Source organism: Zingiber officinale, chromosome 10B, assembly GCF_018446385.1.
Source record: "Zingiber officinale cultivar Zhangliang chromosome 10B, Zo_v1.1, whole genome shotgun sequence".
Lineage (NCBI taxonomy): Eukaryota > Viridiplantae > Streptophyta > Magnoliopsida > Zingiberales > Zingiberaceae > Zingiber > Zingiber officinale.
The window spans coordinates 10,523,515-10,595,603 of NC_056005.1; the positions used below are offsets into that span (position 1 = coordinate 10,523,515).

Genomic DNA, 72,089 nt, shown 5'->3' on the forward strand with positions numbered 1-72,089 from the left:
TCAAAATCCCAACCATCTTCATTTATTTCAAAGTTCAACCAAATACAGCTTGCTTTGATCTTGAAAAATAAATAACTAAGATATATGAATTCTCGATTGTAACAAATAACAAAAAAAAAAACTCAACAAACTCCTATAAAAAAACATTACATTTTAAAAACTTAAATCCATTTCCCATCATTTGTTGTACGGGGCAAACCACACACAGGGCTGACCGTCGCACAAAACAATGCAACATTTGAAATCATTAATTTCATCGTCGTTGGGTGAAATCATCCTTTTAGGTCACCTTTGAGATTCTAGATCGAAAGAGATGGAGTCGATAAAGTAGGAGTTATTGGTCGACGAAGGGAGAGGATCAAAAAGTCGACAAAGGGGGAGATCCGAACGGGGAGGAAAATTGACGGAGTGTCGAAGTTGTCCTGGAATTCCAGGAGGAAAGAATTAGAAAATTATCTAAAATGCGAAGAAATTTTATTTTTTTTAATTATCATTTAGGATTTAGGGTTTAGTCGGATAAGAACAGAGAAATATTAGGATAGAAGGTCCGACCGAAAATTTAAGAGCAGTGCCAAAGATTCTAGTATCTTGACAGAGTCCATCCAATTTTAGTCCATTTCCAGGCCACTAAATAAGCCTACTAACATGCCCAATTACGAATTTCCCTTGTTTCTCACTACAAACCTATCGGTCCTTGCCAGGCTACGTCGTCGCCACCCTCGCCGCCTCCGCTTCCGACTACTCCTCCCTCCGTTCCGCCGCGAAATCCCCGAACCCTAAACGCGAGGACGGAGACCCATTCTAATCTTCCGATGATCCCTACTTCGCCGGAGGATCCTGCCTCCGAAAACCTAGTCAAGAACGTCGCTTCCGTCCTCCTCGCCTCCCAGACACCCTCCGCTCCTCCGCTCGAAGAGTCCCTCGCCCCTTTCCTACCCCGCGTCTCCCCTCCGCTCGCGGCCTCCGTCCTTTCTACTGCGGCATCCTCCCCGTCCTTTTCCTCCCCTGCTCCCCTTATCGCCTTCTATCAACTCATCCAAAGACGTTTTACCTTTCCCCCCGACAATTCCAACGCCGAGAAGCTTCTACCTTCCCTCGTTGCCCTCCTCCCGTCCCTCGTTCGGTTCAACAAGTACAGCGACGTCAAGTCGCTCTTTCTCTCCTTCATCCGCCTCGACCGCCGCCGTCTCCTCCACCTCCAACTCCTTAGTGGCCACCAGAAGCTGCCAAAGTACGTACTTGACATCGCCGTCTCCTCCTATGCGCAACTCCGCCAGCCTCACCTCGCCTACCAGATTTTCCAGATCATGCGCCGCCTTCACCTCCGTCCCTCCCTAATAACCTCCAATGCTCTCCTCTCCGCCTTCGTACACTCCCCCACCGCCTCACCCTCCGTCCCGTTTTCTCTGTTCCATGAGATGATTTCACTCGGCGTCTCCCCCAGTATCAACACCTTCAACATCCTCATTTACGGTTTCTGCGCCCGTGCCCAATTTACTGATGCACACGCCCTTCTGTCCAGAATGGTCGGGTTTGGCGTGCACCCGGACACCATCACCTATAACACCATCCTCGACGGCTATTGCAAGAGGGGCATGTTGAAGGACGCACGAGACCTGCTCGCTGAAATGAAAACAAAGGATATCCCCCAAAATCGGTCCACCTATAATACCATAATTGCTGCCTACTGTCGCCAGGGGTGGCTAAAAGAGGCTAGGAAAGTCATTGAGACAATGAAGGGGTCAAATTTCCCCCCAGACATTTGGACCTATAACATGCTTGTTGCTGGATTGTGCTGTGATGGCCGCATTGACGAAGCCTTCCGTTTGAAGGATGAGATGGAGAGACTTCACTCACCCCCTGACGTTGTCACCTATAATACACTTATCAATGGGTGCTTCCAATGTAGCAGGAGCTTCGATGCGTTCCTTGTTTTTGGAGAGATGAAGCAAAAGGGCGTGAAGCCAAGCTTGGTCACCCATAACATTATCTTCAAAGGATTGTGCCGGGAGGGAAAGATGGGGGAGGCTGTTGAGTCACTGAGAAAGATGGAGGAGGAGGGAGTGATACCAGATCCCATTACCTACAATACTTTGATTAGTGGTTACTGCAAAGCAGGCGAGGTGGGAAAAGCTTTTGAGTTGATGAATGAAATGGTTGAAAGAGGTCTTAAGATGGACACTTTCACTCTGAATACTGTCCTTTACAATCTCTGTAAATTGAAGCGGTTTGATGAGGCATGTAATATGCTTCGTAGCCCACCAAAGCAGGGTTTTGTGCCTGATGAAGTTAGCTATGGTACCATTATCGATGCCTATTTTAAGGACGGGAATCCTGATGAAGCAATGAAACTATGGGATGAGATGAATGAGAAAAAGATTTTGCCCCAAGTCACTACATATAATTCTGTTATCAGTGGATTGTGCAGGTCAGGTAGAACAGAGGAAGCAATTAAGAAGTTGGATGAGCTTACCGAGAAGGGGCTGGTGCCAGATGAGACTACATACAATACTATAATTCATGGATTCTGTAAAGAGGATGATTTGGAGCAAGCTTTCCAGTTTCATAATAAGATGGTGGAGAAATCATTCAAACCAAATGTAGTTACATGTAGCATTCTTATGAATGGTTTGTGTAATGATGCTAAGGTTGATAAGGCTCTTAATTTGTTCAAGGCGTGGGTTTCAAAGGGGGAGGTAGTGGATGTAATTACATATAATACTCTGATAAAAGGACTTTGCAAGGAGGGTAAAGTTGACGCTGCATTGGAACTTTTTGGTGACATGGAGGATAAGGGTCTGAAACCTGATGCCTATTCCTACAGTTTAATCCAAAGCGCACTGTCTGAGGCAGGAAGATCAGAAGAAGTACAGAACATGCAGTCTAAGATGGTTGAGATGGGAAAATTGACTGAGCAGTTGACTTTGCCATGGTCATCCGAAATCCCAACTTTATCAGAGACAAACACAGAACAAAAGGAGTTGTCTGATGCTTCAAAGGTGAATTCAGAAGATATTAGCTCCTCCACCTACTCGGAACGCATTAATGAGCTATGCAACAGTGGGGAGTTCAAAGAAGCTAAGCTTGTTCTAGAAGAGATGACCAAGAAAGGTGTACCTGTTGATAATTCAGTTTATGTCACTTTGATGGATGGATTTATTAAGCAGCAGAAGAGAATTACCAAATGTCCTGGATAACCTTTTCAGCCATATGCTTCTCCCTGGCATTTTCTGCTGTAGAAAAGGTGACAGCAGAAAACTCAAGTCTTGTATCAACTTCAATTGGCTTCAAACTTGATCGAACACTTTAATAAGTGTGAGGGAATCCCCAATAAGTTGAGGTACGTGAAAACAAATTTGCACAATAGTTTTAATAGACAACTGTCTTTCTTCAAAGTAAATTGCTGTTTCAATATCTCTTATTTTACCTTCCCAAACTGCTTTTTCTTTCAAAGGTAATGTTTGCTTATCTGATTGTTCCATGTCATAATTTTTCTGTTGATTGATCCATTGTTGTTCTTGCTTATCATCAACCTAATTTCAATTATGTGATCATGGATCTTCATTTTTAGTTACATACAAATGATTTTATATTATTCATATCACGAACTAAATAATCAGAAAATTTTCATTTTATCATCAAGTTCTGTGTGATCCATAATTGATCCTGTCTGAGAGTCGAGGCAATGGATGCTGGGGGGCATGACGCTCCTGTTAACTGTTGACGAACTCCGAATCGAAGGAACCTGCAACCACAACAGCGTCAGTGCCGAGCCAGGTAGGAGTTCCCCGGCGATGACTCTCCAACGCTCAAGTCAGTCTCCGACGATGTGTAAGGAAGCGGACAAACCAAGTAACAATGTAGCTACAGTAGAAAATTCTCATCCCTTCGTTGAAGCTTGGGGCCCTTTATATAGGGCTCCGGGGGAGCGCGTGCACGCTCCTCGATGCATATACGCTTCTCAGGCTTCCCCTGAAAAGACATGTCAAGAAAGCGTCTCTGACACCATATCTCAATGATCCAAGCATATGTCTGACATGACAGTGGAAGCTTTTGCTGTACGATCCTCCGCCTGTCTATGCCGCTAACCATGTCGTCTGTCGGTGGCACGTGTTCCCAAAAGGATGTCGCAGGATCCCTAATTTGTCTATTTTGGGGCCGAGCGGGAGAATCGCTCGGCCGTCCTGCTGTCTGGTTGTCTTCGGGCCGAGCGGAATGGTCGCTCGGGCTCCTTATTGCGACGAGCGAGAGGTCTTGCTTGAGGGTCGTATACTAGTTCCGAGACCTGATGTAAGTCCGAGGGAGATAACCACTCGGCTTCTGTTTTGCCGTTACTTTGGTTCTCTGAGCGTCGGAAGTTCGGTGTGTGGTCGAGTTGTGATAATGTCTGATCAGACATTCCTTATTCCGATCGGGCAACCCACTTGTCCGATCGGACGATGACAGGAGGCCTGTGAACACCATGACTTTGACCTCCAGCGTGGCGGTGACCTTCTGCGGAGCGGGGTCCTACCTTACCTCCGGATCACTTGCCTCTCTCTCAAGTCTAGTCGAAGGAGGCTGCAAGTCCGACTGACTGGACAATTTAAGTCTAGAGATCGGTTGACCGATCGGCCATGAGACTATTCAGACTCCGCTAAGTCTGCTGCAGAGTGGGTCGGCCGTGGGACTGATCCCACGGCTCGCTTGGCGCTTCGCGGTTTCTTCGCCGGCGTCCTTGGGCGAGTGCGGTCAACGCTGACGTCGTCCTAATCTCTTCGGAATTCGTGCAAATCATCTCCATTAAGGCCGAGCACGCGCCCATTCCGGGTAATGACACCCTTTAAATGCGAACCAGTGGGGGAATGCCACGTGTCACCACCGTCGTAGTCGCACGCCCGAAGCGACAGGCGATAATGTGACGTCTGGCGGTTTGAATTCTACGGCTAGATTTGCGCTTCGATTTTCGCGATCTAGATCAGACGACTCCGATCGGCCGAGCCCAATCTTTATAAAACTGTAGTGTCGGCTTCTTCTTCAACCTTGGCGTCTTCTGCGAAAGTGCTTTGGCGGCTCCCTGTGCGTGACTTGCTCCGGCGATCCTCAGTCTCCCCTTGCGGCAACTTTTCCCTTATGTAAGCCTTCCCGAGCTTTCCTTTCGTCGATTTATCGCGGTTCTTTTCTTTTCATCCCATGTTGCTTTCCAACGTCTGTTTGGCGTTTTTCTGCCCTCTTTTCTCTTTGTCAACCTTGTACCCTCGTTTTCCGGCGATGACCAACTCTGCATTCCCATCAGATCTCGCCCTTGGCCTCTGGTACACTACCGTGGAGACCAGGTTCGACGCGGGTGACGCCGACAACCTTAAAAATGTTTTCGAACTCCCTTATGACCACGAAATCATTCTGGCCTCTTCGTTCGATCGGTCAAATAACCCATCGACCGACATTATTTGTCTATTAAGAGACCAACCTGTGGTCGATGTCCGCTTCTCCATCCATCCCTTCATCCTTTAAGTTTGTAACTACTTCCACGTCCCCCTTCCACTGCTCGTTCCCAATTCTTTTCGCTTGCTGTGCGACGTTGTCGTGTTGTTCCGGCTGCACGACATCCCCCTAACCCCTCAAGTCTTTCATTATTTCTACTATCCCAAGCAGTCCGAGCTAGGGACCTATCTTTTTCAGTCTGGGGTTGACTTAGTATTTTTTGACAAAATGCTAACTTTCAATAAACATTAGAAGGAGTATTTTTTCTTTCTGCGACTTCCCGAACGGTTGAGTTTTCGAACGCGCTAGCAGGTTGGACTACCCTCTCAGGCGGATCTGAAGAAGTACAAGAGCTGACCGGATTATCTTTATGCGGCGAACATGCTTGCCGGTCAGAAATACGACATCCATAAGCTACTGCTGGAGGGTTTTATGTATATTTTTGGGTTGTGTCTGTTCCGTGTGAGACTCCTGAGCGGCTTAGGTATGAGATTTCTTACCCTTTTCCCTAGAATCTAACTGATCTTCTTTTCTTTTGCAGCTGAAATCATGATATAAGCACGTGCGGTCGGTCTGACCAAGCTCAAGGATGCTGAAATCGAGGTAGCTGCAACAAACGAAATGACAAGCCTCGGCTTGACGCCGGTCGGCTCCCACTAAGGCACGTTGGCGGAGAGTGGGCGGACGCCCACTCTGGGCAAAGGCAACATCGGTCGGACGACCAACATAGATGTGGCGGGTGATCCACTCCCCTCTGGAGCGCAACCCGCCGCCTAGACCGGAGGCTCGGGGTCTTCAGGCGATGGCGAGCCGCTCGTCAAGTGCAAGAGACGTCGCACGACCACACCTTCCCGATCCGCCACCTCGGCCATGTTAGGATGTATACTAAAAGTCTACCTTTTTGTATAAACAGTTATTGAATAAACATTTAGGGGCGTTTGATTTTTTATTAGGAATAAGAATCGAAATGGGAATTATTGTATTGTGGAATGAGAATGTGTATGAGCATGAATATCATTCTTAAAAACAATGTTTGGTTAGTTGCATATTTTCTATCGGAATAAATCAAAATTTCTTTTTTTACCCTTAAAGAAAAATAAGAGAAAAAATTAGATATGAGAGAAAGATGAATGTGAGAGAAAAATATAATGAAAGAGAATGATGAGAGAGAAAGTATGATAAGAGAGAAAGTGTGATGAGAAAGAATAGAGAGAGAAAGTGTGATGTGAAAGAATGAAGAGAGAGAAAGTGTGATAAGAGAAAATGAAAAAAGAGAGTGTGATAGGAGAGAGCATGATGAGAGAAGATGAGAGAGAAAATATGATGTGAGAGAAAGTACGATGGGAGAGGATGAAGAGAGAGAAAATGTAATGAGAAAAAATGAGGAGAGAGAATGTGATGAGAGAGATTGAGGAGAGATAAAGTATGGTAAGAGATAAAGTACGATGAGAGAGAAAGTGTGATGAAAAAAAGAGAACATTGAGTGTGATGTGAGAGATTGAGGAGAGAGAAAATATGATGAGAGAGAAAGTGTGTTGAGGAAAAAAAGGAGGGAGCGTGACAAGAGAGATTGAGGAGAGAGAAAGTGTGATGAGAGCGAAAGTGTAATGAGAAAAAAAAAGAAAAGGGAGTGTGATGAGAGATTGAGGGGAGAGGAAGTATGATGAGAGAGAAAGTATGATGAGAAAAAAAGAAGAGAGTACGATGGAAGAGATTGAGGAGAGAGAAAGTATGATGAGAAAAAAAGAAGAGAGTACGATGGAAGAGATTGAGGAGAGAGAAAGTATGATGAGAGAGAAAGTGTAATGAGAAAAAAAAAAAAGAGAGTGTGATAGGAGAGAGAAAGTGTGTGATAAAATGATAAGAGAGAATAAGGAGAGAGAAATGATATGAAAGAAATAATAAATAAATATATTCTGATATTTGATATTAAGGGAAAACATTTTAGTTTTAGCTCAAGGGTATTTTTGGAATAAGGAAATATTTTGATTGATGAAAATAGGGTAATGACTTATTGAAGGGGAGGTACATGAGAATGAGTTATTACCCAATTTCAAGGATTCATTCCCTTATTTGCATTCCTATTCTTATAATCCAAATATTAACAATGACAATCAATGATTCTCATTCTCATTCCCTACTCCTATTCCCCTAAACCAAACGACCCCTTATTTTGTAATAAGAATCGCATTGGTCAAATGTCTGCATTTATGTTAAATGTAGTTATTTATTTAATTTATATTGTAGATAACATGGTGTGTGATGTCACATAGAAGATCATGTTATCAGTTCCTTATAAATTATAAATAGTAGCTCACAACGAAGATGGATTGGGACAAACCATTGGAATGATTGTAGTATAATTTGATATTAATTTATCTTGATTATAAAATTACACTAGTACACTATGTGTGTATTGAGTAGGGCTATTTGAGGTTGTTCATTTTATACTGACTGTATAAAAGAACATAACCTCTGTTATTATGAATGTGTGTACTCTTAATCTCGATATAATAACAAGCACATATACTTAGTATGTATTTCTTTAATTTATCAATGGGTGAGATTTATTCGTTAAATTAATATACCCGATAAGTTGGGAAATAATATTATTTATATGGTGTGTTGTTGATTATAGAAGGAAATTGTGTCCTAGTTATCTAGGTTGATTATGTCCCCTTGAGGAGCTCATAAGGATTGTCATGTAAACTCTGCAGGTGGGCTTAGTTCCGACATGACAATGAAGTTAAGTGGTATTATTCTTGGAGCTAGATGTTAATTAAGTGAATGTCAGTAACTCATTTAATTAATGGACATTCGATATCTTAAATACAAGGAGATTAACGTACTCATGATAAGAAGGAGCTCATATAGTAATATGGGATTGGTGCGGTAGTTCAATAATAATTCTTTAGTGGTATGAGTTATTATTGATGAACTTGAGTTGGGTGTTCGGGTCGAACACAGGAAGCTCAAGCTCATCGGGAGATCAAAACCAATTCCTCCTCTCGATCCCTGTTATAGCCTCTATAAAGCCTTATATCTACCAAGTCTACTTCTTACTCAAGTAATGGCCGGACACATTTTGCTTGGTACAAGGGAGCCGGTCAAGCATTAGCTTGGAGCCCAAGAAGTGGTCGACCATAGCATGGCTTGGTGCCCAAGTTAGGGGTCAATCACTGGGATTAAAAGCATATTTTATTTTTATTAAAATCTTTTCTGTTATAGTCATCTACATGGTTTTAAAAGAGAGTTTTAAATTTTAAAATCTTTCCTTTTATAACTATCTACAAAGGATTAAAAGAGATATTTTAATTTTGTTAAAATCTATCCTTATTTGTAGTGTTTAAAAGAGATTTTAATTTTGAAAAAACTTTCCTTTTTTGTAACCATGATTTAAAAAAAAAAATTTAATTTTAATTTTTCCTTTTTTGTAATCATCTACAATGTTTAAAAGAGAGATTAATTTTAAAACTTTCCTTTTATAACTATCACAATAGAAAATTTTAAAGAGATTTTAATTATTATTAAAATTTCCTTTTTTGTCATGACTAAGGATTATAAAAGAGAGGTAGATGGTGCCTTATGGGGTAACACACAACCTAAGTCTCCTCTTCTATTCCTTGGTGGCCGACCCTTTATCTCCCTTTCTCCCTTGAGGCCGGCGACACCTCTCTTCATCCTTGGTGGCCAGTTGTTTGGTGGAGAAGAAGAAGGAGGTCTCTTCACCTTGTTTTCTTCCTTAGGTCTGGTGACACATCAAGTGACATCTTCTTGTGGTCGGTTGCTTGGAGAGGAAGAAGAAGAGAAGGAAGTTTCCTATTTTGGTTTCCCTTGGTGGCCGAGTTTCTTAGAGGAGAAGAAGTTGTTTAGGTGGATTTCATCTTGGTAGATCGTCAACCACACGATGTCCAAGAGGAGGAGAGGAATACAGCAGAAGATCAAGAGGTCTTTATTTACAAAGAAAGGTATAACTAGTTCTTAATTTCGCAGCGAAACTTATTTTTCTTTGTATGGATCCTGAAATACTAACACAAGAGCTAGCAATTTCGTTCGTTTTTTTGTTTCAATTTAGTGTTTAGATCTTGTGCTACTATTGAGATCTTTGTACTTAAACCTAGGGTTATTGTAAGAAGTTTAAATATCCAATTTCTTTAAAAGACTTTGTCTAGGAAGTGGTGGATGATCCCATACCCAAGAAGGCCGAATGTCTCGTCATGTTTAACCTGGAAACCAATCTTTGAAATAGATATTTAATCAACTTCTGTAACATAAGATGAATTTGGATTAATAATGTTAAATATCGTTTGCAATCTAAGTTTTAACTGCTGAAGAACACATGAGTTGAACTCAAAGTAAAAATGTTAAGTTTCATTTTCAATTCAAGTTTAACTCATGAGAAACATATAGGTTGTTAGGAAAGTTATGTGCTTGTACAAATTTTGTACAGGGGAAGCAGAACGGAATTCCGAGTAGCATCCAACTAGGGGTGTCAATTCGGGTGGGTTGGGTCGGGTTGAGTTTTTTTTTTTTTAACCCAACCCGAACCCGAGTTCAACCCAAAACACCGAAAATCTGATTAAAAATGACTTTTTAAGGTTATTTTCCCTATAATTCTTCACTTTTATCTCAATACTCCATCATTATCATACAGACATGATATTAATATAAATAAAAACATCTAATTTTTTAAAATAAAATTTGATTTAACCCCAAAAAAACCCACAAAACCCTTTATTTAAGTCAACCCGGGTCAACCCGACCCGACCCAACCCAAAGTTTTTTTACTCTCCAACCCGAACCCGACCCGAACCCGAAAATGCTCAACCCGAACCTGATTTTTTTCGGGTCGACTCGGGTTGGGTTTATTTTTGACACCCCTACATCCAACAGGCCGTGAGACTCTCCAATCGAGGGGGTACATCGTCTCCCGCTGCTGTCCTTGAAATAGTGGAGGCCACTTTTCGGACACCCTCCTTGGTCGATCTGCCGTCGGAGCTTATCGCCGCGCGACCGATCGCGTCTCTGCCTCCGTCCCGAACCCAACGGAGGTCATTGCGGTCCAGGATTGGTCCTGCGTCGACTGCTGCTCCTTTCGGTCCGGCGGTCTCCTCGTCGGACCCCAGCGGCCGGTGATCGGTGATCGCGACCCTCAACCTTCTAACAGAGGACTACCTTCAGCAGTGCGCACGCCTGACCATCCCCGAGCATAAGATTCTGATCCGCGGGCCACTTGCCGGTATTTGGGAGGAAGCAAGGGCCCGAGCAACTACGATGTCCGCGGGATAACTCGGCAACAACCACCTGCAGATGTCCACCGGGGTACGTGTTTCGCTACCAATTCACTAGTTACCTCTAATCGGCGCTAACATTTTTCTGTTCCTTTACAGTACTGGATGGAGAGCGTGGTCATGTGCCAATGACTCACCTTTGTGGAGGTTGAGCTGAAGAAACTCAAGATTTCAAGCGGCGCATCCTCTTCCCAGAGGTCATCAATCGCCGAGCTGCAGGCCGATTTGGAGAAGGCCAACAAACTCTTGGAGGCCGAACGAAAGAAGTCCGCCGACCAGGCTATTATGTTGGGTCGGCTCGAGGCGCAGGTGAATACTTGTGACAAGAAGATCGAGCTGGCCACAACCAGAAAAAATCGTGTCATTTCCAACCTGGAGCTGAAAAACCAGGAGGCTCGGTCATTCGCCCAGAAGCTCAAGGAGGCGGAAGACTTACTGACCACTGAGCGAGACGACCGCTCGGCGGGGGAAGCTGTTCTTCGGGGGCAAGTGCAGACCTTCGAAGATGCTCTGGCGGTTTCCCGCGCTGCTCTGAAGACTTACCAGAAGGCTGAGCTGAGCTGATTTGAAATGATGAAGCAGGAGTACCTCCACTCGGACAAATTTACTGACAAAGTCGTCCATCGGATCGTCCGAGTCTTCAAGCTAGCGATTGACGGGACGCTTGGTCAACTGAAGGCGAGTGGTCACCTCCCCGACGCCCTGACGGATGGCGTCATCAACCGTAGCCAGCTGAACGATTCGATGCCCGACGACGTTTTCGATTATCTTAAGGTAGTCCTGTAAGAGTTTTTTCTTTTTCAAGTCTGCATGTATGCCCGTCGCTCGGCAGTGCCCCTTTCTGATTAAAGGATATTCGTCTGTTCGGCGATTTTTCTTTTTATAAATTTCCTTATATGTTTGTCCTCGCTCCTTCCGGTCGGCGATAAGTGCTAGTCTCCCATTGCCTTCAGCAAAGCATTTGACAACATGGCCCCGAGCGGGCGGGATATTCGAGGGCTCGGGTTGTTGTTTAACCCTTGATGAATTCTCTTGGGTTTAAGGTCGTCGCTTGACCGTTGTTGGATGCCTGTGTTTAATGTCGTCGTTCGACGATCTGACGAAGTCTAGAGTTTAAGGTCGCCGCTCGACCGTTGGTGGAGATTAGGGTATAACATTGCCGCTTGACGATTGGGCGAAGACGTGGGTTTAAGGTTGCCGATCGACCGTTGGTGGAGACTAGAGTTTAACGTCGCCGCTCGACGATTTAGCGAAGTCGTAGGTTTAAGGTCGTCGCTCGACCGTTGGTGGAGACTAGGGTTTAACGTCGTCGTTCAACTATTTGACGAAAATGTGGGTTTAAAGTCGTCGCTCGACCATTGGTGGAGACTAGGGTTTAATGTTGTCGCTCGGCGATTTGGTGAAAACGTGAGTTTAAGGTCGCCGCTCGATCGTTGGTGGAGACTAGAGTTTAACGTCGCCGCTCGATGATTTGGCGAAGACATGGATTTAAGGTTGTCGCTCGACCATTGGTGGAGACTAGGGCTTAACGTCGTCGCTCGACGATTTGGTGCGCCGTTCTCTCCACAATTTTGAGACCCTTAAGTTCTTTTTTACTTATCCTGCAACCAGAGTACAGGGCTATCGAGATACAAATATTGACTACTACATGAGCGCCCCTTTTATCCGGCTCGGTAGGGCTGGAGATGATTTGCGCCCATAGCACGCTGAGGAGTTCATCTACCCAACTTCCTCTGACATGGTCGAGCCGAGCACGCAGGATTCGGAGGATCTCCCGATTAACGACCTCTGATTGCCCGTTGCTCTGAGGGTAGACCACTGAGGTGAAGGTTTGCTGAATGTCATATCCTCCGCACCATTCTTTTAGTTCCTGACTGGCGAACTGCCTTTCGTTATCTGAGACGAGCCGGCGTGGGATGCCGAATCGACAGATGATATGCTGCCAGATGAACTTCGTGACCATCTGTTCAGTTATTATCGCCAGCGGCTCGACTTCGACCCATTTGGAGAAGTAATCTATTGCGACGAGCAGGAACTTGCGCTGTTCTGTCGTCATGGGGAACGGCCCCACAATGTCTATGCCCCACTGGTCGAACGGATAAAAGACCGTGGATGCCTTCATATTCTCGGTCGGCCGGTGTGATAGGCTATGATACTTCTGGTAGGACAGACAGGCGGCCATCGTCCGGACGACATCCTCTTGGAGGGTCGGCCAGAAGTATCTAGCCAAAAGAATCTTTCTTGCCAGCGAGTGACCGCTCGGATGTCCTCCACATGACCCTCGATGTACCTCCCGTAGTATGTAATCGGCTTTCTCCGATCCGACACACCTAAGTAGAGGCCTAGAGAAGGCCTTCTTGTAGAGCTGATCCTCGATCAGGGTGAACCGACCAGCTATCCTCTTCAATATGTGAGCCTCCTCTTGATCGGACGGTGTGACTCCTGACCGCAAGAACTCCATTAGAATCGTTCTCCAGTCACTTGGAAAGGAGAGTCCCTCCATTCGGTCGACATGAGCCACTAAAGATACCTGCTCGATCGGCTGTGGTGTGACGATCGGTGATAGCGAATTGGCTAGTTTGGCCAGCTCATCCTCAGCTTGGTTCTCCGATCGGGGGATTTTATGTATGACGACCTCCCGAAAGTTGGCCTTTAGTTTCTCGAAGGCTTCGGCGTAGAGCTTGAGTCGCGCATTACTTATCTCGAATGCCTCGGTCAGCTGCTGAGCGGCCAATTGAGAGTTTGAATGGATTAGGACCTTGATGGCTCCAACGTGTCGGGCGGCTTGCAAGCCGGCTATGAGCGCTTCGTACTCGACTTCATTATTCGTGGCTTTTTAATCCAACTGAATGGGCAATTGCATCCGCTCTCCCTGGGGGAGATGAGCAATATACTGACCCCACTCACCTGCCGAGTAGACGAACCATCCGCATATATTTTTTAAATGGCTTCAGGTTCAGGATTGCGTACCTCAGTGACGAAATCCGTCAAGTACTGCGCCTTGATGGTTGTTCAGGACTGGTATTGGATGTCGAACTCGCTGAGCTCCACAGTCCATTTGATTAGCCGACCGAATGCTTCTGGATTCAGCAGCACCCTCCCCAAGGGACTATTGGTCATTACGATGATGGAGTGGCCGAGGAAGTTCGGGCGAAACCTCTGAGCGGCGAGTACCAATGCGTAAGCCAACTTCTCAAGATCAGTGTAGCGGGATTCAGCATCTTTCAATATATGACTCAGAAAGTACATCGACTGTTCCTTGCCGTTCGACCTAACTACTGCCGAGCCGATCGCCTGTTCGATCGAGGATAAATAAATTCTGAGTGGCTCGTCGACAGTTGGCTTAGCCAATACAGGCAATGGATCGAGGTACTCCTTCAGGTCTTCGAACGTCCGGTCGCACTCCTCGTCCCATTGAAATATGGTGGCTCGGTGTAATACCTTGAAGAACGGCAAGCTCCGGTCGGATGACTTGGAGATAAATCGAGACAGTGCAGTTATCCGACCGGTGAGACGCTGGATTTTTTTCAGATTTCTAGGAGGCGACATGTCCTGCAGTGCCTTCACTTTGCTGGGGTTGACATTGATGCCCCGTTCGGTGACAATGTAGTCCAGAAATTGTCCGTTTTTCGCACCGAACAGACACTTGTTTGGATTTAGCTTGATATCGTACGCCGTAAGTGTCTGACAGGTCTCCTTGATATATGCACATAGTCAGCTGCTCGGAGGGATTTGATTAATATGTCGTCGACGTATACTTCCAAGTTGCGGTCAATCTGTCATCGGAATACTTTGTTCATCAGCTTCTGATAGGTGGCTCCGGCGTTCTTCAATCTGAACGGCATGACATTATAACAATATGTGCCATCAGCCGTAATAAAACTGACCTTTTCTTGATCTTCCTGGGCGAGCGACACTTGGTGGTACCCTTGATACGCGTCCAACATGTATATCAGCTCGCACCCAGCAGTGGAGTCTACCATTTGATCAATCCGAGGCAGCAGATAGAAGTCCTTTGGGCATGCCTTGTTGAGGTCCCGGAAGTCGATTTAGACTCGCCACTTGTTGTCCGGCTTCGAGACCAGCACTACATTCGCGAGCCAGCTCGGGAATTGAACTTCTCGCACGTGGACGGCCTCTAGTAGCTTCTCTACTTCCGTCCGGATGATCAGATTTTGTTCGGCGCTAGAGTCTCTCTTCCTTTGTTTCACCGGACCAGCGTTCGGTCGGACGTGGAGTTGGTGTTGCGTGACGCTCGGGGAAATCCCGGGGAGCTCGTGCGTCGACCACGCGAACACGTAGTGGTTTTGCTGGAGATAGGTGATCAGTTCCGCTTTCTGTTCAGCTTCTAGGTTAGACGCTATGAAAGTTGTTGCTTCCGCTCGACGAGGATGGATTTGCACTTCCTCATAAACTAGAGTAGGCGATTTTTCAGCGATGGCGCTTACCTCTAGTCTGGGAGCCTTTCGAGTGGATCTGGCTTCGATCTTGATCATCTCAACGTAGCAGCGCCGAGCGGCTAGCTAGTCGCCTCTGACTTCTCCCACCCGGTCGTCTACCGGGAACTTGAGCTTTTGGCAGTAGGTTGAAACTACCGCTCGGAACTCATTGAGGGCTAGTCGGCCCAAGATGACGTTGTAGGCTGAGAGGGCATCTACCACGATAAAGTTTGTGGTTATGGTCCTCCTGAGTGACTCCTCTTCGAGCGATATGACCAACTTAGTTTGGTCAATCGACTGTACCTCGTTGCCAGTGAACCCATATAGTGGGGTCGTCATGATAGTAGCTTGTCTTGGTCGATCTAGAGCTGATCGAAAGTCTTCTTGAAGATTATATTTACCGAGCGCCCTGTGTCAACAAAAACTCGGTGGATAGTATAGTTAGTGATTACCGCTCGGATGATGAGGGCGTCGTCGTGCGGGACTTCCACTCCCTCGAGGTCCCGGGGCCTGAAGCTGATCTCAAGCCCACTTGCCTTTTCTCGACTACATCCCACTGCACGTATCTCCAATCGGCGAGCGTATGCCTTCCTGGCTCAGTAGGAGTCACCGCCGGTCGGCCTGCCGGCGATGATGCTTATTTCCCCTCGAGCGGTATTGCTTCTATTTTCCTCTTCCCGAATGGACGGTCTGTTTTGTTCGCGGGAGGCTAGGGGATGGTCGATGGCGGACTGCTGATGATGGCGTTGTCGCTCGGGTGACCTTCTTGCACCCTCTCGCTGTCCGGCGGATTGATGCCTGTGCCTCCGGTCGGGAGAGGGCGATCGCCGATGATAACCTCTTAGGATCGGTCTGGTGATTGACGTCAGACCACAGCAGTCGCGTGTATTATGTGACGTCGACTGATGGAAAGAGCAAAACATGGGTGTCCGTACCTTGCCTTTCGATGCCTTTGGCTGGTCGGAAGTCACATGCAGCACGACATGCGCCCTCGTTTCTTGGTGAAGCCGACCCTCGGACCTTGGCCCTTTCGACGGTTGGTGGCCGCTCGGCGGTCGCTGTTCGGTTGGCACCGAGGGTTCGGCTGGTGCCTCCTTCCTTCTTGCTGCTTGGGTCTTCTCCACGTTTATATACTCATTAGTCTTCTTGAGCATATGGTCGTAGTCGCGGGGCGGCTTCCTGATGAGCGACCGAAAGAAGTCTCCCTCGACGAGCTCCTGGGTGAATGCATTCATCATGGTCTCAGATGAGACCGAGGGGATATTCATAGCTACCTGATTAAATCGCTGGATGTACGCCTGGAAAGCTTCTCTTGGTTCTTGCTTTAATGAAAATAAGCTGACGCTCGTCTTCTGGTAGCGTCGGCTGCTCGTAAAATGATGTAGGAAGGCCGTTTGGAAATCCTTGAAGTTTTGTATCGATCCGTCCGACAGTCTCTTGAACGATCGTTGTGCCGAGCCGGAGACCATGGTAAGGAAGATCCGACACTTTATCCCATCTGTGTATTGGTGAAGGATGGCCGCATTATCGAACTTGCCAAAATGGTCGTCTGGATCGGTCGACCCGTTGTATTCTCCAATAGCCAGTGGAGCGTAGTGTCTTGGCAGAGGGTCCTGCAGTATCGCTTCGGAGAACTGGCGATTGATCCGTTCGGGGGATCTGTCGCCTTGAGGTGCCTTGCCCTTTCCGGCGGATCGAACGGGTGCTTCATCTGAAGAGGATCTTCGCTCTTGATTCGCCTGCGCGATTTCCGAGGGTGTCTGGAACAAAGCTCGGTGGAAAGGTATTGGGGCGGGCTGTGCCTCTCCATGGGTGTCGGTCGGGCCTCTGTTTTGTCCCCAAATGGAGAGTTGTTCCAGTCAGTCCTCCTGCACCGCTCGACCTCCTGACGTTGATGTGGCCTGTTGCGCTAGCCGATCAGCCAACGCCTTCTGCTACTATTGCTCGACTATTTTGGTTGTTCGAGCTTGCACGAGCATATCAAGTTCTTCTTAAGTGAGCGTCACGGTGTGAAGTCGTCCAGCTTCTTTCATTTTCTCGGCTCGGATGCAGGTGCGTTCCCACAGACAGTTCCAAATTTGATCCTGTCTGAGAGTCGAGGCGATGGACGTTGGGGGACGTGGTGCTCTTGTTGACTGTTGACGAACTCCGGGTCGAAGGAACCTGCAACCACAACAAAGTGATCCGGAGGTAAGGTAGGACTCCGCTCCGCAGAAGGTCACTGCCACACTAGAAGTCAAAGTCACGGTGGTCACGGGCCTCCTATCATCGTCTGATCGGGCAAGTGGGTTGCTCGATCGGAATAAGGAATGTCTGATCAAACATTATCATAGCTCGGCCACACACCATGCTTCCGACGCTCAGAGAACCAAAGTAGCGGCAAAACAAAAGCCAAGCGACTATCCCACTCGGACTTACATCGGGTCTCTGAACCAGCATACGACCCTCAAGCACAACCTCCCGCTCGTCGTAATAAGGAGCCCGAGCGGCGGAGAGACAGCCGAGCGACCATTTCGCTCGGCCCGAAGATAGCAGGACGGCCGGGCGGTTCTCTCACTCGGCCCTAGAACAGACAAATCAGGGATCCTGTGACATCCTTTTGGGAACCCGTGCCACCGACAAACGGCATGGTTGGCACTATGGACAGATGGAGGATCGTACAACGGAAGCTTCCACTGTCATGTCAAAGATATGCTCGGGTCATTGAGGTATGGTGTCAGAGACGTTTTGACATGTCTTTTCAAGGGAAGTCTTGAGAAGTGTGCATGCATCGAGGAGCTTGCACTCGTTCCCCCGGAGCCCTATATAAAGGATCCCAAACTTCAATGGAGGTATGAGAATTTTCTACTATAGCTACACTGTTACTTGGCTTGTCCGCTTCCTTACTTACACATCGCTGGAGACTGACTTGAGCATCGGAGGGCGATCGTCGTGGAACCCCTCCCTAGTTCGGCACTGACGTTGTTGTGGTTGTAGGTTCCTTCGACTCGGAATTCGTCAACAGTCAACAGGAGTGCCACGCCCCCCAACGTCCATCGCCTCGATTCTCGGACATGATCAATAATATTTGTCAATCTTTAGCTAATATTTTGTGATTCTATTTTTCTATTAATATTTTGTGATTCTATTTTTCTATTTCTGGTGAACCTATTATGTGTGGCTCCTTAGTCCTTTCTTGGATGAATTGTTCAATAAATCATATCTGATTTCTTCATGGGATAGATTGGAATTCATTTTTCTATAGAAATGAAATCGAAATCAAAGGCTCAATTTGAAGCGGAATTGGATGAAGGGACGTGCTTACTATGGTGGAGCCCTATCAGATTGTGTTGTTTACTAGCACATCTAATAGGTTAGTAGTCTAAAAAAACTTTCAAAGAATACAATCCTGGCGCTTTATTCACAAATTCTTTGAAAATATTGTCTTTCCTTCATACTTGTCCATATTCTAATAATATGCAGTACTTGATAAATCATAGTTCTTAGTAGTTTCAGTATCAATGTTGAACACTGCTGAAAGACGGAAATTGGTTTGTAGTGGTTTTCTAATACTCTTACCCGCACCACATTAACAACAGACAATGAAGTCGGTATGTTTTTTGCTGGTACCAGCTGGACTTCAAGATTAAGCTAATGACAACAGGAATATGCTAGGGAAGATGGAAGAAGGTTTATTTGCCATATTATGGAAGATGGAAGAAGGTTTATTTGCCATATTATGGAAGATGGAAGAGACCGGTTGCTTCATTTGGTTGATCTCTCGTTCCACCTATGTCTCTATGCAACAGGTTTGTTACTCTTTTTTTGTTGTGGTGAACTTGCTCTCTTGTTCCACTACCCATTTTTCTATGCAACAGATTTGCTGTTCTCCTTCGTGATCGTGCTGAACTAACAACGTAGCCCATGCTGTTCTCTTCGTGATCGTGCTGAACTCAACAACGTAGCCCATTTTAACTGTTCTTTTGTGTAGCCCCTTTGCTGAGCTAAGTTGTGTTCTTCGTGGTTCATGCTTAAGAATGGTTTCTACAGAATTTTGTCAAAGCTCATCTCAGAGTAAAAATCAACTGGCTCCAAGGATACAATGGTTTAGGAATTAAGCTCCAATTATCCTATCACAGTTGAGTTATTGGCATTTTTGACGATAATTGTATTGGCTATCATTTTTCTTCGTAGTCAGCTTCCGGCCAAAATAACACAGAATGAATGCCCATGTTTGGCGGATTGAATCCGTAGGATCCACATCACCAATGCTCCAAACCAAGTGCTAATTTTTCATTCCTTTCCTCCATTAATTGTTGTTGTTGTTGCCAGTTATTAAATTCAATTTAAGCCTGCAAATGAGTCTTGTTAAGTAATTTGTGCAGTTGCACTAAAATTAGAAATGAATTAAGCATGTCAAATGGTAGAGTACAAGTGTATTAGATTCTTTGATTTTTGATTACTCGACGCTGGTAATTAGTCCTTAAAGAAGAAAAAGGAATGGTGTTGAGGGCTTTTTTTTTTAATTATGATTTGTTTGTTAGGTGTAGCCCTACAATAAAATAGCCTGCGTGGTCGTCTCTTTTCTGTATTGAAAAAAAAAAAAACTAAAATACACCATTTCTCTATGCTTATTCCACTTACGTGTTTTTATTATCGAATTGATGGATCCATTTAAACGTAAGGCCGATGATACTGAAGTGAACTTTTTAATACCAAGCCATTCCACTTTTAGAATTCATGTTTAATAAGGCAGCTATCTGAATAGATAATTGAGTTTAATCTTTTAACGAGACTACTGCCCAATTTTCTACTTTCTTTTAATTTGCCACTCTCTCCCATTTCTCCAATTGCACAAAAAGGATGCTTTCTCCCATACGGATAGCATGCAATAATTTTTAATTCATTCGTGGAATAATATAAATCAGTGAATGAAATATAATTAAAATAATTATTATTGTGTTTAATTAGTAAAATGTCACAAAGGCAATAATGACAATCAGTTTAGTTTTTTTTTTTTTTACAAATGCAATGTGTACAAAGTAGGCTTTGTGATCCCCCAAAGATATTTGAACATTATCAAAATTATGGGGGTTTTTGAACCCAAAAACCTAACGTTGGGGGTAAAATTGAGTTCCCACGGTATTTCAATTTGGCCAATGCCTGAATCACCCTCTATAATCTTGAAGAGCTAAGTTGCCAGGCACATGCCAACCGAAGCAAATAAGCAACAATTAAATATGCTCAAAAAATTACCAGAACCATAATTAAATCAATTATGCAACGAGCATACTGCAGCACAATGTTGAAGGCAAAATTGATGCTACCTGAATTGTATTCTTAATCACTGGTTATTTGTGCTACCTCAGCATTCGCAAATGCAAAATATCATATGATTAAATGATTCCACGAACCCTTTTAACCTTTTACGCACGCAATAACAGTCAAGGGTTCCTTTTCTAAAAATAAAATGAAAAGGATAAAAAAAACGTCTTTATATACAAGCAGCAGCCGTAAAATAGTGTAAAATTGTGTAGGAACTTTATCGACATCTGCCTAACACAGTTTAACTATTTTATTCAAGCAAAACAGGCTGAAAACTAGTAGAAGGTTGAACCTAGACAATTTATAACCATCCCCGAAGGTCTTGGCAGCACCCTCCGTCTATTAACTTAGATGAACCATTATACAACGAACTTAATTTCTGGAGGCAGAGTTTAATAATAACACAAAATTAGGACACAACTTTACCAATAACTAAATTCACCAAATATTCAATCAGGTAACACAAATTAATGTATTAAGCATTGGACCTATGAAATCAAAATATGAGGGTATCTTGCTCATGATAGTAACGCAAGAATAAGACATTGACCAGCCGAATTAGCTAGCAGTTAAAAAAGAATTACTGGTACCAAGGTATAAAAGCAACTGTTGTCAGAATGCAAGCTGGTGACTACAAACTTTGTAGTCATAATGATATTTGGATTATTCACTTGGTACCCTTATCAAACAAAGACTCAAATACCAACACGAACCTAATACACCTATCGATCACCTGCAAACCTTTTTTAGAAAGTCAAGTGAGATACTTCAATGTACCACCTGCATTTAAACTCCAGAGGGACTTAAGACTTGTGGTCCAAAAAAACATAGCTACTTATGTGATAAAGCAAGCACTAGTAATCTAAGTAGATGATACCAACAACTAAAGATAGGTTGAAATGAGAATTGAATACAATGCCTAACAATTTTTTTTAAAAAAAAAACATCAATCATGGAATTAAAAAAAAAAGTTGATTCAGAATGATCCCAATTGTAGTTGAACCATCTTTGACGAGCTCTTTACATTAAAACATATAAATATATAATAATTGGTTGTTCAAATACTTGTGCTTGGTTAGAAAGGTATTAAGAAGCACTTGCAAATCTGAACTATACCTTAATCCTTACACTGCAGTATTTTAAGAAAACAAATTAGACGCATTTGGACACTGAACAATGCCATTTGCAATGTAGCATAAAGTTTAAGATGAGGATCTACTAACCAGTATAACATTTATCAGATATCTTATTTGGTCCCAATATTCTAAATAACTTATTAGAAAGTGAGATGGATAAAGTTGATCAGACACGCTCAAGCAGTTCACTAAGCTGCTAGAAAGCCAGCCCCACAATCAGGTCAGTATCAGGTAATTGTAGCTTAATTTTAAATGAAAATGATTCAAACAATATGCTAATATGTATTAGATAACCCTATTCACCAAAAACTGAAAACGAAAGATAAGTAGATATTACCATATTGATTTAACAGCACTAGCAAGAGATCCCGCCGCTCCAATCTAACGTCTCCAGAATGCCAAAGAACAAAAAATCAGAATTGAAGAGCTTGAATTTGAATACATATATAATAAGCAGATGTAGATATTTATTTTCTAAACCAATTTAAATTGATAAAAAAAAATCCAGTCCATATAGCCTAGGTACAGAAAATATACAATCAAGAATATTATATCCATGAGTAAAACAGAGATGAAAATTACCAGTGCTAGTGAGCAATAAAGAGTATAATATAAAATATAGCATAAATAATACATAAACCCAGATCATTTTGATGCTGAAGATACTACGTGACAATTAAAATAGCAGAAGAATAAGAAACTGTCAAATCAAATCTTTAAAATCAACCTTCATAGATACTATATTTCACAAGAGATACATAATCTAGGTTCAAACCCAAAGACTATCTTTCACTGGAGAACTGTAATATCTACAGATCAAAAGACTCTCCCGTCCAAAATCATTCGTAAGCATATTAAGCTGCCCATCAAACTAAACATGCTACCTTCTTTGGTTGCCTTCTTAGCACCTAAAAGAGTGTTGATAGTAAATAGCCCTGATAGAACAAAAGAGAGAATTAGATGCTTAATTCCCAAAAGTTTATTGTAAGAGAACATATTTTGCATAAGTTGTAACTCAAGTAATACAGCAGTCCAAATTTTGAGGCCAAATAACCCATTAACTTAAACATTTAAATGATAATTTTTTCACGCAAATTATTTCAAGTTGAGCAAAGTTATGTCTGACATGATAAAGATGAAATTTCTCTGTGGTCTTATGCCAAAAGTACTTGTATTTTCAAAAAGAACTGAACTATGAACAAGGATTCACATATTTCAATACTGCCAAGCAGGCTGAATGAGACAGCAGCAACAAAACAATTGTCAATTCTATATCTCCAAAAGCAACGAACAAGAATAATTTACAAAGAAAATGCCTTCAGCAAGTTATCTTACAAGAAACAGATTAACATCCCAATGATAAGAACTCCCATGTGAGAAGGCATTCAAACCATTGATCTCTTCGACTCCTCATTAACATGATCCATGATGCTCCAGCCGAGTGAAAACACAAATAAATGCCCAAGAATTAGATGGGTGGGAAAAAAATTTAGCTCACAAGGTAGATGTGAACAGCATTTTGACAGTCAATAAATCAGCATCAGTTCACTTGCCCGTGATAAATGGATGACTCAAAGCTTGAGAAACTGTCATCCTCTTTTCAGGGTCCAATACAAATATTCGATCTAAAAGATCCTTAAAACTTGATAACAATTTGGGATCCTCGCCAGGAAAACTCGATATGAGGGCACAAATGTCCTTTGGCTTAATGTTGAACAGTAATCTCTTAATAGGCTGTACACAAGAGAGAAAGCTGTTATAAGTATGTCCAAAATCATTCTAAGAATATAAAAACAGGTGGTGTTAAAAAAAAGGCAAAAGAATAATAATACAAACCTTCTTTGTAACTGGATCCTCCTCAGTGGCATGAAAGTTCAAATCTTGATCAAAATGTTGATCTGTGAAGGCACCCTGCAGAAAATGAAATTTAAACATAATCCAGAGGCACAAAAAAAGTACTAGCGCAGAATGAGGAACTTTCTGCATGACACAATTGAGAAAAACAAACAAAAATTTGTGACATGTAATATGACACAAATTGCAGAGTATATAATTTCAATTCAGTATCAAACATTTCAAAGACATAAATGTCTCCAGGAGGATAAATTCTGTTTGATTCTCACCTTGCGAAGCATCTTTTTGGGAAAAGGACCCTTTAACTCCATATGAAGTCGAAGCATGTCATTGTTGGATGGCCCAGGAAAGAGCACTTTTCCTGTGTAAAGTTCATAGAGACAACAGCCAACTGACCACATATCCATGGGATGGTCATATGGCAATCCAAGAACTACAAAAGGGAATCTAATCAGTCTGCTAATACATAACATGATAACAAGATGATCTGAAAGTCATGCTAGTATAAACAAAAAAAGGCTTACGAATACAAGAATTTGATGAACCAAAAAGGATAAACACAATATATATAGAATGAATGTGTGTACAAGGAAAAGATTTACAGGAAAAAAAATTGATTTGAATCAACACTTACTTATTTCAGGTGCACGATAAAACCGGCTAACAAGATATGGGGTAATCTCATTCTTACCCGCAAACATGGCGTTCCCAAAATCACAAAGCTTTAGAACATTTTTGGCCTCATTTACCTGGGTGTCGAACCAAAATTTACACATGAGATTAGATATCAGCAAAATCTCTCACTTGTTCAAACAGAATGAAATGGGAATAAAAAGTAATCAAGAATAGCTACCAGCATATTATCTGGCTTAATATCACAATGCAGAACGCCACAATTTCTGAGGTGTTTCAGCGCAATGAAAAGCTGCTTCGCGTATGCCCGCACAGCAGTAAGCTTGAGTCCAATGTTACGACCAAATTTCTTTAGAACCTCACGAAGGTTCATATGAAGAGATTCAAAAACTAAGCAAAGATGATTCCGATACTTGAAAGATGAGATAAACCTAACACAATGCCGCTTGTCCTCAGGATCAGCTCCCGCCAATTTCTTCAAAATGACTAGTTCATCTTGACCAGCCTTGTACCTAGAGGAAATTTTAAATTGCATATTAAATAGATGAAAATTATTTAAATAGCTTAGGAAACACTTTCTGCACTTAAATATAAAGGTATTATTATTTTACATGGTTTCATTATTGCGTATTATTTTAATAGCTACTTCAGGATCACTCTTCCTAGCCTTGAGATCCTTTACACGGACAACTGTGGAGAAAACACCCTTTCCATGAGCTGCTATAACTTCATAACGACCATCAAGCACTTCCCCAAACCTGTAACCTGAAGACGGAAACTAGCTTATGAAAAGGCGAATTCTCAAGTTCAAAAGAACAATTGAGAGGAAAATTGCTATACCAAAATATGGACAAACTTACTATAATAACCCTCTGCATCATCCCAATTGTCATAAAGACAACTTTGATCTATTTGTGGTCCTTCATCCTTGACCTACAGAGATAGAAACACATACTAGTATAAGAAGATAAATTTAAATAGCATTTGCTATCAACTCCACCAACCAATGCTGATTGCCTTGTAACCTACTCCAATAACAATGTATGAACAAATAAAATGAAAGCTTCATCTAAGAAAAGAAAGTGTATCAATGAAAATCAGGTGCATTTTAACATGTGTAGCATTTACAGATTATATAACACATTAAGAAGATAACAGATAAAATCCACAGCATGCAATTTTTTGAAAGGGATAGCACAGGATTAACTTGGTATATGCATACACTAAATCATGCCAATCTCAATCAGATATCTCTAGATAGGCAATAATAGACCACATTATTAAGTAATACCTTGAGGAATAAAGTTTACGACAAACAAATAATATATAGCCTAGTCCTATAGTAACATACCCTTATTTAAGTATTAAGCTAGTGAGAAATTGGCCAATGAGATCATCTAAATCTAACATTGTAAAATTATATTCCCTTGTTATGCATAGATAACAAGAACACATTCACAACTCAAGAGTAAAAGCTTTGATTCCTTAACGGTGACACATGTAAGTTACCATATTCCAAATTTTTAATCCAGGTTTCCTACTCTTTTATTTTTGGAACAATATCACTCAGGCCTATTTTCACCTTTCAATTATTTATGTACTATTCTCCATTTCCTATAAACAAAAAAAAAGGGGAGTACCAGCTAACTATTACCACCCAATGGCAATAGAAGAAAACAGGATTTAGAACCTTTTTGTATAATTCTTCAAAACATATATGAAATTGTCCAAAATATAAATTTTAATCCAGTTGGCTTCAATGAATATCAGATTATTAATAAATTAGTTTTCTTCACTACATTCAAAATAATATATTTAATTCCTTAACTCCCATAAAAAGGATTACAACTAATCCAGATTGCAAGAAACCATAGGCTTTTGTGGATCCAGATAGCAAGAAACCATAGGCTTTTGTGGATCCAGATACCAAGAAACCATAGGCTTTTTTTGGGATAAGGAGGAAGAATCAGAAGGGAAAGAGAAGTTCAAGATCTGCTATTGGTGAGAAAATATATTGTTGAGGTGGACAAGAAAAAAAGGAAAAGATTTTATGCCTCTTCACGTAAAGAGCCTCTAAATTGAGAAAATTATAGAGGGAATTAATAGTTTTGTTTTTCTTTATTTAGTTACAGAGTCTTCAATTTGCACAACTCTTGGAGAAAGAATTAGTAGCTTTTGCTTCCCTTCATTTCCCATTCTAACTAGTATACAAAATTCAGACAACAATGTTTCTGTTAGTTTCACTTGCTCTGTCCTTCCCCACTCCATCATTTTCCCATACTTTTCCTTGCTAATTAATTTCCTAATAAGCCCAAACATTGGTGCTATGTTACTAAAAGATGCACCAAAGTGAAACTAGATAAGAGTCATTGCCAATATAATATATTTTTATCTAGAATATTAAAAACTATAGGAATTTGTTCTTGTAAATACCATAACATAATATTTGCTTGCAAGGTACACTAAAGCGTGGATGATCTGCCGCCACAAAATAACTAATCCACGTACCAGTCAACTTTTTCCAATTGCTAAAATATGCTGCAAAGTTTATATCACCGAGCATGGAACACTAAAGCCATGGAACCTCAAGAACCTTGATCCACATGAACTAGGGGAATCATCTCTAAGACAAATTGTAACACCTATATCCTCTGTTCCCCTTAAGTCCATATTTACTACTTTGCTAAATGCAACTATCCATATAATAGGTAGCTAGAAAACAACTAATGCAGCTGAATCAATCATCCAAAAACAGTGACTGAGTATATCCTTCATTCCCTCTAAGTTAGTCTATATTTATTGCTTTGCTAAATTGACTACCCATATAATGGTTAGCTATAAGAAAAAAAAAACAGAACCAACAATCCAAAAATGACTGCATAAAAATTACTATCACATTAAAATCGAAAGTTGAAAAACTGCACGGTGTATAGAAAGGACTTAATATGCAATGTCAAAGAGTTTACCATTTTGCTAACCCCAGCAGGTGATTCTCCAAATATGTCATCACTAAACATGTCTGTAGATCTCTCACTCTAAATAGAATAAACAGATAAGAAACCAACTTTAATAATGAATTAATTCAGTAAATAACTATGCTGAAACTAACCTTTGGTGTACCCTCCCCAAGTTCTCCAGCAGTGTTTGATGCTTTATCAACCAAATTTACAATTTGCACAGGTGACTTCTTCACAGTAAATGATGTGTCAACATCAGATGCATCTCCAAAATCATTTGCACTTTCAAGCTCATGACCATTAGGTTTATCCACAAGAACTGTAGCTTGTGGGCCTTGTTGCTTCTCCTTATCCAAAGTAGCTTTATCATTTGCTTCAAGTTAAAAAGATGAAGACTTATCATCCAAAGTAAAGTTACAGTGAGGAGAAATCATAGATGAAAGTATGCACATAGATTAATCTTATTCGGATTATCAAACAATATGGAAGTTGATGAGCAAAGAGTATTACCATTCACATTGCCATCAGATGAAGATTCAACCTGTTGTAGCTGACGTTGTCTGTATTTTTCCAATATAGCTTGCCTTCTCTTTCGGCTTTCTTCTTTAATCTTGTCAACATCTTCTTCATCCTGCTTGGCAAGTTGTTGTGTAATCCTTTCTTGGTAGTCATCTTCTTCTTCCTCCCTGATATATATAGAATATGAGACATTAAAGGCAATAAGATTAAAAGGTGCAATCAACCATAGATGCCCGATATGAACCATACCTAATAGACTTTTGCTTGTCTTCTTTGGGATGGTCAGTATGAAAACCTTCCTCCTTAGACCGTGATTTGTCCTTGTGATGCTGTGATTCATCATGCCTTGAGTGTCTAGATTCGATGTGTTTATCCCTGTTAGCACCCCTATCTTTTTCTATCTGTCCATGATTTCTAACATTCTGCACATTAACCTCCCTGTCCCAAGCTCGATTCTTATCTCTATGATCATCAACTATGTTTCTTTCCTGTCTACTATCCCGCCTCTCCTTCTTAAGGTCACTATGGGAATCTCTAACTCTTTCGCTTTTACTACTGCTGTATCTTTCTCTATTCCTATCCTTGTCTCGGACATCATGATTGTCCTCCCTTCTATCATATCTACTATAACTACTACTCTCTCTTTCTGAACGAACTTCTTTTTTGAACTCAACATTGTCTTTGTCTCTAGCGCTGCCTCTGGATCTTTCCCTTACATTATCTCTTGCACGACTTCCATGCCGGTGCTCCCGATCATGTCTGTTATGACTGTCAATCCTCTCTCTTTCCCTATGAGTCCTTTTATCTAAGTCCACATTATCCCTGTCTCTGGCACCTCTACTGTTTCTATCCCTCTCCTTTTCTTTGTCCCAATTTCCATGCCTGTCATCTTGTATTCCACTGATGCTATTCTCTCTTTCATAAGGTAGTTCATTATTGCTTGCTCGATTAATAGCAATGGCATTATCCAACCTATTATATCTACCAAAATCATCCCTTGAACCTCCTGAATCAACTGGATCATCACCATTGGCCAAGGGTCGTGAAACCTTCTCAGAAGATAGCCTCTCTGTGTGATCACAGGACTTGGACCTATCTTGATGTAGTCTGTCATCATGAAAACTTTCAGAAAATGGAGATCTTCCAATTTCAAGGTGCTTGTCCATCAATCTTTTGGCAGAAATGGATCTGCTCCTATCAGATTGCCTTCCATAAACATCCCTTGAATCCACATAATAATCACTTGAGTCAAGCATCCCCGAGTCACTGTCAGAATTTCTTTTTTCAAGGTCATCCTCTTTTCTATGATTTATTAAATGAGAATGTTCTCTAGAGACAGGAGATCTTGAGCTTACATGAACTTTTGAGTCGTGTACATCATTCTCTGATGATTTTCGTTGTCTTTTTTTAGCATTTGTTTGAAATGCAATTTTTTTCTCCTCGTCACTAAAAGATACAGTCTCAAATTTCAAGGATAAAGTACCTTCATCTGACATAGCTCTCTCCAGATGATCTCTGTCACTCCTGCTAGAAAAATCATTTCCATGAACAACCTGATTGTGATCAAGTGCCTTCATATTTTGCGTGCATGAAGTATCTTTGGGCACATGCAAGATCTGCAACCATAGCAACATTGGTAAGTTCCTGTAGTACAACTAAAATTTGGTATCAAGCAAGTAAGAATCAATAAGAGTGGATGGTTTCTTTTACTTCACATCTAAGATATGCAACCATTGCAACATGGGTAAGAAGTTGCCTAGTACAACTAAAATTTCGTATCAAGAAAGGTAAGAATAAAAAAAAAAGTGGATAGTGTTTTACACTTCTAGTAAGAAAATAAGGTTTCTAATTTTGTCCCTACGGTACATACATAAATTTAGATGGAAGACATTCTAGAAAGATCAAGGATAGCAGATAAAAATTCTACATGCATGTGAATCATGACAGTAAAAAATTAGATCCATTTTCCACAACTCCATTGGACTAATAGCATCCATACATCAAACTAGTATACTAGCTAAAGCACTAACTTACTGAGTGAAAAAAAAACTGAGATTCTGATTTTGAAATTAAGACCCTCAAAAAGTATGGAAGAGGCGAAATTCAACAACACCGACCAGATTTGTGTCACCATCAAGACCGGCAGAGTTAATCTCGCCTGATTCAGCATCAGAACTCCCAGCGAGCTTAAATCCATCGAACTTCCCGCCATTAACCTCGGGACTCTCTTCGTCCTCCTCAAGAATCTCTCCTTCCTCTCGCTCATCGTCGACGACCATCGGCTCTACGGATGAACCCGCCACCACCTGGGGAGCGGGTGAGCTATCCCGAGCATCTTCACCGCTACCGTGCCCCTGCCTGCTTCGGTGATGGTGTCGGCGGCGGTGATGGTGGTGGTGGTGGTGCTTCCGCCGCTTCGACGAGGCCTCCGCACCATGATCGTCCGAAGACCTTTGGTGCATCGAGGAGGGGGAAAGCGGCTCCCCGCCAGGCATGGCGACGATCTCGATTTCGGGGACGGAGGGATAGGGTTAGGGTTTCGCAATGGCAATAGGAAACGCGATGCAAATAATTGTGGGTAACGAAAAGATCGAAGGAGTCCATCGTTTCATTATATTGACTTGCTGCTTAACGTAACGGGTCGGATGGAAAAACGTAAGCCGTTATAATGGCATTTATCACTTAAATACTTGCTCGACCAAGGTGTAATTTTCATATAGGGTAAAATTATGCCGTGTTCGAATTATTAAGACTGCTGAATTGCTGTCTCTGGAATTGATCACACTGCTCAATTTATACCCTGGTGGGAAATAACTTAAGCAGGGTGAGAGCCTGAGAGGTAAGGTGGGTTATGCATCAAGGCGTAATTTTCATATAGGGTAAAATTATGTCGTGTTCGAATTATTAGGAATTGATCACACTGCTTAATTTACGGATGAACTAAATACCTGAATTAAATAATAATAATAATAATATAAATAAATAAATAAATTTATAATAATAATAATAATAAATTAATAGTAAATTCAACTTCCTCTGTATCTACACAAAAGGGAAAAAAATTTATTTCCACTTTTTTAATGCAAATTTACTTTAATTTCTTAATACACACCGATTTATATATTTTTTTTTAGGGTCGCAGTTCCTAAAAAAATTATTTCCATCGCTTGCCCGCATCCATATCTTTACATGGTCTTTCCTCTCTGCATGGTTTGTGGCCTGCATTCTCCAACAGTGAGTTGCGGTAAGCGTAAGTGTCATATATACTCGTTCACTAGGACAGCCTTAGATATTGCACGTTCAATTTTCGATGCTCTTTACGTGTGATTGGGTGAGTTTAGCACTTATATCCCAATCTATACAATAATCCCTTAGAGGTGGGAGAAAATTTTATATATACAGAGATAGTTCTCAAAATTCAATATGAATGATCTTGCGCTGACACTCCTAGAAGGAGGAGCCATCAGTTAATTGTTAAGAACGCTGACGAAGTTATTGGGTAAATTATTTTCGATATTGATCAGATCGTGAAATAAGAAGGAAAACGAGGCGTCTGAAGATGTCTCTGAGTAACAAGGCTGATGAGGGGTTAGAACAGAGATAGAGTTGTCCGATCTTCCACTCCGACATCCAAGTGAGGCTCCAGTAAAATATATGAAACAGATAAATAGTAATGTAATGAACTATATAAAACTTGAATGTAAAAACATATCATACCCGCAAGAGCGGGCCTGAGGTGGCACAAAGTCGGAGGTGATGGCACGAAACCAAAGACAGCAAGGATCATTTGCTATCTTAAAATCACTATTCGATCTTCATGGTCACTTTTTGTATTGTTGTTCTTCACGAGAGTTAGATGCATACATTGATGTAAATTGGAACAATTCTTCAAGATGTAATTCTGAAAGAAGAGATTGACATTAAATGATTTCAGATGTATACCTAAAATATGATGCGACAATATTTAAGTAACATATCTTACTACAAATTTAGATTTTCATGCTCAAATATAAAATATGGAGATAGATTTTTTACTTTGTACATAAGAACGTATAACAACTAAACAACTATCAATATCATGCATCTCTACATAAGATCAGATTGTTGACATCTTTACTAAGTTGTTATTCATATAACGATTTAATAGATTGACTATCAAACACAATATTTCCATTAAATTTGTTGGAGGTAATGACGACAAGAATAAAAGTACAGGATAATAATAAGAAGATATACTTTTGAATATTAATCCGTAATTAATTTTAATTACTAAAACTTATCATATATTTGAACTGTAATCATCACCATATTTGTAAATTGAAATCACATAACACGTGTTATCATCCTATCTATCATAATACTTTCTATATATTATTTAGACAATATGTATAAATAAGCTCCTCATTTTATAATAATAAAGTCATATATTTCCTTCTTGTTGTTCTTTGGTCGTGTTTTAGAAGAGAGAGTAGTGGGTTTAATTTGGAATTTATTGTTTTAATTAAAATTTAGGCTACGATGTTTGGTAGTGTGTAATTTATTTTGTAATGTAATCAAGATTATATTAAAGGTTGATTATTTTATTTAGCTTAACTTTAAACTTGTAAGTGAGGAAAGGAACGGAATTGAAGGTTTAGGTTAATAAAAAATAAATTAATATGTTTAATCCATTAATAATTTCATAAATATTATAATCTTTGTTCAAATTATAAATGTATCCATATTAATTATTCTATTTAAGAATTTTACTTTAAATTTTAAATAAGATAGTTAAAAAAATTTTGCATGAGTTATTATATTCATTTCTTAAATTTTATATTTATAAATAGTATTTTTCTAAATTTAAAAAATGATTCTATTTCTATACATTATAGATCATGAGAGAATAAATATGAAAGTTGATATATAATGTAATAAAAGATAGATATTTAAATTTAATAAAGTAATTTTTTATTTTAAATTATATATTTTAGATAGAAAGCAAATGCATAGCATAAGGTCTAATATAATTTTTTATTTTTAAAATTAAAAGTTTTTAATAAATATCATTAGAAGATATTTATAATCATATTTAAAAATAAATATCCATAATGAAACTTTATTATACACATAACATAACGGATGCAACAAAATATATAGAATAAAAAAACTCTCACATGAGAAGAAATTTTCTGGATCACTTTTTACGATCCAGAGGATGATCCCTAAATATACATTGGTGGAATATATAGTACCCACTTATAAAATAGATGGAAATCATTTATCCCACCAATACATATTTAGGGATCATCTTTTGGACCGCAAAAAATGATCCAGAAGATCCAGACTCGACACACATTATCCTTGCACCACTTTATTATTCAGAGGATAGATATTATATTAATTGATTTATATAGACTCCACGTATTTAACTCTATCCTCTAATCTGTAAAATACGAACTACAAGTTCCCACCTGTAAACTCACAAGACTCCTACTAACGACGACCAAACAATCGAGTACAGAAATTCTTACTGACGACAATCAGACAACAGATAAGACACCTTACAACGATCACCACCAGACCACCACCAAAGAACCAGACCTCCGAGACTCATAGTATGACCAGACAAAGACTGTCGGGACTTACCAACCCCAAATGATACCGCCGCCGTCATTGCCACCGCCGCCGTCGTTGCCACCACTGCCGCGGTTGCCGCCGCCGCGGTCACTTCCAGACCTACGAGACTGTTGAGACATAACGACCCATGATACCGCCGCCGCTACCACTGCTGCCGCCGCTACTATTACCGCGTTGAAATTGACCTTCGGAATATCTGTATTGCGGAGGATCTTGGGTTCTTTGTCAACGTCCTCAAGTTTTCCATGAATTTCTTGCGCCGCTGTAGCGTTCGCCGGTCCTTTGTTCGTCTCTAATTCTTCAGTCCTTTGAATTAAATATTCAATACTTTCATTCAAATCTTCAGATATTTGATTGAAATCTTCAATTTTCTGACTGGAAACTTCAATCATTTCCAAAGCTCGATCCTCTATCCTTTGATTTTAGTCAGTTTGGTAACGCTCTATCCTTTGGTTAAATTCGATAATCCGTTGGTTACACTCATGAAGCCTCTGGTGCGGGATCCTTGGTCTGGACCGGAGGAGATCCTACTTTGTGGATGGGATGGCTGGACTCCACCGGTTTAATATATGGGATCCAGTTCTTTTAGAAGCCAGATCTCTTAGTCTATAAAAAAAAAATAGGTCAGGAGATAGATTACTTATAATTACGATCGGATTATGGCTGTGATTCGATCATAATTAGTTACGATCCCTCTCTAGATTCATCGTCCCTCCATATTATAATTTGGGCTAGGGCGGATGGCCGGAGGTCACCCATGCTTGGCGCTCGGCAGCCTGGCCGCTTGTCCACCATTGGCGGCCTCCGGTCATCTGTCCCGACGCAAACTATAACCCGAGGGACGATGAATCTAGAGAGGGATCACAACTAATTACGGCCGGATCACGACGACGATCTATGTGACAAAAGGTGAAATCACTCGTCCCCAGTGCCCCGCCGCACCCGACCCTAGGTCATCACGAGGGAGGTAAATCACGACAGCCAAGAGGGCAAGTGATGGTGGGGTGAGTTGCACAGGGTCTGGAGATTTATACCCCGACAGCCCTGCGGTTACAAGTGATCCATCCAAATCATCTAATCAATATAGTGATCCACCTCTGGAAAGCAAAATATGATCCAAAAAATCCGCGCTTTTTTTAGGGACTAGAGAATTGAGACCAGAACAATATGGACCAGGGGATGGACCACATGGAATTCCGACTGGATCGTAGTCACAATCCGTCCACAATTGATTACAATCCCTCTTTGGGTTCATCGTCTTCTCTAGATTATAATTTAGGTCGAGGATGGCCGGAGACCACTCGGAGACAGCCGATGGTAGGCAAGTGACCAAGTTGCTGGGCCTCAAGTGGGAGGCGACTTTCAGGCGACTTCCGATCACCCGCCCCGATCTAAACTATAACATGAAGAAATGGTAAATCCAAGAAGGGATCACAATCAATTACACTAGGATCATAACCACGATCTAATCGTAATTCTATGTAATCCATTTCTAATCTAAAACATATGGACAAAAATAATCTGATCCCTAAATCTATGAAAATATCCAAGAGTGGTCAAGGGATCCTAGACAGGTCTAGGATCCCTGCTCGTAATCTCAGATTTCTCCTTCAGATATGTTGTGTCAACTTCTGCAAATTATTTGCCTTATAATTAATTTATAGTATATCATTCTGGATTCACTTTGTAGTATAGCAAATTGTTATAATCAAAATTGGTTCCTGAAAGGGTAGGGCGTGGAGCATGAAAGATAAATGCTTTTATGAGAGTTTTATACGAGAAAATAAATGATTGCTGTTTCCTTCAAGAAAAAGAAACACCAAGAAATTTCTTGATAATATATTTCATGGCTAAGCAGTAAACACAACGGCTTAAAAAAACAATATTACAAGGATGGGACTTCGAGAAAATATATTTCATGGGGTTTGAAACAACAATGTCACAAGGATGAGCTAGAATTTCGTGATTAACAAAATGTCTGTGATCCTCAAGGGATCAAACATTCTATAAACACTCACCCCTTAAGTCCAGCAAATTACTCACGTTGCAATTGCAGAATAAACACGAGAAACCTCAGAGGGCCGACCAGACCATGACAAGCTCGCCACGGGTGCTTGCAGCCTCAACAAACCAGCATCGTGACTAATTTATGCTACATCTTTAACATATAAGAACACGGGAAATCTTATATGTACAGACAATAATAGATTGATTTCGATCTACTTTTCTATGCCTTGCTGCAAATATTGAATCAAGTCATAGCCAGCCGTGCTCCACTTGTTGTACGCGTCATTACATGTTCTAATCATGAAATTCGCGGCCTCACGTTCAGTCATCTCAGGGTGGAATCTCTTCCGAAGATTGCCTATGGGATCTCCTCTGCTAAAGCACGGTAGACCACTGTCAATCATCAAAAGCACCGTCGTAATGATTCCCTGCATGTGGACTCGTGCTGCAAGGTATCCTTTGACGCACAAGCTGAAATAACGGGGCAAATGATAATCAACTCTTAGCAAACAGTTACACGTCAGCTGTAAAATTCCTAAACAGTGAAGCCTGGGGATGCCGTTACGGATGGCTAGCATGACTTTGAATTGCTACTACTGCATAGCACAAGCTATTCATTGATATGGACAAAACTTTCAATTGGTTACATTTGCAGCAGTATCGAGTTTGGTGATAAAGCTTTTCATTTTGTAATTCTGCGATGGTTTGTGCAAGCATGACATGGCAAATGAGCTCCTTAAAATAATCTACAAATTAGGCCAACTTTAAATTTACACATTTCCGGTGCGACTTTGTACAGAAACTCAATGTAGTCATACATGCAGCAGGATATATAGACAAGTATATGCAAAATGATTTTGTCAACATGCATCATATTCAGTGCGAGAACCTTCTCACCATACAAGCAATCAAATAAGGAAACAATTACCTGACAAACTGGTTCCATGTTTCACTCTTCATTGATCCAGAAGGGTCAAGCAATTGAGTCATCTCATGACTTAATTTGAAGTGGGCACTTTCAAATCGCATATTACCACCTGGAGATGTTTCCAATATGAACCCAAAATCTATGTGAACAAGCCTTCCCTGGCTGTGAATTAGGATGAGTTAGTTACTAGAAAGTCATCAAATCTGTGAAGAAACGAATAAATTAAAAGCCTACTTGTCAAAAAGGAGATTGCCATTATGTCGATCCTTTGGTTGAAGTAGAAGACTAGCAACTGCATAACCAGCACTACTGACCATAAACATTTCTCGTGCAGTCTCAAAAGAAGGAGAACCTACAGGCCCGTAATCTTGTTGAAAGATCTCGTACAAACCGCCATCGGTAGTCTCTCCCATCTGGTTTCTACTACGAGTATTAGGAACAACCTGCAGAATTATAATAACTAGATTAAAAGAAATTCAGTGTGGCACATAAAAACACACAAATACTGTCCACAAGAATAGTTTCACTTTTGATGTGAAGTCATTCAACAATAACATGGCAGCATCTATAACCTAAATGCTTATTATTAACTATTAATATTATGTGAAAATAGAGTGATATAACTTAATATTATGTGAATATTATGGCAGCATACTTGATATAAATAGAGTGATTTAACATGATATTGAAAACTAAAAAAATATCTGATCAATGGAGGATAAGTACTCTAGTTCCCTTATATAAGAACAAGGGAGACGTACAAAATTGTGCAAACTATAGGATATTAAACTAATGAGTCATACTATATGAAACTTTGGGAAAAAGTAATAGAAAAAAGATTAAGCAAGGAGACCACAGTGACAGAAATTCAATTTGGGTCTATGCCTGGAAGATCGACATTAGAGGCTATACATCTTAGACAATTAATTGAAAAATATTGGGAGCAAAAACAAAATCTACACATGGTATTCATTGACTTAGAAAAAACTTATGAGAAATTATATGGAGAATTTTAGACAAGAGAGGTGTTAACGTAACATATATTGAACTAATTAAGGATATGTATGAGAATGTAACAACCAGAGTAAAGACTTCAGGGGAAGTAACTGAAGCATTTCCAATAAAGATAGAGGTACATCAATGATCAGCTCTAAGTCCCTATCTTTTTACACTAATTATGGACGAACTCACTGCGCACATTCAAGACACAGTACCGTAGTGCATGTTGTTTGCAGATGATATTATTTTGGGAGATAAAACACGTGAAGGAGTAAATGCTAAACTAAAATCTTGGAGGGAAACACTAGAAGGGAAAAGTTTTAAGCTTAGTAGATTAAAGACAGAATATATGAAATTTAAATTTAGCAATATTAGAAGTAATGAAACAATTGTTAAGAGAGGAGAGGACGAGTTGCCCGGAACCGAGAGATTTAAATATTTAGGATCATTTTTGCAAAACGATGAAGGGATTGAGAGGGATGTCTTACATAAAATACAAACAGGATGGGTGAAATTGAGAGGAGCATCGAGTGTTTTATGTGACCGTAAAGTATCTCTTAAACTTAAAGGTAAGTTCTATAAAACCGCAGTTAGACCTGCTATATTATATGGAGCTGAATGTTGGGCTATGACTCAAGCACATGAGCAAAAGATAAGAGTTGCAGAGATGATGTTAAGGTGGATGTGTGGACATATGAGGATGGGCAAAATAAGAAATGAGAGCATTAGAGAGAAAGTCGGAGTTGCATCTATTGAAAAAAAACTTCGGGAAACACATTTAAGATGATACGGACATGTACTTAGACAACCAATAAATGTTCCAATTAGACGATGTGAAACTATGATAAACATGCATGTCAAACGAGGAAGAGGAAGACCAAAAAAAGACTTGGTTAGCAATAATAAAACAAGATAAAATTTATTTAAATAGATGATATAATAGGAGATAGAGCTCAATGGCGTAAAAGGATTCATACAGTCGACCTCACCTAATGGGAAAATGCTTGGTTGTTGTTGTATAACTTAAACACCACAGGATAGCAAGGATCTAAATTTTAATTAGTTAAAAGTTCCAAATATGACATAGAAACCATGTTTCAATGTTACTTCACACAGCAAATGGATACTGCATTCTTTCAGCATGGCATTCTATAATCAAGCAATCAGACCATTAAAAGCAAACCTTTAAACACATCCAACTCATTTAAGATCCCTAACTTCATAGCTCTCAAAATTCTCTCTGTTTTTCCTCAAGCTAACTTTGTCACAAATTGCAGCCCTCGAACATATTCTTTGCTACTCACCAATCTAGTACTGTCAGTGGACCGGCCAGAGCTAGGCATGACAAAAGCCCATTAGGCTCGATTTTCCTATGTCATGCCTGGTCCAGCACAGCTCCAAATGAGTCATGCCAAACATAACCCAGAAAAGGGTTTCCAGGGCATGCCTTGCCTGACACAAGCACAGGCCTGAATGACCTTTGCCTGTGCCAACCTAGGCTCAACCCCACAGGCTCTATAATTCAAACAATATATATATATATATATATATATATATATATATAAATTAATTAAAATTGATATTTTAAAATAACTATAATAATATCTAAATTTGACAAATAATGTCACTAAAATTGATTTTTCATTAAAATAATATTTAACGTGTATTATTATTCATTTATAAATAAAAATAGAGCTGAACTTCACCCATGGATTACAAATCTGGTGCTTCGCCTGCACTTATTAGGTGTGCCGGCCTGGGCATGGCAAGACCCTAGCTATTTGCAGTTGACCTGGCCAACTCTACTCTAAACACATGCTTCTATATCACAAACTCATGATAGTTTCTTGTACTTCCTGACGTGCATCACATTAAATTTCCCATCAACAGCATCAAGCCACAAATTGCTTAGTTCATTGAAAGGACAACCCAAGTCTCACCCATCTAGCCAATCAAAACAAACAATCGGCATGCATGGGCTCATCAAAATGAAAACATTTGGTTGCTTGAAAACCTCATGCATCCCACAATAATGATAAGCTTTCTTTTAATTAGGAAGTATATGGTTTGTTCAAGATGATATACATAGTTCATTGAAGGGGAGCCTTGGCGCAACGGTAAAGTTGTTGCCATGTGATCAAAAGGTCACGGGTTCGAATCCTGAAAACAGCCTCTTGCAAAAAGCAGGGTAAGGCTGCGTACAATGGATCCTTCCCCGGGACCCCGCATGGCGGGAGCTTCGTGCACCGGACTGTCCTTTTGAACCAAAACAATAGTAGTAGGGAAAATTAATGATGGCTCCTAAAGATTGAAGGAAATGGTAACTGAAATAAAGATCAAAATTGAATTAACTATTAGCATCTAAAGGATCACAGCAGATAACACTAAGTGGAACTTACCTCAATTATACCTCTCTCAGGTCCAGTTGGCAAAACACCATAAGGGAACAGATAAAGGTTCAATCCAACAGCATTGAATATGTCCCTGAGCAAGGCAATCACTTGAAGAGCAAGAACATCTTGTCGGCAATCATCTCCAACCTATAATGAGGACAACTAGATTGCAAGTGACAGTTCTAAAAATGAAAACAATGACCAAATGGCTTTTTAAAACAATGTAAAACTTAAACAAAACATAACCATTAAGAGAATCTAAGTCAGATCAAACCATTAAGAGAATCTAAGTCAGATCAACTTAAAACTCTGATTCATGTAACCGTCACCAAATAGTTGGGACAAAATGAATGACTTGATGATGATGGTGAAAATTTTCAACATTGTGGCATAAGGAAATGATATGGCAATCATTATTGCTAATTTAATAGAGATTACTTACTTGCAATTGACCTCTGATTATACAACATAATTTTTCAAACTGTGAGGTAAGGTTAACCTAATATGATAGGCCACCATAATGAGCCAAACTTCTAACCATCCGATGGCATGTCTATTTATTTTTCACCTAAGCATAAGAATGTCCTTTCTACCTATACAAAGGAACCAACCATTCACACATGAAAACACCAGTCCTGAATGTCTTAAGGATGACAAGGAGCAATAGTCAATGCTAATCCTGTCAACATCCTGCTGTGGTAATTCAAAACTTTAGTGTTGCAAAAGGACTGGACAGCTGCCTGGTTTTTGCCAAATGATTCTTTCATAATGCAGCATAAATTGTTGCTAGAATGTAGTTAGATGCAGGTTTGACTTCACTGTTACTTTATGTATGGATTGCAAAAAAACTCTTGGCTGATACAATGTAGTTGCTATATTTTAGCTAAAAATGAAGTATACTGTATACTTTATACAAGGATAGAAAGCAAATCCAAAATGTCACTAATATCAAAACAAATAAAATCTTGATGTGTATATTATAATGTTAACACAAATAGAAAGAACGTCATGATCACTTACCTCATAAAACTTTAGCTGCAAGGGAAAAATCCCAAGCTATATGTTTACATTCTTGAGAAATACAAAATACAAGAAAGAAAAAAATGAGTCAAGTTACTTCACAGAAATACCGATGGAAGAACTGAATATAATTCAGGCTGCATCCAACAGTGGAAATTCATTGACAGAACAAACTCAACTAAAAATGGGTAAATTATCCGTATCCAAAAAAAAAGAATGGGTAAATTATTGCTAATAAAATTACATATGAAACTCAAGTTTTCTATAACCTGAAATTGCACAGTAGAAAATTGATCACTGATACTGAATATTGCAACTGAAATTTCAGTGTAACAAATTCTATCTCAAGCAAAGAGAAATAGAAAGGGCATCTGAGATTGAAATTTGCTAATGCCTAAATTTATGGTTTCATGTAAGAAGCATTTGGAAATGAATCGGCTAATTTAATCCTTTTTTCAAATACTAGGAAAACTTTATCTTATTTTCTAGAATGGCTATTGTTGCAGCTCTATTTTGAGGACTGAGCTACTATGTCAGGATTACATCATTTATAGCTTTCACCGCTGAGGCTAGTGATCAACGTCATCTATGCCATATAGCAACAAGACCAAGGTACCAAGATTCACTTCATAAGGTTCTGACCCATCACTGGATAGAGATTTTTAACTGCACCATCTAGAACCACATGTGACAATGAGCACGAAGGAAGAAAACCCAGGAAACACACTATTAAAAATATTAAAAGATTTGTCCATTCTCTAGCAACTCAAGCTTTTGATATAAGTGTTTGCCAATCAACTTTAATATGATACATCTCATGGGATTGGGCGGTCAAGTATGCCCACTCACACATAACGTGTACTAAGAATACAAAAAAATATTGATCCCTTTCTTAACACAATCAAGAAAAAAGAAGATTACAGTTAGCGTGCATTTAATACACATGAATGGAATGGAACAGTGTTAAAATGAGATTAGGAATGGAATGGAATGGAACGAAATGAAAAGGGTAACAATTCATTTCATTCATTTGTTTAGTTACAATAATAAATGGTATAACTAGTGAAATGCATCAACCTAAGTTTACCATTTTGTTTGTCTAATTCTTCTGGAAAATTTAACTTACATGGTTCATCTTATCTATTTAAGAATGTTCAATCTACTTCATCTATTTGACATATCTGATTCAATCGATCCACAGAATGGAAAATTTACTTGGTCCAATTTAAGCATTCGACCGATTCATTCCACTCAATCTATTTGACCTTATCAACTTAACAATTTGACTGGCCCAACCTAGCTATCGAGCGTAGAATAATTGGTTTAACCAGCTCACTTGGTCTAATCACTTACCGACCATCTTCCAAAACTGATCTGATTAGCCGCTCAATTGATCCTCATTGCTTACTCAGCTTGATCAATCTTACTTAAGTGACTTCAACAACCTAGCAGACCCAATTAGCTATCTATAGCCCAATTGACTTGCTTAGCCTGCCCAGTTCACTCATTTTAGTTATCTTAATTATAATTTTAGGATAATAATTTGTTAATAATTACTATATTTAATAGTTGCAGAATGAAGTTTTCCCACTCTTAAAGCATGAAATGGATTGAAATCATTTCACCTCAAATCATCCATCTAAATTATAACCCCTAGCTTTGTAAACTCTAACTTTATTATAATAATTATAAAAGTTGATTAATATATAATGTATTGTGTAATTAATTGATAGAAATAATTGTAACTTATAAACATAAAGTGTAAATTGCAATTTATACAATAAATACTAGTTAAATACTATTATAAACATAAAAGGCTAACTTATAATCACTTGAGACTCAACCTCTGAAGTAGTGAATTCCACCTACAGGTGCACACAAAGTGCCTCAATCAAGGTTTAAAATCTCAACCCGTGCCGAGATTTTTGTCCTAGACCGGAACGATATGATTTCGGTACCGTATCATGCCGTGTCGATATGGTTTCGATATTTTTTAAATATAAATATATAAAATAAAATAAAAAAATAATCTAAATATTAAATATATATATATATATATATATATATATAATTAATAGGATAGTCTATTAGAGTTTAATTAAAATTATTTAAATTATACTAACTATAGCTAGGAGTTGATTGAACTTATTAACATAAGTTTTTTAATTAAAAGCACTATCTTGTTCCGCCTTCGTCATTGCCAGTGAATGCAAGGCCATCGTAAGGCCTCCACGACGGCCACGAGACGTTCCGCACTCGCGAGGCCTCCACGGCGGTCGTGAGGCCCGCTCGTGCCCTCCGTGATGATCGTGAGGCCCGCACGTGGCCTCCACAACAACCGTGAGGCCATCGCGTGGCGGTCGTGAGGCCCACACATCGCCTCGGTGATGCGCACGCGGCGCCTCCGTGGTCGTAGTACCTCGAGCATGCCAGTGCTGATTTCGATCAATGAGTGGAACAAATTTTTTTGCCAGCACTGGGCGACACTACACAATACAATGTCATCTTAAGTCAGACAAACTGCCTCTTGCAACCACTCCTTTGCTTCTTGTTCGTCGTCTTCTTCTCCACTTTTCAAGTATGTCCTTTGTTGGTCTCCTGTTTGGCTCAATGGATACTAACAAGATGAGGATAGCTTCATTTGGTCCCACCTAGGTTTCAAGCAACCAAACTTGTCCTTCCTAGTACTATGCAATTTTGATTGGCTAGTTGAACAAGAAGTTTCAACTATACTAGCTAAAATGGCACGATATTTTAAACCTTGGCCAATTCAACCAATCAAGCCGAGAATAGGTCAATCTGCTCTTATTTGATAAATGATGAGGACAAAAAATTTTGGTGAAAGATTGCGATCCCACAAAATCGGAGAGAATCAAATTCTTTTAAAATCCTATCTTAAACAAAGACAAGTTAGGTCAAATTAAGATATGTTTGTTTTTTTATTCATTTATTAAGATCTTTATCAATGCTTTATATGCACCGTATATTACAAAGATGAATTATATATTTATATGTGTGTGCATGGTGTATCAATGAATTTTAAAATAAACATCAATATACTGTTGATAGAATTTACTATATAATTTTAAATTTTAAATATTTATCTCAAATTTTCAAATTTGTTTACTTAACAAAACCAGGTTGACTGAAGAAGCAAATACAGTGGCCCGAATTTCAAGATGATAAAGGGAATCAGAAAGGGCATCTTCGATAACAAGCTGTGTAAGGTACATGCAAATGTGAAAATTTTCAAGGAATTAAATCTGTACTCAAATGCTTATGTTTAGAGAAAAATCCATTATGGCTGAGCATTACAACTAAATCAAGGAAAGAAACCATACATCTACAACCATGACTATGGAACAATAAATTAAGGAAAAAAATTCAAACCCAGAACACTACTTGATAGTAGCTTACCTTAAATATGCAGGCCTGTGGCTTCACATCATTAGGATCACCATACTTATCCACAACATTGAAGGTAATCATTATTGGAACTTTTGCTGCTGATTGAAGGGGAATGCCGCTATCCAACTGAATACCCCGAACTATTTTGTTTGTAGCAGTAGGTAGATAGAGATCATCACCATCAATACTAATTTTCTCCAACTCTCTGAAACAAAGGTCCAATTAAGAGGATTATGAACACAACCTGTAGCATCATCCAACCAAAACAACCAAATAGGTCAATGTATGACATAAGTGATACCTTTTAATACCAGCTCTGCGTTCCTCCTTTGGAAGTGGAAACAAAACACCAGAAATGGATGTGACTTTGTCAAAGAAGTCAAACTCCCTTTGGAACAAGTCGAGGGCCTCAGCTGTGAAGCCATCAATAATTTTTTGCCTGACCAGAGGAAGCATAGCTTGAAAGGGATTGCTCTATAAGAACACGAAAAGGAAAAACAAGTGAAGGCTTGAACATGTTAGAATTTATAAATACAGCCGCATGAATAAGGAATCAATAAGCACACTCCTCAAAGTCAGTTCTGTGAGGTGGATATAACGTGCAAAGACTACTCATTGCTAACAGAAACCTCAGAACATAAGCAGACTAAATAGTAAATCCATATATTTAACAGAATAGAAACCATGAGTCATAGAGATTAATTTGATAATGTCAACAAAAGCATAACATCTGGAAGAAAAGGATGTCTGCCAATGAAATCCATTCTAGATTCATATATATATATATATATATATATATATATAATGTCAGCTTTGCAGAACATTCAGCAATTCATGAGTATTAACCCTATGAAAAGAGATTCAGTATGTCAAAAATGAACTAGATAATTTCATAAAGGCAACAGTGGTATTGCTGAGATATCTATATATAATTGCTTAAAGCATCACAATTATAGTAGAATGATCTAGTTCCTAGCACTTGAAATTAGCTAACATATTTCAGAAAAAACTTGAATTTTAGAGAATTGAAAATAATTGTCAAATTCAGAAGTCTGAACCAGTTCTTATTTGTTATAGCAGGTCTGAATTTTCAAAAAGAGCAAGAGAGACTACAATTTTAAAGCCAGAAGTACATGCGCTAGAGCCCATAATTCACAGAACTTGTTAATGGTCAACTACATGGGTCCACCATGGTTTCAAATCTTGTCAGATACTGGGTATAAACACCCAACATTTACCAGCTAGAGAAAACACCATCACCAAGTCAACCACCCTTGACCAATGGTTACATATGTGTCACGTAACATATATAATTATGGTGATTGATGCGAATCTGGCAAACTACCAAAGTACAGGACGTAACTGCCATATATTCCAGTTCTCATTTGAACTTCCCTTGACCTCTTTTATCTCTAAAATTCTCAAAGATTTCTCTGAAAGTCTGTTGTAATGGCAGTGAAAGCACTCAAAGGTCCCACATGTGACAAACTAACAATTTATCAATAGCATTGGAAGTGCAAACACTGTGACTATGCATCTACATTGAATATGAACTCGCAGAGGTGGTGTTTGTACTCCCAGGTGGACAAGTAGCTAAAGGATTTGTATGATCTAACCATTCTAAATTGCTGAACAAATGACAAATGAAAAGTTGAGAAGAAATTGAGTATTGTGGAGTTTAACTAGCAAGCACGAATGCAACCCATGCACGTATTACAAGAAAACCATCGAAACAAAGTCAAGCAAGCCAAATACGAAGCCACCCATAGTTTATGAAACACGTCACTTATTCAAAGTTTGACTATCCCATAAAAGGTGAATCCCAAAAGGTAAAGCTTTTAGGGTGTGTTTCATATGAGCAAAACGAAATGCAAATGGAAAAGAAAAAAAAAACTCCAACATTTTCCTTAGGTGGAAAAAGAGAGGGAAGAAAGATGGAGAAAAGATTGTCCAAATATCCACTATGTTGCTTACATCCAATTAAAATGGAAAGTGACGTTTGCATGCGATGGAGCTCAAATCAATATTTAAAAATTAAAAAATTATTCTTTTAAATCTATGTCTATTTTTTAACAAACAAAGTTTTCAAATATAAGTTTCATTCCCTCCAATGAAATGGTTGAACAGAAAACTCTAACTCTTTCTTTCTTTCCAAGGAAACTAAGAATTAGAAAAATATTTCCCAATCCTTTTCCTATGAATTTTTCTCCCTACTTTCTTTCCCTAGTTGTGCCTTCTCTCCTAGAGAGTTAAATTCAAAAAACAGGTTCATGTCCAACTGCTAGAGGTCTGGATGCCAACATGAATGACTTCTTAAAATGGACATCTGCATTAGCACTTCCAAATACAAATTTAAAGCTTCTTGTGGACACTGAATTCCTAATTGAACCATGATCTATGAACTATAGTTGGTCCTTAAAACTCATTAGGGAAGATTGATCTTAAATTTGCAATGTGAATCATGCATGTATTCTTCTTTTATTCTTTACCAACATGACCTTATTGTCACAATATTAGTAGTTCATGAAGTCTAAGACAAATGATCAAACCTTCTATAAAAATTTCAAAGTGATGCTCATTATGGTTAGAATCAAGATTTAAAATGTCATCCCAAGCAGAAGTTTAGATCACCAATCACAATGAATTAATATTGGTGCAATGTCAATGTGCGAACACGTGGTGCTTGTGGTACCACTAAACCACTAAGGTGGAGAGTGGAATTGAGGTGATGGAGGAGAAGTATAAGAGAAAAGAGAGTAGAAGAAGTTAATACCTTGCCTCATCAAAACAATGTGGTGTTGCCAGCCAGAAGGAAAAGGTCGGAAGAAGACCTCAGATCGTTTTGTACAATGGGGATAGGAGTAAGTTTAATGGGTTAGTGGATCTAGGTTCATGAATTGATTGATAATGGATTAATACAAGGTTTGAAATCTGGTTGCAATCTACGTTTTCAATCATGGCAAGAACAAGACATCAGTCATGCCAGTGTTGGTGTCAGTGGATGCACTCCTCACCATGCAGGGACCGTCTTGGGGAACCTCACAAAAGCTTTGCAGTCATCGAGACTACTCCATAGAAGCCTCACTGTCGTAGATGGGTGGTGTTGTCATGGTGCACAGGGTTGTTCCATGTGTCAGCCCCTAGGCAGAACAAATATTATGCTCATGTCAACCAACACAAAACCAATTATCCAAACCATGGGTTGGGTTTATATGGGTTATGAGTTAAATTTTTAGGTTATAAAGAGGAGAGGAGTAACAATGTTGTCTCACTCTAGATTCCTCATCCTCATTCCCAGCCAGTAATGAAGAAACAAAGCAACACAACAGGTGGAGAGTTGACAAAGAGCGATGGACATTTTGGAGGTATGAATTGGTTGTGCCAGTGTGCTCAGTATTAGTACACAAGTGGAACGAGATCTTTTGCTCATGTCAACAAAAATAAACCAAGATTTAAAACCTTGATTACAATATTTGCAAAAAAAAAAAAAAAGACTTTCCTACACTCCAAATTAAAGTTTTCCACTTCTACAATTAATCCAATGGGAAAAAGTCTAATTAGCTAAATAGTCAACTCCATAAAAAAATAGCACATTCTTCTTGTTTGGATTTTTGACATTATATTCTGAACTGGTTTCTAATTTGAGAAATAAAGAAAATATAGAAGCTAGGAAACTGCAGAGTTATACCATTAAACCCGACATCTAAGACAGCTAAAATGATTCAATACCATGTCATCTTATACAGGTAAGCAAGTAGCAGTAGCTGTTTTTAAGCAATACTAGGGATAGATCACCTACCTTGATGACCTCACCTTCTTTTCCAGGTTCTTGTTCACAAGACTCACCCTGCCATCAGAGAATAGAAGACCAAGGATTAGGAGAATTCTGAATGAAGTTCACAAGAATTTTCTGGACTACATTGACTAACATAGGGAGTGAACAGGAAGTAGATGGTGAATAATCAATCAGTGCAGAAATTTCTAAACCATGTGTGAAATACAAGCAGAGGTCGCACCTGAAGATGCCAAATCAAAATATGAGAAAATATATTACTTCTTTGAGCAGCTCTCAGCAAGTAGCCTTCAACTAATTTCTGCAGAAACCATAGAGACAATAACTTTAAGTGAAGCAAATTGGCTAGGCCAAGTTTAGTTCAGTTAAAAGCTAACCATGCATGTCACATAGCTGATGCTAAAACCAATGGGACTAGTGAAAATAAATATTTGGATTGTACAGTCACCTCTTCATCATATCTGAGAGCTTGTACCAGCTGTGGCATAAAAAAAGTCACCCGTTCAGGAGGATAGGACTCTAAAACTCTCATGACATATGCCATCACTCTGGGATGACCCTTAAATGGCGGGGTAAAAAAATCAAGAGCCTGAGTGATGGAACAGGCGGCCCAATGTGGTAGTTGCTGCAGTAACACAGAATTTTCTTCAACTGCCTTTGGAGTGACAAAAAATGGTAACGCTTCAGGTATTGTACGAATCTCTAAGATGTGTGTCTGTTAAAAAAATTTAGAGCAAAAAGAAGATAAAATCAGATATATACATACAGACAAAAAAGACATTATGTAATAAGATGCATACGGCAAGAGTTCAGGAAAAGAAATAATAGTTGAATCTGCAAAAGTTCTAAGAAGACTTGTTGCAACTAAAACATTCTATATTATTCCATCCCCAGATAGGAATTGTTGTCCCAAAAAATGGAAGAAACATACCTGTACCAACTGAGTTACTTCAGATGCAATATGTGAATTTGCAGGGAACCTCAAAGTCAAGCAGAGAGCTATGCGAGGATCTACGGCAAAAGCAGTTCTTACATGTTCAATCCATTTATCTGACCCAATTTGAGTACGAGATATGTTATCTCTGTAGGAAAAAGCATTGCAACAGATAAAAGATAATAGAAATTATGCTGCTTAAAAAATGCAAGGATGAAAGGATTTAAAAGGCCTACTTTTTATTTAGGGGTTGTGCCCAGACTTCCAACCTATCACCTTCATGCTGGCAAAGCATTAGGAGCAGCTGCTTGCGCTTCTCTTTTCCTATAGAATAGGAATCCATATGTCCCCAAACAGGATGACATATATCTGTCTGTAAATCATGTGGAACAGATAATTTAAATCAAGCAATCTAACAAAATGAAAGGTTCAACACATTACCAAGTGGAAAACTATTCAAGCTGGGGCAATGAAAGCATTAAAAATGGCAGGACTAAGTTTTTGGCTAGCACATACCATATTAGTCAATTCGGTATCATTTGCCCTTCCTCTTGTTGACGAATCAATTGCAATACTATCTACTCGTTCATTTAAAAGATGATGGACAAATAATGAAACAGATTGGGATTCACTCTGAGCATAACTCTTACTATTTGTTTCATACCATTCAGGCCCATAAGCAAACCAGCTAAGAGAAGCACTGTGAACAATAAAACTAATGTTACCCAATTATACCAAATGAACATATAGCAAAAGGCTTACAAGAATTGTCTATATAGCCATCATAAAGTACCAGCCAGATAATTATAATTTTGGAGCCTATTCATTATACGATATTATATAGTACACCAATATATTATCATTTGACTAATGGTTCATAAAACTAGTACCAAACTATTAACCCTTGATCCATGGATCAGACACAGAGTAGGAAGAAAAACCAAGCCAAAGAAACTGTTTTACAGCTAAAAGACAGTATTAAGTGTCATCAAGTAGCAAAGGATAAGGGCAAAGTAAACAACAGTCAAATACATTCATACAAGTTCCATATTCCATTTTCTTATGCTCCTTGAGGACAAACCTTTTGCATCATGAATCAAGGATTATTTCCAAAGCCTCATATCCTAATGGTTTGTTCTAAAGTATAAATAAGCGTTTGATTTTTTGTTTATCTGCATGGAGATTTCAAGCTTCAATCTAGCTTGTCATATTTCAAATTTTTTGGATAAATTTGGTGTTTCTTTGGATATAGGCTCTTGATAGAGATGAGCAAATTATTATCCTTAAGTTAAAATGGATCAAACTGTGAATGGACAAGCAAAAAACAGGCTAGATCAGACAGGCAGAAGAGACAGCTCCTGAAAGGGAGCCTATCTGCTGAAGACCCAGAAAGAGACAATATTGATACTTAAATGCATTTGACTCCACCTCTAAGGTGTGACATTGTTTTTTAAACTGTTATTCACAGTCTTCAACATCCAATCCCTTGCTGGCTACTAACGAGAGCACGTTTTTTAATAAAGATCTATTGCACTTCTACAAGAAATAAAAAATTTTACTAAAACATTATTCCTTTATTTCTTAATATACATAATTGTATAGTCTTTGGATTACACAACATAAGAGAACAATATTAGAAGAACATGAAAAGATATTTACAATTCAACAAGCCATATGTTTCTGTATAGCAAAATTTTCACTTGATCAAGAAAATTTGATCACCTTCTAGTAACCTATTCATCATTATTACAAAACAATGTAGAGTAAATGCAAACTACTTACCGGTAGACTCTGTCCTCCAATAACTGAAGGCCCAACTTAGAGTTCCGCAAGTTTTTCTGTGACTGGCATAGACAAAATTTTAGTCCAAGGAGCATCGCAGTGAAGAACGTGCCAACAGCAGCAGGATGGCGAGAAAATTGAGAAGGAGATTTCATGGTCCCTTGCACCAGTCTGCTTAGAAGTAGAAGTTGCTCAATACTGTCATGTCGAACAACCTACCAACAATACGATCACACAACATAAATAAGACTTAAAGAACACAGGAAATCACATACACATAGGAAGCTAGATTCTGTAATGCATGAAAATACAACAATGATGGTTTGAAAACTCATAAGATATATGGAACGGCATGTTTGGTTCAAACAGTGCAATAAATGAATGGCATGATGACCACATGGTGCAAGAACTGCATTCTGATTGAATCACTTTAGTACAGGGTTGTACATCAGTAATAGCTAGAATTCTTCACTCTACATAACCCACATCCCACCTCATTTCTCCTCCAGGGAACTCTCAATATCCTATACTCTCTGATATTACCTCAATTCTCTTTCTTAATTTCTTCCATGGACTTAAAAGTCAATATCATTGATCCCACATGGCAACATGCCACACATTTAAAACATAGCATGGATGTGTATCCTGCAATTGTGGCACTACTAGGCGCACCAATTTCTTGCCAATAGTTACCCTACATCAACAAATACTGAAAATTTTTTAAAAAAAAAGGCATTGATCCTTCAAGAATTGTTTGAGAATAAAAAAGCAGGCAACAACGTTGAGTTATGAAGTGCAATGAGATCATCATCAAGCATCCCAAGTCCCAACAACCCATGGCAAAAACAAGTTATAAGATGAGATCAAGAAAATTGAGTCAGAAGAAGTAATGTGCATCAAGTGTGAACTACAGGGGAGAATACGAGTGTGTGATTCCTAACCTCATCAGCCAAGGGGGAAAAAACATAGAGTTTCTAACCTCAAACCGGTCAATAAAAAAGCCAAGCCAGAGTCTGTGTGCAATTAGCCCTTCCACTGGATCCTTCTCTGGTGGTGCTTGAGGTTCACCAGGAACAAGATGTGGCTGCAATTTTGCAGCAGGACCAGAATATCTCATCTCTGATGCAAACAAACCGCGTTTTGTATCTATAGTCCACAGCCATGCATCAACAAGCTCTGCAAGGACAAGAGCCCCCAAAGAAGGTGCAGAAACTAGCCATGTCCAGATAAAGATGCCAGTCTCCATTGCATCTGGAGTTGAAATGTAAGCAGGACACCAGCAAAGGAGGCGCAATAATTGTGAAAATCCTTCCATATTAACTTTAGAGTCAGAATCCTGACCATTATCAAAAAACACATTAGTAAGTGCCATGAAAAAAAGGTAATGACCAAGCACACTAATAGCGAAAAATGTCTTGGATGATATACCAAGTGCGATAGAAGTAGTGCAGTAGCCTGCGAACAAGTATCACGAAATAATGTCTTATCAATTGGTAAACCTTTCTCAGCAACACCTACAAACTGCTGAAGTAGATGAACAAATTTTGAAAGAAGAATTTCATTGAATGACTCTTTTTTAAGGTTTAACTGTGAAGATGGCATCCCATTCATAGATTGACCAAGACCAAGTCCCAGACCAACTGCCGACATACCCAGACCACCTATACTGTCATATAGCCTTCTCATGCCTGCGATCTCTCCAGCATGGTTGCACTTAACTGTCGCACTCACTACAGCAATTGACAGAACTTCTAGAACAAAACCTTCAGAGAGCTCCTTTTTGGCTCCTGAAGCGGCAGCTGCAGCATATATAACAGAAGGGATATTTGCTGTCCTAATGCCATTCCAAGAATCATTCTTCCCTGTACAGATACGTATCTCAGACAAAAGAGATACAACATCTGAGGCATGTTGTGTTCTCTGCAACGCATTTGGCTTGCATAGGTTTTCCTGACAGTTATCATGAGCATCAATATTTATAATAATAAACTGAATAAAAGTCACTAGGGAACAACAAGATTCAGTAGGAAAAAAATTGAACTAAAAAGGTCAGCAATAAATTGGCCTGCACATTAAATATCAGTTACAATGAAGTTGATCATAGTTTCAATTATTTTAAGGTCTATCCTACAATTGAGCATAGAAAAAAGATTTAAGTGTGTTGTTATTCTCTTAATGCCTCAAGGTATACAAACTTAAAGTTCCTCAAAAACATAAAACAGGTCCACTATGAGAATCAATTGCATACATCCTAACTTAACATCTACGAGGAAAAGAGTAATGCTAATAATGCATTGGGAATATAACTACTATTCTAAACCCAGTAACAGCATTCAATTTCAATTTCTTTTATTTAATCCTTTAACAGCACATAAACATCTATCAAGGTTTCAATAATCTGTTCTTGAGAAAACCTGTAAAAGCCCCTGGGTAGTGCAGGGAGCAAAAGAAAGAGCAGTAGTGATCCATTCTCGAGCCGTCTTTTGGTACAAAGAACGAACTGTGGCAACCCAAGCAGGATCGTGAACATGAATAGATGGTAATTCATTATGACCTGAAAAGAGAAGCGAGTCCAAGCACGAGGAGTTCCACAATACCTGCAGATAATATAGCCAAGTTTCCAGGAAAAAAAAAACACAATAAATGGACATATTATATCTAGATATTTAGAAGAAAACACAAACCTGGGGAAATTTTTCCTTCAACTGAGTTAACAAATTAACACTGATATCACGGACATGCTCATCCCTTTGTGACAAATTTTTTATAAGATAGCACGTGTGACTAGAAAGAACTGATTCTCTTGTTTCAGCTTCTTTTCCAATGTCAGATATTCTTTCCTCCTGAATAAGCAATAAAGATAGATCTCTAGAAGAATTGCTACTGTTTCATCAGGAAATTCAAACTGACCAACCCTCAAGGAAGGTAGTTAACCATGCAAACATTCAAACAATGGAATTGTACTGACATAATGACAGTTCCCACAACAAAAAGGAAAGGTAGCGATTGGCTGAAACATAAAAGTTTGGCTGCAAGTTTACAACAAAAGTCGGAGGATGGTAATAAATGTTCCAAAAGAGATTCATAAATAATGTTTAAAGACTTCCCTTGATTGTCACCTTTAACAATATCTAACTTGCCTCTTATTGACCATGTACACATAATTTCATTTTCCAATAACCAGAGCAGATCTCTAAAACACTAGAAAATGTAAAAAAAAAAACAATCAATGAAAAAACAAAGTTTACAACACAAATAGTTGACAAAAGGATTATTGTAGACGCACTGGCTTAGGAGGGCACATCTAGAGAAACAAATGTCAAAAGTTTATGCAAATTCAGATACAATTGTGACTAGGAAAAACCAGGTGACATAATAAATATGAGGGAAAAAAACATTTTGACAAAATTATGAACAAATAGCAGAAAAGCAAATCTCATAAAATGATGCAGAGGCTTACCAGCCATGAAACTGCTGCTTCAAAGGCCCTATGCACTATTGCAGTCAAGCATTGAGATACAGCTGGCATCAAGTTGGGTGTAAGCAGGTACTCAAACACACAGATAAATGCACTTCTTAGTGTAGGTGATGAGGAATCAGTGTCAATTACACCACCATTACATCGAAACCGTATTATCTCCAAAAAAGTAACTGCAAGAAGATATGTTGCCTTAACACCTGTAATTCAAAAAAGTAATCCATATTAGATTAGTTAAGATTGTAACAAACGATAAGCACCTTTTGACAAGGATAATGTTGAATAAGCTAGCTTTAAACAGAACAGGAACAGTTTAGGTTAGAAAGAAAATGGAAAATCATACGAAATACAAGTGGAATGGAAAATAATAAAAATTAGAACGTCATTATAACATAAAATTTGACTTGAACCTGAAATTGTGTTCATTGCTGCTACCTCTACACGCCCTCCTAATGCAGCAGAAAGAGCAGCTCGCTGACCAACAGCATCTTTCTCATTACCACTGCCACGTCGACTTCCTGGGTTGGAAAGTGCATTTAGCTCTAATTCATCTTCCAGCCATTTCACTGAACTAACAACCTGTAATCAAAATAAAATAAGATCATGAAAAGATCTGAAACACATATCTATGAAGGTCCAAAATAATAAAGAAGACTGTTGCTGATAAGTAATCTAGTAATACATAACCAAGACACTTCATAGGTTCTGTAAATACATGTTGAATAACCTGATTAATAAATTAAAAAAAATGAGACCAAATGATTTAAATTAACTCACTAATGGTTCATGGAGAGTTAAACAGGAACAAAGAAAGTCGTACTCTACATGTATTAAAAATCATTTAAATGATCTAGGTGCCAGTAAGAATTAAAGATTACAAAAAGTCGAACGGCAAGAAAAACCCCATATAGTGACCCAAATAGTGAAACTTAGGATAAGAGGTCAAATTGAATACTTGTCTTTTTGTAGTCCACATACCATTCATTACAAGACTCAACCTCAAATCATATGTAATAGGCCAACAAAAGCTGTTATGAACCTCCAAAACATCGAAGCTCTGCTGCAAATAATCAAAATGGAATCTCCCTAGTAATATTGGAAAGGCCGGCAACTAAGCAAGCATCAATGTATTCATTTTTAAAGGTAAAGATAAGGATGCCGGGCATATGTACCATAGGAACCTTTATCAATATCATGACAAATTTTAAGGGTATGATATTTTTCATAGGTAAAATTATTAATCAACAGAACAGAATTTCTGTAAGCATGAATATCAAAATATTTTATTTCTATAATAAATATAATTTTACAATATCCCAAATTCTTTCATTGTCTCACCAGTGGTGGTGTTCCTTTTGCAATTCGCTGAACAGAAATGGACCATTCTTCATTCCACATATAAGGCCCAGCTACAGCTTGAAGTGCTATGGCACTACTGCTTCCTTGAACACTCAATGATGTTGATACTGGCTTTGATGAGATCTGAGTTGGTTGAATCGGAGGAGCTAAGCCAAACAAAACAATGTAGAACCATAGATTTCGGAATAGTTTTAAGAGAGAAGGCTCAACACTGGCAACAGGATCAAAATCAGTACAAATTTCTGCAACTGCAGGAAGTAAAGGTCCCATGAAATCAGCACCACTCCTAAAAATACATAAGTTCAGCTGTCAGGGAACAAATAGTCAAACACAAGATAACACCTTAATATCTACCCAAAACTAGGAAGGTTCTGAAGAATGATGTAATCTACGACTGACATTGCAAAGCCAGTCTTCAACATTACTGCATTATCCAAGCATATCAGATACAGAACAAGTTTCCACAATCAAGTGACTAGCTATTGCATTAATGCTCCAATAGACAAGGTATGGAGAATGTTGTGTAGGGTCAGCATTACCTTCCACTTTTTGATTCGGCAGCTAGACCCACATCAGAGCATAAACACAAAAGCCTATGGCGGTAGTCAGATCTGAGTTTTGAGCTGGTGAGGTGAGAAGCAATCAAAAAAAAACCTGAAGGAAGTGTCTAGAATACACTTGAAGCAGTTAGAAATACTAACAAATTATAATTTGCATGTCAACACTAATATGAAAATCCAAAGAAACAATGAAACAGACCTCTATTCGCTCTGTAGTAGCTTCTGGAGGAAGTGTTTTGTTTTCATCCAGTCCAAAATTCTTGAGTTTATCCAAATAGCTTCTAGTCATCAGAACTACAGTCTCACGATAGGATTTCTCAAAACCCAAACAAGCCATGCGAGATACTGCATCTAGTAGCTGAAATATTTGTGAAACACAGTTGAGCTTGATTGCCAAAATATGGATGACAGCAATTATAGAAGCAACCAATATTTAGAGCAAATATTACAGGAAAACCCAGTTATGATCAAACTGCCTAGCATAGACATTGTTAGGAGACAAGATTTCGTACTCTTAGGCGTAATAAACTTGGAGTACAAGCATCGCCCTCTTCAAGATTCTCAATAAAGAGAGGCAGTATCATGTCAACAATTTCCCACTTTTTCAATAATGAGCTCAAGTCAGCAAGAAGACAAATAAGATTGAGTTGCACAGTAGGAACCGTTTGTTTTTCTTTCCCATCCTGCAACAGACAAAGACTTCAGATGGGAATCCCACTTAAATTCATCAATTAAAGAAAGCTCAGATGAAACTGAAATAAGAAACCAATGCCAGAGAGCAGCTCAACAATGAAATAGTAATCATACAAACTCAAACATTAGAGTACAAACTAGTGTACAGTTCTATCTTCCATTAGCGGCACGAAATTGTTGGAAACTCCATCCATTTCAGCTAATAGCTAGGTTTATTAAAAATATGATAGATGGGATTTAACATTTTTAAGCAATTCTCAAAAGCAAGCTAGTCAAATAATGCATGAGGAAAAAAAATGTAACATACTACAATTCTAGGCGGAAAAACATTTCTCTTGGGTAAGGAGAGGTCTTAAACCTGCTCCTCATAGTCATTCCTTTCACGGATACATGAAGCTAAACCCATAACAAAAGTGTCAACAAGAGCCCTATCTTTGCTCCATCCAAACTCAATTATTTCACAGCATAGCTTAGTCACTGTCTCAAACATAGCTCCACGATTATTTCCTAGCATATCAGCCTGCAAGTAGCAAAGAGCAAAAGCTAATGATATATTTCAGAACTTACTGCAGTTTAAGAACAGAAATACCCACATACAAGGTTAAGATAGAAGTAAACCTGAGCACAAGTCGTCAGAACAAGTGGCTTTAGGGGAATGAGCAACACCCTCAACAGCTGGCCGCCACGGGACACAGCAATTTGACTAATTCCACTGAGCAACGTGCTAAAAAGCTCCTCACATACTTTTAATTTCCTCCATAAAGAGAGTAAACAAGCTTCAGCAGCATCCAGGAGTAAAGCAAGTGTTCTACGCAATAAATCCTTGGAGGACTTCCCATCTGAATCTAGAGAGATTAGGCTCTTAACCTGAACCAGTATTGCTGCCTGACAACAAGACAATTTTGTGTTTATTCTAGCTTTCAGTTGTGGTCCTTGCTCCCTCCATTCACGTTTGCGGACCTGAAGATGGATATTCGACCAAAAACTTCAGGCAACCTAATAAGAAAAACCCTTATGCAAACTGTATGTAGTTTGAAACAGACAAACCATGAACTGCTTTAGGTAGTAGTTAATTTTCATAAGTCAACAATTTGGTTTTTTTTTTACAGAAATGTACATCTGGTCTGCACTTATATGGGATGGTCATGGGTAAGCTCTGGTCCAAAAAGATGTAATTTTCTTAGCTATAAATGCCCGACTGTGTATTGAAATATCAAATATGGCACCGAAAGATAACAAAACAAAGTTTATGGTTTCTCCAGTATATGAACTATTGCAGCACATAAATAAGGGAATAAAAGGTGCAGCATAAATGTGCCTTGGCGCAAAAGAAATTCACCTTGAGAAATACAGGCAAAGATTTGATCTGCTGCGTAGCCACCTTCCTGACCTGCTCCAATTGCTCAGACTTAACGGCCCCAGTTCTATCTAGCACCTGACCAAACAACCTGAAGGCAATTTCATGTTTCTCTAAGCTCTCCAAGGACTCTTCCTCAAATGTCACCACCACTTGCCTAGCTGCACCTGACCCGTCTTTGGAAACAGATAGATCTGCAATACCCCGAGCAATGCCTTCAGAGCTCTCATTCCCCCTTGACATAGTGGAGGATACCTCGCTCGCTGCATCGTCAGCAATCTCCTTATCATTATCTTTCGACTTCCCCTTAGTTGGAGTGCTCTGCACGGATGAGCTCCACGACGACGAGTTCTCAGAGAGTGACAAATTGGCTGAGGCCTCAGAAGTCCCGGGCGAGGCGAACTGGTCGAGGAGGCACCCGACGAGCTGCTCCGAGTCAGAGGGGCCGATCGTGGGGCAACTCCTGGAGACAGCAGACAGAAAGGCACGGGCGATGGCAGGGTCGCCATTTCCTCTGCCGTTGAGGATGGAGACGGCGGTGACGACGGTCGAGCCGAAGAAGCCCGAGAATTCAGCAGCTAATTCCGGGGAGACCTCAGCCGCCTGGGCAGCGTACTGGAGGAGGTCAGAGAAGAAGAGGGAGATCTGGTCAAGGGGGAACGCCTGGGGCCAGAAGGAGGGGCGTAGGGCAGAAGCGGGGATGGCAGGGAGGAAATCGAGGAGGGGAGCGCGGGCTGATGCAGGTGCCGTAGGGCAGCGGGAGAGGAGGCGGGAGAGCGCGACGAGTGCGTGCAGCTGGGATCGGGTGGCCCGAGGTGGAGGAACCGGGGAGGCGGCGGTGCCGTTGTCAGTGAGGCGGTGGGCGGAGGAAGGGCAGCGGGAGCAGATCCAGGCGAGCTTGTCCGCGAAGATCTCGGGGTTCTGCGCGACGAGATCGCAAAGCTCTATGAGGGCCTCCATGGCGAAATGTGGGATCGCACGAGAGTCCGCCGATTAAAACTCCTCCGCTGCGAGAAACGAGGGAGGAGAAGACGGAGGGGAAGGCGGAGAGCGATCGAACCCTGGTCCTCTGATTTTTCGCTGCTTCTCGATGCGGTTCCAGAGCGGTTTCGAATCAACACGTAGGATTGCTTGTGGGCCCACACAACTATTGACTCTCGTGATTATTTGATTGGAAATAAAAGGTTGGGGACCCACAAAGGCACTTTCGCTGCTTTATTTTTCACACACTTATTTATCTGTAATCTCATTTTTCTAATAAAAAATAAGCTTTCTCGCAGTCGAAATTATGTTGAAAATTGATCGCAAGTGTTTGATGTTGTACGGACTGCTAGCTACTAGTGCTGATGTTAATTAGTAAATATTGTTATCTTAGTTTTAGAATAAGTTTGTGACGAATATTATTAAGTTTTGTAATTTTAAATATTTCAAATCAAAATCAATTTTTAATTTGATAACATAAATTAAAAGTATTGAATTTTTTTAAAAAAAATACATGAAATTTTTAATCACAATTTAAATTTTGGATGCAATCTCTATTGCTAAAAAATTTTATTTCTACTTCTTAATCAAACATAATAGATACCACTTTATCTAATTACTTTTCATATTTTTTAAAATATAAAAACTTTAAAAATGAGTATAATTCTCTTAAATTTAGTATATTAAATTAGAATCTAGTATATTTTCTAATAAATTGAGTACGACTTTTTTCCAGCTCAAATAGATAAAAAATATACTAGATTCTATTTAAATAGTGCTCAGTTGAATGAAAAATATATTAAATTCTCTTTAAATTGTGCTGAATTTAGGATAAATTATATTAAGTTGGAAAAAATCGTGCTCAATTTGATAAAAAAAAATATATACTCGATTCTAGTTTAAAGTATTAGATTTAAGAGAAATTATATTCATTTTTGAACTTTTTATACCTAAAAAATATGAGGGGCAATTAGGCAACGATGTTTACACGAAGGAATTGAAGCAAACAAAACTTTACATGCAGGGAGTAGAAATAAAGTTTTTTTAAAAATGGAAATTGCATGCAAAGTTGAAGTTGTATTTAAGGATTTTTCTCTAATTTACTCTTTTTTTTAATGGGTAAAAAAAATTAAAGAATAAAGTCTTATAATAGATAATTGATTTGATTTGATCTGATCGTTGATTAATATATCACTATATTCTTCTATTTTTGTATCACTCCACCTATCCTATAAATAGGGATGTTTAGTAGAAGTGTAGAACGATTGAGATAATTCTCTTTTACTACTATTAAATTATAATATGTTATCAGCATAAAATGCTCTTTAAGGTATGAACTCATAAATATTTCTTACTCTTAGTCTTTATGTTGATGATTTTGAAATAGCACAAATTTTTAATTTTATGTTTATGTCTTAGTTTTATATTAATGCTCCCGAAATATCACAATATTTTGATATGATAATTAAGCTATTGAAGTAGCACAAATTCTAAAATTACATTGATCCTCCTTAACAAATACAAACTTTTAATTTTATACTAATACTTCTAAGCAGTGATAACTATCATTTTATTGTATTATTTAGGATTCTATACTCATGTTTTTGAGTTGATTACGTGTTTAAATCTGCATTTATATCATATGTTAAAAGTTTGGATTCATTTTAGATTTAAATACAAATTATATTCTATTTGTGATATTTTAGCTAATATTTATAGGCCGGATTGAATTGAGCTCAAATCAGGATTAGAATGAGGAGATCAAGCTCTAGAGTAATCTGGGTCGTCCAACCAAGATATGAAGAGATCTGAGTTATCCATCATGATCCTGATCATCCAAGTCAAATAGAGAGTAGATCAAGATCACTAATCAAGACCTGGAGCTTTGGATCAGATTTAGATCGACTTCCACTGTTGGATAAGAACCAGAGGTTTCCAAGTCATTGATTCAAATCGAGATCAAATTCAAAAGGGAGAAGCTACAGTGTTTCGTTCGTCAATTTTCTATAGTAGAAACATGAAACAGAGGAGGCGGGCGATCTTTTTCCTCGATTCTTCCTTCCACCGCAAGTGATCTTTGTGAGGTCAAGGACATCCCTTCCTCCGGTTGACATCCATCCATCAACAACCGCACGACTCCACTTCATCCTTCTATTTCAGATCTGATTGTTTACTCCATTGATGTTAGCCGCAAGCTACCACCATCGGAGCTCCGTTCATTGTCTTCAACCAGAACAATTGTGGTTCCACATTGCCGGAAAGTATTCGGAGAAACTTCTATCCACAAGTCATCCTTCTGCTTCTTTGATCAATTCCAAGAGGAGAGTAAAAAGGCCATCCATCTCTGTGATTGATAGAGTTATGAAGGAGATAGGAGTTTACCATTTCCTTCAAAATTCTATTTCCATCATTCCATCTATTCTGCATCCATCTTCAACAAATCACTCATCCGACATTGATCTTCATCCTTTCTTCAGATTTGATCTGGCATGAGTCAGAGGATGCTTTAGCTCAGTGATCCTGTCTGAAAGTCAATGAGATTGATGCTAGAGATGTGGCGCTCCTACTGACCTCCTGTGGACTTCGCTCCTGCCTGCAACACAAGCAGCGTCAGTGCCGAGCCAGGGAAGGGGTCCCCGGCGATGATCCTCCGACGCTCAAGTCAATCTCCGAATGAATCAAGAAGAAGCAACGAGAAATGTAGCGCAATAGTAGAAATCACGTGTAAAGCATACCTCCGTCGATACTTGGACCCCCCCTTTATATAGAGCTTCGGAAGGGCATGTGTATGCTTCCCAAGACGAGCACGCATCTCAAATCTTTTCTTGAAAAGATGTGTCAGTAAAGTATCCCTGACACAATACCTTAACGGACCGAGCATATCTCTGAAATGATAGTGGAAGCTTTCGCCTTACGATCCTTTGTCTGACCATGCCGCCTATCAACAGCACAAGCTCCTAAAAGGATGTCGAGAGATATCCTGCTGTGTATGTTACTTGGCCAAGCAGAATAACCTCTCGGTCGAAACTCCACTGTCCACGTGTTGTCTGCTATCGAGCCGAGCGGGGTAGCCGCTCGGTCGAAAGTCCACTACCCGTGTACTGTATGTTGTCGAGCCGAGCGGGATAGCCTCTTGGCCAGAAATCCTCTAGCATGATCTATTGTTGGGTCGAGCGGGATGACCGCTCGGCCGAAAGTTCACTGTTCGCGTGCTTGGCTAATGTTGAGTCTGCTGCTAGGCCGAGCGGAGAAATCACTCGGCTAAAGTCAAATTTCTATCGATGTCGTGCCTCGCTGTCAGGCCGAGCGAGGTAGTCGCTCGGCTTCTGCACATTGTTCTCCCTTGAGCGGCAGGTGTTTGAGTGATCCCTGTGTCGAAGTCCACGACGGATCGGGGTCTTCTCCCCGGTCGGGGAATGTTTCGCCTGATCGACCAATCCGACACTGATCTTCATCCTTTCTTCAAATCCAATCCGGCATGAGCTTGAGAATGCTCTAGCTCAGATTGTAAGCATCCCTAGATACCTGTAGATTTCTTTCTATGTGATGATTGTTTGGTTTAATCCCTTGCATTTGATCATTGTAGTCTGAGTGGTAGTTTGTTGATTTCCATCTATGTTTGATCTTAATGGTACTGTTCACATTTGATTTCAAAGCAATAGTTTAGGTCAGTTTAGATTTCTTATTTTCAATTACATGAATTGAGTTGCCTTTGTAGTTTAGTTGCCTTTATCTCTTATTCGTTGCAAGTAGATTATATTGAATTAGGTTCATTAATTGCTTAGTTTCATCAATCTCTATGCTCTTTGGTTCATTACAACCATAGTTTAAGTTAAATTAGGTTATCTTCCATTAATTGTCCATGGAATTAATCAAAAACAACTCCCCATTTTTAATAAATGAACCCTAAGATTATCATCCTACCATTACGTTTCTTGAGAGACAATCTAGGTCATTCTCTATATTGTACTAGTGTAAGAAGGGTTTCAGTATTTAATTTGATTCCCATTTTACGACAAAATCAAGTCTATCAAATTTAGCGCCATTGTCGGGGAATGCTAGCGGTGTTTGATAATTTTATGATTATTTTCTATTTTTACATAGAAATAAAAAAAAATTATTTTAATTGCTTTCATGTTCATATATCCATGTGTTTGATTTTATATGTTTTCTATATCTTCTTATCTTATTTTTCTCAAAAAATTTCTTTGATTATGAATCCATATTATCAACATATTGGAGGTAGGATGGAGAGTCAGTACTATCAGCCTAATCAACCTCAATACTATCATCCTAAACCTCATTATTATCAGCCTTAGACTCATTATTATCAACCTTAGACTCATTATTATCAGCATAAACCTCAATACTACCCTCTTATGGAATAGCAAAATAAGTATGAGTCAATTGCAAATACCTATAATTCTAATTAGATGGATAATTCACATTTCATGTATGAGAGTGCACAAAGCTAGTTCACTGAGTCATATCCAACATATCAGAGCTCACAAGGATTTCAGGATGATCCTATGTTTACATGGTCACATTTAGTCAAGCATGATGAGCCAGCTCCCTCAGGAATATTTCTAGGGCTCAATGAAGAAGTTCATGCCCCCAGTCAATTAGAATTTCCAGAGTTGAAGGAGTTAATGCAACAGATGCAGCAATAACAGGAGGTCTATATCCAATCTTAGTAGGAAAATGAAGCATCATTACAGAATTACCTAATCAATGTGGATCAAAGGATGTCATATGTCAACTATATACTAGCATAAAGCTCTAGTCAATTCCACTCGGAACCATTTCAAATAGGATTGGCATGCATAAGGAGATGGATTGTAGAGATTGTCACAACCCTGATTCTAATGTTGCTACTCTACATGACTCCTCTAGTCTTTTATGTTGTGATGATATAGTTGTTGTTGATATTAACTTTTCTAATATTGTTATTGCAAATATTATAATTGATGTATGTGTTATTGATGATGAAAGTGTAGGAACTTGCACGGTGGAAACAATGCCCCAAGAATCACCTCTTTTGGATGGACTATCACTTGAACGACATGATGAAGATGAGAGTGTAGGAATTTATACTATAGAAGCAAAGCCCTAAAAATCACTTCTTCTAATTGTACATTCACCAGAGCCAAAGTCAGAGTCTTTACCTAATTAGGAGGATTCCACATTCATATCTTCAGAACCTCCAAGTACCTTACATCACGACAAGGTCAATATTTTTCCTAATTTATCAAAAAATTTCATGGAGGTACCTAAGATTGATTTTATTGGATATGATGCATTTCTCAATACATTTTATATGAAGACTGATTGTATTTCATTTCTTTCTTACCCCACATGAGTGTGAGAGTTGCTCTCTTTTCTTGGCCTTTCAGGTCTGGTAAAAATCAATCTTCCGGAGTGGTTACTCCAAATGAACCATCTTCAACCTCCGGAAAAAAACTTTCAAAAAGAATAGGGTGAAGGGAGCGGTCATTAACTCACTGCATAGCATTCCATTCTCACAGTAGATTTTGCATCTGAATCATCTTCAACCATCAGGAAGGACCACCCTACTATTGACGTGGCTCCTACTTCTAAATCACCTTCAGCTGCCTGGAATAAAGGGGAGTCTGTTCTTTGTTTTTCTTTTTACTACATACTTTCTTTACTTTCACACTTGCTTTCATATTTTTTTCTTTCATACTTTGCACTTTTTTTGGTTTAGATAGCATTTGGTTTTGAATAACATCCCCTTGTGTGTTTTCTAGTAATATTTTAAGAATGGTAAAAGTTCTTTAAGTTTGACCATCAATTTTTAGGTCAATAAACATGATTGGATGTTTTGCTTACATATTATTGGTTAGGATGGTGATGGATTTTCTCTTAATTGATTGAGTTTGTTTGCCAAACATACCTAAAAAAGACTACTACATGCCTAATCCTTATTTTCTTTCATGTGATATGCACTCATGACAATTGAACTCTAGAACTTGCTTTGCTTCTTTTCAAAATTACAATATCATATGCGTGCACAAATATGATGAAGGATATATTTTTGCCCATTCTATGATTTCTTTTCCTTTTACATTTTAATTGAATAACTCACTCAATAAATTTATCTTCCACCTTTGCTTTACCTTAATTCCATTGAGAGTTTTGGTTGATTTCTTGATGAGTTGGATGGACAAAATTCTAAGTGTGGGGGAGGTGTTACATGTGTGAAGTTCATAGAGGTTCCCTATTGCAAATTGTTTGGGAATGTTGGAATTATGGAATTAATTTAAGATTCATTTGTTGGAGGGATATTGTGGAATCAGGCTTGGTTGATTGGTTTGAATACTACAACAATTGAGTTATTCAGTTTGTTATTAATTCAAGTGTTATATTGATTGGAGTAGATGATGTTCTTGGAATATTTGTTATCAACATTTTAAATCAATTTGAAGGAGTAGTTGTTGTCAAAAGTTGGACAATCATGTGGAATGATCTTGGTTAGCAATGAATTTCTTATGTATGATACATCCTTGGAGAGTTACTCACTAAATCTGAAGTGATAATCTCTGCAAAAGAAGTTGTAGATCATGATGAATTAATGAGTTGTGTTGTGTGTTTTGGATTAGAAGTGATGTATTTACTGAATCTATTGTTGTGTTTTGGTTTGGAGTTGTATTCTATTGGTCATTATTAAGGAGTGCAGATCCATCAAAGTGAAAAAACAACTAAAATAAAAAGTGTTATCTACTACTACTGATTCAGAAATAACTGCTAAGTCATGTGTCAATTCTTGTTAAATTTTCTCATCGGCAACAATTTGGAATTGACGCTCCAGCTACGATACAACTTGTATTTGATTTTGAATTTTTGAAACCTTGAATTCAAAAAATTGCAGAATTCAAAATGTAAATGGCACATTTGGAATCTAGAATCTGAATTTGGAATGTTGGAAATGGAATCAGAGTCTGACATTATGCCAACTCTAAATGTTGATTATGAACAGAAATAATTTGAATTCAAATTTCTACCATTGCAGTGCTAAATGAGTCCTTTGTCTAAGCTGAATTCTTCATTGACTTAAGTTGGAATTCTCTTGAATCCTAATTATGAAACTTAAAGCTTCAATTCTGAAAATTCTGAATTTTGGTTCTGTAATCAGAAGTTTTGAAATTTTTTGTAGGGTGTCTTGACTGCAAATTAAAAGCCTCTTTGGCATGCCTATTGTAGGAGAGTTGATAAACTTTAGTTGCTGGGTTGTTGCGCATAGATGAGGAGTTGCAAAAACTAAGAAGGATTGAAAAAAAAAAATAACAACAGTTTAGTGCCAAGTAGATCCCTGTTTCTAACTAGCAAATACCCTAATTTGAGGCTCCTAACAATTCAGTGCTAAAATGGTATTATAACCTTTGTAAAGTCTGCATGATTCAGGCCTGAACTACTTCAGACTTTCAAAATCTGAAACTGAGTATTTCTAGAGTTTTGGCATGATTTTGAATTTGGTTTTGAATTCATGAATTATATAGATTAGTTCCATGATTTCATTAAGTTTTTCTAGTTAACAGAGAAAGAAAAAAATAACAGTGATATTAAGATTATGGAGTCAAAAGCAAATTGAATTGTGTCAAGCTCTCTAGAATAATTTTGGACACTGACGGATCCAACTTGAGTCATGTATTGTAGTGTCATTTGGTGTTTTACTCTTATCAAATTTTAGTTGATCAAAACTTTGAAATCCAAGAATCAAAATTAAATTGAAATCCAAAATTTTCATAATTTGGAATTGTTTGGATGGGAATGTAGGGAATAGGTGTTTCTTTATCTAAACAACTTGTTGTAAGTTTTGATCATTGAAAAACTAAAGTGAAGCTCTTAGTCACTAATTGACAAGTGAAGGAAGGATGATTCTAAAATAGTGTAGGGATTATTTGAAGATGAAGGAGCACAATGGTAATAGACATAGACAAATCTGATTCCTTTGTTGCAACCCAAATGGGAGCACTACAATAGTGAGATATCATGGCAATTGCATCCACCAAGCAAGCTAGGCAAGCATAAGCAACTGATAAACAAATTGCAAGTGAACCAACTATGCAGAACATAGTCCAATTAAAAATCTATAACTTCAACAATTGACTTCTAAAATTGTTTGTTGAAATACAATGTTATGTGCCAAGTTCTTTGAAGCTTTTGATTTGTGTGTGCCAATTTCTGTATCAAGCTCCATATCATTAGTCTTTTTTTATTGCAAGCTTGTTGCTAGTTCCTTACCTTTGCATTTTGTAGTGTTTCCATGCTTATGTGGAGCTTGATGCATTTTGAAGTAGGGAGGGCAATGACAGCAGCCATAGACAGTGTTGATTTCTGAACAATCTGCATATGCAAGTTTCTAAAATTCTGATTCTTTGGCAGCTTCAATGATCTGAGCTCTTGTCGGATTTGAGGTTCTGAATCAAATTGTTTGGTTGCTTGAGTTCCGAAAGAATAGAAGAGGGAGTGTCTTGATCTCTGTGTGTCAACCCAATATTATGATGGCTATGTTTTCCTAAGCAGAATTCATAATTAAGCCCAATCTTGGATGTGAGCTTTGAATTTATTTTGGAGCTTATGAATTGTAGGACAGATCATCTTAAATATTTCCTAGAACCTTTGAACTTGTACATCACAGTAGTCTAGTTGTAAGTTGTGTAGTTTATAAAAAAAGAGAAGAAGAAAACAGTGATACAAATATTGAAATGTATACTAAAAGTCTAGCTTTTGTATAAACATTTATAAGAATCACATTGGTCAAATGTCTACATTTTTGCTAAGTTAGCTGTCCATTTAATTTATATTGAAGATAACATGGTGTGAGGAGACACACAGAAGATAATGTTATAAGTTCCTTATAAATTATAAATAGGAGCTCACAACCAAGATGGAATGGGGCAAACCATTGGAGTGGTTGTATTGTAATTTGGTATTAGTTTATCTTGATTATAAAATTACACTAGTACACTATGAGTGTATTGAGCAGGCCATTTGAGATAGTTTCTTTTATACTGACTACATAAAAGAACAAAAACCTCTGTTATTATGAAAGTGCGTACTTTTAATCATGATATAATAACAAACACGTATACTTAATATTTATTTCTTTAATTTATCAAAGGGTGTAATTTAGTTCATTAAATCAATAGGCCCGATAAGTTGGGAAATGATATTGTTTATATGGTGTGTTGTTGATTATAGAATGAAACTGTGTCTTAGTAATCTAGGTTGATGATGTCCCCTTGAGGAGCTCATAAGGATTGTCATGTAAATCCTGCAGGTGGACCGAGTCTGGCATGACAATGAAGTTGAGTCGTACTACTATTGGAGCTAGATATTAATTAAGTGAGTTGTCAGCAACTCATTTAATTAGTGGACATTCAATATCTTAAACATAGGGAGATTAATACACTCATAATAAGAAGGAGCTCATAATGTAATTTGGGATTGGTGCAGTAGTTCAATAATAATTCTTTAGTGGTATGAGTTATTATTGATGAACTTGAGTTGGGTGTTCGGGGTGAACACAGGAAGCTCAAGCTCATTGAGAGACCAAAACCAATTTCTCTTCTTGGTCTCTGTTGTAGCCTCTATAAAATCTTGTATCCACTAAGTCCACTTCTTATCCAAGTAATGAGTCGGACACAACCTTGCTTTGAGCAAGGGGGTCGGCCAAGTATATGCTTAGAGCACAAGTAGTGGTCGGCTAAATCATGTTTGGTGTCCAAGCATGGGGTCGACCACATAGGATTAAAGGAGATTTTAATTTTTGTTAAAAATTTTCCTTTTGTAACCATTCATGAAAGGGATTTAAAAGAGAAATTTTATTTTTAAAATTTCCTTTTATAGTCATCCTCATGGTTTTAAAAAAGAGAATTTTAGATTTTAAAATATTTCCTTTTATAACTATCTACAAAAGATTAAAGAGAGATTTTAATTTTGTTAAAATCTTTTCTTATTTGTAGTTGTCTATAATGTTTAAAAGAAAGATTTTAATTTTTGATAAAATTTTCCTTTTATGTAACCATGATTTAAAAAGAGAAGTTTTAATTAATCTTTCATTTTTTTTAGTTGTCTATATGTTTTAAAAGAAAGAGATTAATTTTTAAAACTTTCCTTTATTGTCATGTACAATAGGAAATTTAAAAAGAGATATTTTAATTGTCATTAAAATTTCCTCTTTTAGAGGGAGGCCACAAATAAGGAAGTTTTAATTATGTTTGAAACTTTCCTTTTTGTAAACATCATGGTTTAAAAGGAAGCTTTAATTTTTTTTGTTGTAAAAATTTTCCTTTTTAGTATACCATGATGTGGTCGGCCATAAGAAGATTAAAAGGAAGTTTTAATTAAACTTTCCTTTTTTACCAAGACCAAGGATTATAAAAGAGGGAGAGAGGATGCCTCATGGACTAGACAACCTATTCTTATTCCCTCTCTATTTCCTTGATAGTCGGTCATGCTCCCTTCCGTTCTTCTTTCTTGTAGCCGGCGGCACCACCTTCATCTTGTCATCTCTTTTGCTTCCTTAGGGTCGGCAGCATCAAGGGTTGCTATATCCTTGTGGCTGATTGCTTGGAGAGAAAGAAGAAGAAGAGGAGAAGCACTTGGTGGTCGGTTGCTTAAAGGAAAAGAAGAAGGAAATTTCCTATTTTGGCATCCCTTGATGACTCTTGGAAAAGAAGAAGTGGTCCCGGTGGAATTCATCTTGGTAGATCGTCGCCCACATGACGTCCAAGAGGAGGTGAGGAATACAACAGAAGATCAAGAGGTCTTTAGCTACAAGAAAGGTATAACTAGTTGTCTTATTCCGCATCATACTAGTTTTCTTTGTATGAATTTTGAAATATCAAACACAAGAGGCTATCGGTTTTAGGCAATCGATTTTATGTTTCGATTTTGTGTTTCTTTTATTTTTCGATCTTGTGATTCGATTATTCTTAGTGGTTAAACCTAGGGTTACTATAAGGAGATTAAATATTGAATTTTGTTGAAAGGCTTTGTCTAGGAAATGGTGGATGATCCCATACCCAAGAAGATCTAGTGTCTCGCCATGTTTAACCTGGAAGCCGATCTTTGAAATAAATATTTAATCAACTTTGTAACATAGGTGAATTTGGATTAATAATGTTAAGCATCGTTTGCAATCCAAGTCTAAACCTCCAAGAACAGATAAGTTGAACTTGGAATCAATAATGTTAAATTCTATTTGTGATTCCAAGTTTATTTCTAAAGAACACAATAGGTTGTTAGGAAAGGTTCGAGACTTGTACAAAATTTTTGTACAGGGGAACCAGTACGATATTCCGAGTAGCAATCAACAATTGGTATCAGAGCGAAGTTTTAGCCTCTGTGTGTTTGGTTTTCAGTTTAATTATGTACATGTCATACATAATTTAGGCATGATAATAGTAGGATGTGCAAATAGATTAACTCTGTAGTTGCAGGCATCCTAGATCCAACTATTGTGGGCATGTTGTGTTTATGTGTGATTGGACCCTCGGACATGTCAAGGATGTTGGTGCAATATCCTTTAGGTCAAGGTTGACTGAGTTGACCAAGCTTGGGTCTTGGTCATAGTTTCGACGTTTGACAATACATGTAGACACATGGACAATGCAGGTGCAGTTGTTCATGTGGGGAGATTTTGATCAGGGATTGATCAGTGTGATTGAAGGAGAGTCAAGTAGGTCAAGAGTGACCGGATACCTGACTAGGAAGTCCTAACTGGTATGTTAGGCAGCAGAGCTGAAAGTCCTAGTGAGTGAAGCTAGGCAGATTTGCCTAGCTTGGAAATCCTGGTGAGTGAAGCCAGGTGAAAGTCCTAGTGAGTGAAGCTAGGCAGATTGGAAATCCTGGTGAGTGAAGCCAGGTGAAAGTCCTAGTGAGTGAAGCTAGGCAGATTGGAAATCCTGGTGAGTGAAGCCAGGTGAAAGTCCTAGTGAGTGAAGCTAGGCAGAAGGAAATCCTGGTGAGTGAAGCCAGGTGAAAGTCCTGGTGAGTGAAGCCAGGCAAGGGAAAATCCAGATGGATCAAGGATGATCAGACATCTGGTGGAAGTCCAAGTAGGACAAGAGAGTGACCGGATACTTGGCACGACGAGTAAAGTCCAAGTGGGTCAAAGGGATTGACCAGACACTTGGTGGGAAGTCCTAGCAGGTCAAAGGTGTGACCAGATGCTAGGCATGATGTATCAACAGGTCAAGGTTGACCGGATGTTGGTTTGAGAGGCTTGGGACTTGGTTTTGGGCAAAAACCAAGTGCTAGATCGATCAGTGGATCGATCCAGGAGCTGGATCGATCCAGGCCTTTCCTAGCGAACAGAGAGCCTCTGGATCGATTCGTGGATCGATCCAGATGTTCCAATCAATCAGTGGATCGATTGGGACGCGGCTGCTTTGCGCGATAAGCGCTGGATCGATCCGTGGATCGATCCAGGCGTTTTTCCAGAGCACAGAGGCGCTCTGGATCGATCCGTGGATCGATCCAAAGCCTCCCCGATCGATTGGGAATATTCGAATCGATCGGGATCCGACCGTTGCGTTGTATTTTTGAGCTGCAGGCGTGCGTTGGCTGCAGCATCTCTTCACCGATTCACTCCAGATCTCTCGCCAGCTTCTCCACAGCACTTGCAAAGCTCAGATCGCCAGTTCTTGAAGGATCTTGGAAGGTTTCCAAGTCAAGAGGCGGATCAAAGTCAAGAAGAGAAGCTAGGGTTAGGGTTTGTACTCATTGTAAGCTTGTAAGCTTATATTTCTTGTATCCTTTCCCTCTCTTCGTGTACTGAGTCTTGTAGGGCTTCTCCGCCCTTGGTAGTTACCATAAAGGAGAGTTTTATTAGTGGAGGGTGCGTGCGTGGTGTGGATCCTTGGATTAGTCACCTCCTTTGGAGGTGGATACCAAGTAAAATCCTAGTGTTAGCGTGGTTGTATTTGTTTCTGTATTTTCCGCTGCATATTCTTGAAGAAACAAGCAACGCCGAGCAACGCCAAGCACCGAGCGAACGCGACAAGCTATTCACCCCCCCCCCCTCTAGCTACTTTTGGTCCTAACAAAGGACACTTTATGTGTGTACATGATTGTAATATTAAATACAACAGGAGCTGTATTAGTTATTAGGATTTTACATTTTGTTCGATCTAGATTATATGTATATTCCTTCGT

The 72,089-nt window shown here is 39.0% G+C and overlaps 3 protein-coding genes across 14 annotated transcripts; 1 reads left to right on the plus strand and 2 right to left on the minus strand.

The window, feature by feature from the left end:
* The first annotated feature begins 628 nt into the window (after positions 1-628).
* Positions 629-19,369, plus strand: LOC122029367 (pentatricopeptide repeat-containing protein At2g16880-like). 9 transcript variants are annotated; one of them, XM_042588318.1, is made up of 4 exons: positions 629-3,340; positions 18,416-18,545; positions 18,732-18,981; positions 19,051-19,369. In XM_042588318.1, exon 1 carries the CDS (start codon positions 813-815, stop codon positions 3,195-3,197), a length of 2,385 nt encoding a protein of 794 aa, XP_042444252.1. In that variant the 5' UTR covers positions 629-812; the 3' UTR covers positions 3,198-3,340; positions 18,416-18,545; positions 18,732-18,981; positions 19,051-19,369. The 9 variants fall into 9 exon arrangements, with proteins under 9 accessions (XP_042444252.1, XP_042444251.1, XP_042444257.1 ...); XM_042588317.1 differs by having other exon boundaries at positions 18,772-18,981; XM_042588323.1 differs by having other exon boundaries at positions 18,806-18,981.
* Positions 19,370-20,543: 1,174 nt separating this feature from the next.
* Positions 20,544-30,194, minus strand: LOC122029523 (serine/threonine-protein kinase prpf4B-like). 4 transcript variants are annotated; one of them, XR_006125088.1, is made up of 15 exons: positions 29,714-30,194; positions 27,846-29,212; positions 27,588-27,763; positions 27,230-27,450; positions 27,087-27,155; positions 24,981-25,053; positions 24,732-24,885; positions 24,341-24,632; positions 24,122-24,236; positions 23,757-23,920; positions 23,470-23,544; positions 22,969-23,367; positions 22,518-22,568; positions 21,971-22,014; positions 20,544-20,876 (listed from the first exon to the last, which is right to left on the minus strand). XR_006125088.1 is itself a non-coding variant. In XM_042588542.1 (12 exons), exons 1-12 carry the CDS (start codon positions 30,089-30,091, stop codon positions 23,179-23,181), a joined length of 3,273 nt encoding a protein of 1,090 aa, XP_042444476.1. In that variant the 5' UTR covers positions 30,092-30,194; the 3' UTR covers positions 22,788-23,178. The 4 variants fall into 4 exon arrangements, 1 of the variants encoding a protein (XP_042444476.1); XR_006125087.1 differs by having other exon boundaries at positions 21,971-22,021; XR_006125089.1 differs by lacking the exon at positions 20,544-20,876 and having other exon boundaries at positions 21,828-22,014.
* Positions 30,195-35,100: 4,906 nt separating this feature from the next.
* Positions 35,101-59,039, minus strand: LOC122028808 (phosphatidylinositol 4-kinase alpha 1-like). Its single transcript, XM_042587724.1, has 26 exons — positions 57,909-59,039; positions 57,188-57,529; positions 56,928-57,089; positions 56,389-56,559; positions 56,076-56,234; positions 55,856-55,983; positions 55,296-55,602; positions 54,368-54,536; positions 53,940-54,157; positions 53,164-53,322; positions 52,894-53,076; positions 51,908-52,429; positions 51,459-51,815; positions 50,480-50,694; positions 49,214-49,397; positions 48,934-49,070; positions 48,695-48,845; positions 48,212-48,478; positions 47,987-48,064; positions 47,770-47,817; positions 44,272-44,444; positions 43,980-44,175; positions 39,549-39,689; positions 36,385-36,593; positions 36,151-36,312; positions 35,101-35,693 (listed from the first exon to the last, which is right to left on the minus strand). The coding sequence occupies exons 1-26, from the start codon at positions 58,884-58,886 to the stop codon at positions 35,435-35,437; spliced, it is 6,075 nt and encodes a 2,024-aa protein (XP_042443658.1). The 5' UTR covers positions 58,887-59,039; the 3' UTR covers positions 35,101-35,434.
* Between the last annotated feature and the right edge of the window lie 13,050 nt (positions 59,040-72,089).

What these genes read in the sequence shown, in the direction of transcription:
- LOC122029367 (XM_042588318.1), top strand. Translation starts at nt 813, where the DNA reads ATGATCCCTACTTCGCCGGAGGATCCTGCCTCCGAAAACCTAGTCAAG.
- LOC122029523 (XM_042588542.1), bottom strand. Translation starts at nt 30,091, where the DNA reads ATGCCTGGCGGGGAGCCGCTTTCCCCCTCCTCGATGCACCAAAGGTCT. An exon ending in TGATGCAGAGGGTTATTATA is followed by an intron (nt 24,886 to 24,980) that starts GTAAGTTTGTCC and finishes TTCCGTCTTCAG; the next exon opens with GTTACAGGTTTGGGGAAGTG. An exon ending in CCAAAAAGATGCTTCGCAAG is followed by an intron (nt 23,545 to 23,756) that starts GTGAGAATCAAA and finishes CATTTTCTGCAG; the next exon opens with GGTGCCTTCACAGATCAACA.
- LOC122028808 (XM_042587724.1), bottom strand. Translation starts at nt 58,886, where the DNA reads ATGGAGGCCCTCATAGAGCTTTGCGATCTCGTCGCGCAGAACCCCGAG. An exon ending in CAAGTTTATTACGCCTAAGA is followed by an intron (nt 56,235 to 56,388) that starts GTACGAAATCTT and finishes CAAATATTTCAG; the next exon opens with CTACTAGATGCAGTATCTCG. An exon ending in GCACAACCCCTAAATAAAAA is followed by an intron (nt 48,846 to 48,933) that starts GTAGGCCTTTTA and finishes TTTTTCCTACAG; the next exon opens with AGATAACATATCTCGTACTC.